At 38.2% G+C, this 72089-nt stretch overlaps 1 protein-coding gene across 2 annotated transcripts; it reads right to left on the bottom strand.

Moving 5' to 3' along the window:
• Positions 1 to 20099: 20099 nt before the first annotated feature.
• On the bottom strand, positions 20100 to 60934 carry RNF138 (ring finger protein 138). Of its 2 annotated transcripts, XM_040264802.1 has the most exons (7): positions 60721 to 60932; positions 36797 to 36962; positions 34945 to 35060; positions 28674 to 28730; positions 25905 to 26016; positions 24212 to 24319; positions 20100 to 22354 (listed from the first exon to the last, which is right to left on the bottom strand). In XM_040264802.1, exons 1-7 carry the CDS (start codon positions 60828 to 60830, stop codon positions 22286 to 22288), a joined length of 738 nt encoding a protein of 245 aa, XP_040120736.1. In that variant the 5' UTR covers positions 60831 to 60932; the 3' UTR covers positions 20100 to 22285. The 2 variants fall into 2 exon arrangements, with proteins under 2 accessions (XP_040120736.1, XP_040120737.1); XM_040264803.1 differs by lacking the exon at positions 24212 to 24319 and having other exon boundaries at positions 60721 to 60934.
• Between the last annotated feature and the right edge of the window lie 11155 nt (positions 60935 to 72089).

Raw genomic sequence — 72089 nt, 5'->3', positions numbered from 1 at the left:
CACAAGATACAAAGAAAGATTCAGTTGGAGATTTAATATTAGAAGATGGTAAGAATATATAACATTGTTGGGAATAAATATCTCTTAAAGCAGATCATCAAATTATTAATAATAAGCAATAGTAGTAGTAAGAATTCTTAATTGAATGTCTTTAACAGATTGGAAAGAATTTCTTTAAAGGAAAATTTGTCTTTGGAGGAAGACTCATGAATTAGTGGACAAAAAATTCAAATTTCAACAAGTTTAAAGGAACGTAGTGTGATCCCCAGGCCAGAGACTTTAAAAAGAAAATGGTGGTTCCTGGAAAGGATATTCTATTAATAATAATGTAAACATAAACTGATCCCATTGAGGAAGGGAAGGTAGAAATACTTAAAATCAAACTGCATGTTAGACACCAAAATTTTTTAATGGGATCAGTCTTGTAAATGGGATGTGTGTGCATGCGTGCATGCTCAACTCTGTCATGTCCAACTCTTTGGGATTCCACAGACTGCAGCCTGCCAGGCTCCTCCATCCATGGGATTCTCCAGGCAAGAATACTGGAGTGCGCTGCCATTTTCTCCTCTAGGGGCTCTTCCCAACCCAGCGATCAAGCCTGCATCTCCTGTGTCTCCTGCACTGGCAGGCGGGTTCTTTACCACTGAGCCACCTGGAAAGTCCAGGTTAGTAACTACTTTCCTTTAAATGCCTTTATATACAGAATAAATAGCAGTGATGGCCTAAACCTGTGAAGGATCACTTCAAAGTTAGTGCACAGGATATCTAGAACTCTTGAAAAATTCTGAAGATTTAAAAAAAAATTTTTGAGATATGTTTTTAAAAAGAGGGAAAAAACAGAGATAGGTTTTATTTGGGGGAGAATGTACAACTTATTCCAGTGGTTCTTAAACTTTGGGTACATGAGAATTGGGCTTCTGTGGTGGCTCAGACGGTAAAGAATCTGCCTGCAATGCAGGAGAACAGGGTTTGATACCTGAGGCTGACCCCATTCGCAGAGTTCTGGACCAAAGGTCTGGGGCACGGCCTATGAATTTTTTTCTAACAGATTCCCAAATAATGCCTATGCCTCCAGTCAGGCACCTCACTCTTGAAACACTCTCTGGTTTAGTCCATGTCTTGCTTTGGCTTCCACAGGAAGTAGATCCTGAGAAAAGGATTCAGTGTAAGTTGTGTAATTGGAGGGACTTGTATAGGGAAAACAGGCAATGAGTGTTCTAGGAGCTTTTAGCAAAACCTGGCCAGTATGGGACCCTCAGGACTGCCTTGAACAAATAAGGTAAGAAGTGAACTCTCAGATAAATAGATCACACATATCTAGATGGGGAAGGGCACATATCTAGATGAGGGTAGGTGTGCCCTCTGTTGAGAAGACAGTAAGTATGAAGACTCTCTGGTGATAAAATTGGAGGGGAGGCAGGGATCAAACTTTAAAAGAATGACATACATAGCCCGAGGACATGATATAAACTGTTTAGAATCAAATCAGTCCAAGATGGCAGAACAGTCATCTTCCACTAGAACTTGAGCCTCAGTAGACGCTCATCGTAATGATTCAGCAAGCTAAATGACACATCCACCAGTGCCATGACAGTCTGACACCAACCATCAAAGGCCAAAAAGTGAGAGGTGGCCTAATTCCTGAAAATCCCCAAAATAGTTGGAATAATTCTCCCACTTATTAGCCTATGAAATTAGCCCATAAAAACTAACCACGCCATATTTCAAGGATGCTCCCTCCTTCTGAGATACCCTACACTCTGTCTGTGGAGTGTTTGTCTCTAAATAAATTCACTTCTTATCTATCACTTTGCCTTTCACTGAATGCTTTCTGCAATGAGACATTCAGAAACTGAGCTTCATTAAGTCCTGAAACCGGATGTGGGATTTCAGAAAACCATGGGTTCGAGTCCCAATCTGAGTCACGTGGTTTCAGTGGGAATGTGAGTGGTAACTTGGAAGGAATGGAATCTATGACTACAACACCCTGGTTTCTAGTAGAGAGAGTAGTGTAGGTGCAGCTGGGAAGGTTAAGCAAGAAGGAAGCCATGTAGGATTGTAGACCAACTTAAAAACTTACACTTTGTTTCCTGCTTGTGTGAGAACAATGGAAGTTACTGGATGATTTTAACAACAAAGAGATGGGAATACCAGACCACCTGACCTGCCTCTTGAGAAACCTATATGCAGATCAGGAAGCAACAGTTACAACTAGACATGGAACAACAAACTGGTTCCAAATAGGAAAAGGAGTACATCAAGGCTGTATATTGTCACCCTGCTTATTTAACTTATATGCAGAGTACATCATGAGAAACACTGGGCTGGAGGAAGCACAAGCTGGAGTCAAGAGTGCTGGGAGAAATATCAATAACCTCAGATACGCAGATGACACCACCCTCATGGCAGAAAGTGAAGAGGAACATGAAAGTAGGAGAGTGAAAAAGGTGGCTTAAAGCTCAACATTCAGAAAACTAAGATCATGGCATCTGGTCCCATCACTTCATGGGAAATAGATGGGGAAACAGTGGAAATAGTGGCTGACTTTACTTTTTTGGGCTCCAAAATCACTGAAGATGGTGACTGCAGCCATGAAAATAGAAGATGCTTACTCCTTGGAAGCAAAGTTATGACCAACCTAGACAGCATATTAAAAAGTAGCGTCATTACTTTGTCAACAAAGGTCCATCTAGTCAAGGCTATGGTTTTTCCAGTGGTCATGTATAGATGTGAGTTGGACTATAAAGAAAGCTGAGGGCTGAAGAATTGATGCTTTTGAACTGTGGTGTTGGAGAAGACTCTTGAGAGTCCCTTGGACTGCAAGGAGATCCAACCAGTCCATTTTAAAGGAGATCAGTGCTGGGTGTTCACTGGAAGGACTGATGTTGAAGCTGAAACTCCAATACTTTGGCCACCTGATGCAAAGAGTTGACTCACTGGAAAAGACCCTGATGCTGGGAAAGATTGAGGGCAGGAGGAGAAGGGGACGACAGAGGATGAGATGGCTGGATGGCATCTCCGACTCAATGGACATGGGTTTGGGTGGACTCTGGGAGTTGGTGATGGACAGGGAGGCCTGGTGTGCTGTGGTTCATGGAGTCACAGAGTTGGACACGACTGAGCAACTGAACTGAATTGAACCAGAAAACGATGAGAAGTTCGAGGATATACACTAAGGGGAACAAAAGCAGACGCAGGAAGTCTGGTAGCACCCCTCAAGTAGGGGTGAAATCTTTGGATAGCGGGATGACAGTGAACAGGAAGAAATCTAAAGACATTTTAGAGATATTTTGCTGTTGTTGTTCAGTCACTAAGTCGTGTTCCACTCTTTGTGACCCCATGGACTACAGCACGCCAGGCTTTCCTGTCCTTCACTATCTCCCAGAGTTTACTCAAACTCTTGTCCATTGATTTAGTGATGCCATCCAACCATCTCATTCTCTGTCACTCCATTCTCTTTTTCCCCTTAATCTTTTGATCAAGGTGTTTTCCAGTGAGTCGGTTCTTTGCATCAGGTGGCCAAAGTACTGGAGCTTCAGTATCAGTCCTTCCAATGAGTATTCAGGGTTGATTTCCTTTAGGACTGATTGATTTGATCTCCTTGCTATCCAAGGGACTCTCAAGAGAATTCATCAGCACCACAGTTCAAAAGCATCAGTTCTTTGGTGCTCAGCCTCTTTATGGTCCAACTCTCACATCTGTACATGACCACTGGAAAAACCATAGCTTTGACTATACAGACCTTTGTTGGCAAAGTGATCTCTGCTTTTTAGGAAATAAAACAGGATTTGATAAGACGTGGCTATGTGAGGTAAGGAAAGAGAAGTGCCAAGAACAACTCCTATGCTTTTTTAGCCTAAAGAAGTACTGGAAGCTACTATGATTCTCAGTTTTAGAACACAGAGAACTAGGAATGAGGAGAAGGTAAGTGTGATCTATCAGAAATTTGAGATGCCTGGGAGACCATCAGAGATGCTGAGGAAATAGCTGGATACACAAGTCTGGTACTCAGAGGAGAGGTGCAGATGAAAACTTTAGATTGATTTACATGAAGATGGTACCTGAAACCTGTATGAATGTGATCACAATGTACAATGAAGGATGAAAATCCTTGATTAGGGACGAAGAACTCTGTGAGAAAGAGGAAGGGTTAGGACCGAGCCCTGAAAAATTCTATTCGAGTGCCTGGTCAAGATGATCAACCCACAAGGTGTGTAATCTAAGGAGAACCAGGAAAGTAGAGTGCCATATATATATATGCCTAGAAAAACAAGTATCTCAATACCATAAGATAAAACAAGTACTAACTAGCTATGAGACTTCCATCAAGGAAATAAGGGACTTCTCAGCACTAAGGTTCTAGTGACCTCCATCTTTTCTACTGAGGAAACCTTTAGGAAGAGTGGTAGAAACAAAATTAGAAGAGATTAAAGCTCAATATACATGAATAAGAGTAAACAGCTGCTTCAGATGAATTCACACCTTTAGGTCTAGATTAATAACATCCCAGAATGATAAAGAGTGAGACAACTCCATGACAACAGTGATAATGACAGCTGTTTGCTGAGCACCTTCCACATTAAAACTTCATATATCTGCAGGTTAACATGAAAAGAACACAAAGGATGCCTATTTTCCATGGATCTACTTCTGCTGGGGATTGCCTGAACCCAATACACACCTAGAATACTCTTATCTGACCTCTTCTCTTCCTGCTGGTCACTGCAGTTTCATTCTTCCTTCTTGACCTAGTGATTCTGAACTGGTCACACATTAACTGACCTATAGTTTTACTTCAGGATTCTGATTTTGGGGTCCAGACTCACAGATACCTCAAGACACACAGCCCAAGAGGATCCAGCCTTGTCATGTTCTCAAGGTGGACTGAGTATCAATTTTTGATAATTATGACAGTAATCACTTTACATTTTTTGATGTTATAAATAATCTTCAAGTAATGATAAGGATTAAAGAAGAGTACATATATGTATAACTGATTCACTTTGCTGTACAGCAGAAACCAACAATGAGAACCAACTATAATCCAATACAAATTAATTTTAAAAAATAAAGATTAATTTTAAAAAGGCGAGACAAGAGACAAGTAAAGCAGGAAGTTCCAGGTTTAGAATAAAAAGGACATAGGTCTACAGTGGCTTCATGTGTACATTTCCATCTTTGGATTAAATGACGTAATGGCTTAAACTAACTCAAAATTTGTTATACAATTAACATGCCCTTTTGAGTATTATAATTTTCACAAACTTCAGATACACTTGCCTCTTTATTACCCTATTTTCCAATATCACATAATAAGCAGCAGAGCCCGAAAACAGAATCTCCACTTCAATTTATTAATAGACATGTTTGCACTGAAGAACCTCATACTCACAATATCATAGACCTCTATCTGAATCAACTCCTAATTTTTGGTACAAGAAACACTTGTTTAGAACCAGAATGTCCTCTCCAGTATCCATGGCCTAAACAAACAATGGAGGAAGCAAAAACTTCTAACTTGACTGAAATAATCACACCTTTCGCCAGTGAAGACAATACAACATCTCACATATAGTCCCCCTTTAAAGTAATGCTCAAATTTCTCCAAGCCAGGCTTCAGCAGTACGTGAATCATGAACTTCTAGATGTTCAAGCTGGTTTTAGAAAAGGCAGAGGAACAAAAGATCAAATTGCCAACATCCACTGGATAATGGAAAAAGCAAGAGAGTTCCAGAAAAACATCTATTTCTGCTTTATTGACTATGCCAAAGCTTTTGACTGTGTGGATCACAATAAACTGGAAAATTTTGAAAGAGATGGGAATACCAGACCACCTGACCTGCCTCTTGAGAAATCTGTATGCAGGTCAGGAAGGAACAGTTAGAACTGGACATGGAACAACAGACTGGTTCCAAATAGGAAAAGGAGAACGTCAAGGCTGTATATTGTCACCCTGCTTATTTAACTTATATGCAGAGTATATCATGAGAAACGCTGGGCTGGAAGAAGCACAAGCTGGAATCAAGATTGCCGAGAGAAATATCAATAACCTCAGATATGCAGATGACACCACCCTTATGGCAGAAAGTGAAGAGAAACTAAAAAGCCTCTTGATGAAAGTGAAAGTGGAGTGAAAAAGGTGGCTTAAAGCTCAACATTCAGAAAACGAAGATCATGGCATCTGGTCCCATCACTTCATGGGAAATAAATGGGGAAACAGTAGAAACAGTGTTAGACTTTATTTTTTGGGGCTCCAAAATCACTGCAGATGGTGATTGCAGCCATCAAATTAAAAGACGCTTACTCCTTGGAAGAAAAGTTATGACCAACCTAGATAGCATATTGAAAAGCAGAGACACTACTTTGCTGACTAAGGTCCGTCTAGTCAAGGCTATGGTTTTTCCTGTGGTCATGTATGGATGTGAGAGTTGGACTGTGAAGAAGGCTGAGTGCCAAAGAATTGATGCTTTTGAACTGTGGTGTTGGAGAAGACTCTTGAGAGTCCCTTGGACTGCAAGGAGATCCAACCAGTCCATTCTGAAGGAGATCAACCCTGGGATTTCTTTGGAAGGAATGATGCTAAAGCTGAAACTCCAGTACTTTGGCCACCTCATGTGAACAGTTGACTCACTGGAAAAGACGGATGCTGGGAGGGACTGGGGGCAGGAGGAGAAGGGGACGACAGAGGATGAGATGGCTGGATGGCATCACTGACTCGATGGAAGTGAGTCTGAGAGAACTCCGGGAGTTGGTGATGGACAGGGAGGCCTGGCGTGCTGCAATTCATGGGGTCGCAAAGAGTCCAACACGACTGAGCGACTGAACTGAACTCAAAGTACAGAATGATGAAGCTATCTTATGGAAGATAACTTCAATGGGATACCATCATGCCCAAAGGTCTGAAAATATTCTTGAAAACCTCAGTTCCTTGGAAATTACATCTCTCAGCTCCATGATACTAGAATCACAGACTTAATCACTTCTTGCTAAGCCATCATCTCTGCTCAGCTTAATCTCCATAAACTGCTGGAGTTCTGCAGCTTGTCAAGTCACAAATTATGTTTTTCTTCCTGCCGGGGTCCAGCCCCGGTGGATCCAGGGTGATTCGAAGGCAGGGGGACGGCGTCGGCGTCTTTGGAAAAATACATATTTAATTACAGATATAGAGAGATTAGAAACGGATAGTGTAGTAGGAGAATTAGTGGAGAAAAGAGGCTGAATTCAGCCAGAGAAACGGGAGCAAGAAAGAAGCGACATGGTGGAATCAGTCTTTCTGGAAACGGATCCGATTTCTTTATTTTTGGGTTTGCTTATATACCTTTTGTTACACATAGGGATGAATACAGAGTCACGCGGGGGTCAGCAGTCCTGACCTTTATCAAAATCAGGTGTTTCACATAAATGTATAATGAAAAAAGGTCTTATCATCTTCTGGCCATGAGTGAGACCTGCTGACATTCTATGGTCCTTTCTTTCTGATAACCAAAAACCTTATTTCTTCCAAGGGTGGTTTTTCTTAAACCAGGCACCACCCTCCAGATAAAGTTGCATTCCTATAGGGTGAGGGTGTAGTAAGTTATAATCAAGAAAGGAATTTATTCAACCCAAGGTTAACAGGATTAATCTTAAAGGTTAATACTTATTTCTCCTATATGTTAGTTATATTCATTATACGGGCAGGGAATATGGAGATTTAGCAGCAAACATCAGCCCAACAAATGAAAATCCTTTCATCAATGCTCCCCTTAAAATCTATTTAGTCTTAAGACAGTGATAAAGTTACATTTTTACATAACAAAGACACAGTGATTTATAACAAAGCACAGTGATCTATTACAAAAGAGAAAATCCATTAACTCAAAAAGTCTAGTATTGCTAACATCAAAAACTACTATATTTCCTTTTCTATATTCCAAATACACTGAATATATTCCCAGGTGCCTAAGGATATGGAGGCCTGGCGGCAATCATTGACTCAATGATAAGAAAAGCCCTATGCTAATTAAGACTCTCAAAATACTCCAAAACTCTCTGTGCTGTTTATGGTTGAGAGGTAGGTAGTAAACAATCATGTGGTAGTGGCAGGAGTATGGATAATCCTGTCACAAAAGCTAGTCTGTCAGCAGAGAGGTTTGACCTGAGACATCCTTGTCCCACCCAGGGGAGGGAATTAGCAGCAATTATTGGCACAACAAATGAAAAACCTTTCACCAATATAATTCCTAACCAACCCACTATACTAATAATTTCTAATTCCCCAAAAGAATTTGCCTTTAGTAAGTCTAAAACATCTCATGCCTCTCAGATTGGGAGGATGTAAACAATAACATGTGGCCAGACAAACCTATACAGGCGGGCTAGATAACCTTCAGAGGAGTCCGTAAGCTGAAACACTCTTGTCACGCCCAGGAATTTTTATTGCCTTGGAGCTGCACGTTTACTCCTTCTCCGAGAGAAAGGGTTATGGGGGAGAGCCCCCCGTAAAGTCAGAGGTGTAGGCGAGAGCATAAAACAGACTCTGGTTTTGGGGTAGATGCTTGGGAACAGCGGGTTTCCTGAGGCTTGATCACGCCTTTGCGTATGCCAAGCCTCCTTCCTCATGACCTTTGCCATGGGCGGAGTTCCTCACGCTGGCCCCCAACATCTTCCCACTAAAAAACATTAACTGCTGTATTTAAAATGAATAACCAACAAGGACCTACTGTATAGCACATGGAACTCTGCTAAATATTATGTGGCAGCCTGGATGGGAGGGGAGTTTGGGGGAGAATGGCTACATGCATATGTATGGCAGAGTTCCTTTGCTATTCACCTAAAAATGTCCTAACACTGTTAATTGGCTATACCACAACATAAAATAAAAAGTTAAAATACTTTGTTTTTAAAAAAAAAGACGTTTTATTTTGAAAAAAGTTCAAATATACAGAAAATTTACAAGACTATTACAGTAAGTTCTCATATACCTTTCTTCTATTGTCTTTAGGTTTAATGTAGTGGTTTAGTCAATAAGTCCGGAGAAGGCTATGGCACCCCACTCCAGTACTCTTGCCTGGAAAATCCCATGGACGGAGGAGCCTGGTAGGCTGCAGTCCCTGGGGTCGCTAAGAGTCGGAGACGACTGAGCGACTTCACTTTCACTTTTCACTTTCATGCAATGAGAAGGAAATGGCAACCCACACCAGTGTTCCTGCCTAGAGAATCCCAAGGACGGCAGAGCCTGGTGGGCTGCCGTCTCTGGGGTCGCACAGAGTCGGACATGACTGAAGCGATGTAGCAGTAGCAGCAGCAGCAGCAGTCAATAAGTCACGTCTGACTCTTGTGACCCCAAGGACTGTAGCCTGCCGGGCTCCTCAGTTAGGTGTTAATATTTTGTCACATTTATCTATATCTATGTGTCTTTCCTTTTAGCCTAACCATTCAAGAGCAAATTGCAACTATCATGACCTAATAGTTCTGATGTATGTTTTAAGAAGAAAGATAGTCTCTTACATATCTACTTTACATACTGGTGAAGGGATAAACACAGAGACCAACAGAACAGAGAATCCCCAAAAAGATCCACACAAGTACACTCAAGTGACTGTTTTTTCCAAAAAACGATGAAAAAGCAAACTCCATGCAGGATGGCAGTCTTTTCAACAAATGGTGCTGAAGCAACTGGACATCCATAAGCAAATAACAAATAAATAAAAAGGAACCTCAGCTTAAACCTCATACTTTACACAATTAATGGATTATAGGTTTAAAGGTAAAACAGAAAATTATAAAACTTTCAGAATATAGGAAAAACATTTGTAGGACATAGGGCCAGTAAAGAGTTCTTATGTGTGTAGTATAATTCATAAAAGAAAAATCAATAAATTGTACTTCATCAAAATTTAAGGGTCTTCCCTGGTGGCTCAGTGGTAAAGAATCCGTTTACCAACCTGGAGACACGGGTTTCATCCCTGGGTCAAGAAGATCCTCTGGAGAAGGAAATGGCAACCCACTCCAGTCCTTTTGCCTGGGAAATTCCATGGAAAGTGGAGCCAAGCAGGCTACAGTCCATGGGGGTGCTAAAGAGTCAAACACGACTTAGCAACTAAACAACAACAAAATGTAGAACTTTAAACCTTTTTAAGAAGAAAGAAAGAGAAGCCAAGACTGGGATAAAATATCTGCAAACCTTATATGTGACAAAAGACTTGGACAAAGAATATATAAAGAATTTTTTAAACTCAACAGTAGAGAAACAAATAATCCAGTTGGAAAATGGGAAAAGATATGAATGGATGTTTCACTAAAGAGGACATACAAATGGCAAATAAACACATTGAAAGATGCAACATCATTAGCCATTAGGAAAACATGAATTAAAACCACAATGAGATATCATCGTATACCTATTTGAATGGCTAAAATAAAAAAAAAATATTCAAAATACCAAATGCTGGTGATGATGTATAGAAACTGAATCCCTCATACATGGTTGGTAAAAAGGTACAGCTGAACAACTTGGCAGTTTCTCATAAAACTATGTATACATATCCACAATACAACACCAAACTCAGGAAATGTTAAAATATTATATTACCTAATACATGGTCAATACACAGATTTCACCGGTTGTCCCAGTTACTATTCTTTATAAAGGCAATTTTCCCCATGGTGGATCCATGCATTCTTAACCATTTAGAAACAAATGGTTATTATCATGGACACAGGGTACATTTTAAGTTGTATTTTATTTTGTTTTTAGATATTTTCATAACTATACCACAAAAATGAATAATAGGTAAAGGTATTTATAAAAGCTGAAATACTGAGCCTAAGCTTTTCAATTTCTCAGGAGAAAAGAAATAAAAGTAGGTTAAAAAGGGCTGAATGGAGTGCTTACTACATATCAAGCATTGTCTCAATCTTCACCATAACTCTCTGAGGCAGGGCACTGCTATTTCACAGATAGGAAACTGAGATTGTATTATATAGATTAAATGACTTACCCAAGGTGACAGTTAATATATGATGGGACTTAATTTCAAACCCAAGGTTTTCTCAAGAGTATTGGCTTCTAGATCATTCATTCACTATTAGACTGGCTTCTTCGTTTATAGGGATCATGAGAAAGATTTTCTGAAGCACTCTTCAGGCTCTAAAGGTAAATCTTTTAGAGGAAGATGGCAGATCTCTGGGAAGTTAACTGGGTTGTAAAGCAAGGCAAAGTCATTCATTAAAGAGGAAATAAAACTAGAAGAAATAATTATTGAGCACAGAAAGTCAATCAAGTTTTCCTTTAAACTAAATTATTATTAATTTATTTAGTATTTGGGGGAAGGGGATGAACATCTTATCCTTTGGAGTGAAAACCACAAAAGGTAAATTAATGAGTAAATGATCAAAAATAGATTAGACCATAGATTTTTAAGAAATCACACTCAATGTAAGATGTACAGATATTTATTTTTAAAAAATAGGCACAAATGGGGCATAATTACTTAGTGATATTAAAAATAAGAAAAAAATAGAAGGAATCAGGTTAAGAAAATAGAATTGACTAAGAAATGCAAAATTCAAACCTGTACTGGTGCAAATGCACATCATAAGATTGAGGTTGGGGGGGTTCACTCAGATGTTCATCCCACCAAGTGATTTAACTTGGAAATCTTCAGGAAGTCTTTATTTTACCAAGAAGGAACGAGCTAAAAGCAAGCTATTTTTTAAAAGCATTTGAATATTGATTAACATAACAATGTTCAAATGTTGTAAAAATATTACATTTTCAAGGCAAAACATTATGCCAACACATACAAGCAAAAAATGGATTTACTGCAAACTTAAATCTGACTAATGTTGTATAAAATACTTGCTTTTTTGAAGAATCCTGAAAGCAACTTTTTGAAGTAAATTTTTAAAAACCACCAGCTAGCACACAAAAATGTAGTTTCCGACAACAAACAAGTAGGTAGACAGAGGATTGATACACTTATGGATGAACAACCAACAGAAAGCCTTCTACTTTAAATACACAAGTTTTTTAAAGACGTTGCATATGATGTTGCTTAAGGATGTTATCTTTGTAAGACGGTAGTTTTTTTTAAGGAATAAATTTATGTTAGATCTTACTTATACTCTAGGTAAGCAATAAGCAATCATAAGTAGAAAGTGTCAGTTCTCCAACAGTACTTTCTATGAATATTGTTAATAAAATCCAACTATGTAAATATTCAGACTAGTGTTTTCTTATATTCAAGATTATATACTATGACAAAAAATTTTTTTACACCATACTACATTCATTATGGGTTCATTAAATGTGTTAAGATTGATTTTTAAGGGCGCTTCCACATTTAAGAATGTACCACAGTTTTGAAGGGTAAAAGTCGTATTATCATCTCAATTAGATGCAGAGAAGCATTTGACAAAATTCAGTATCTATTAATGATAAAAACTCAACAAAGTGGGTATAGAGGGGACATACCTTAACAAAATCAAAGACATTTATCACAAACTCACAGCTAACATATTCAACAGTGAAAACCTGAAAGCTTTTCCTCTACAATTAGGAACAAGAAAAGGATGCCCACTCTTCCCACTTGTATTCAACACAGAATTGGAATTCTCTGGCAGTTCAGTGGTTAGGACTCTGTACTTTCACTGCTAAGGACACAGGTTCAATCCCTGGTCAGGGGCAAGCTGCACAGTGCAGCCAAAAAGAAACAATACAGTGTTAGAAGTTCTAGCACAGCAATTAAGCAAGAAAGAGAAAAGGTATTCAAGCTGTAAAGAAAGAAGTAAAACTGCCACAATTTGCACATGACATTACCTACAGAAAACCCTAAAAACTACCAAAAAACTGTTGGAAATACACAAAATCAGTAAACTTGAAGGATACAAAATTAATATATAGAAACATGTGATACTTATATATATTAGTGACAAAGTATCAGAAAGAGAGATTAAAATCCCATTTACAATTGAATAGAAATGAACAAAATACTTAGGAATAAGGTTAACCAAGAATGTAAAAGACTTCCACATTGAACACTGTATAACAAGACTTCCCAGGCAGTCCAATGGTTAAGACTCTGTACTTCCATTGCAGGGGGTGTGGGTTCAATCCCTAGTTGGGGAACTAAGATCCCTCATGTCATATCATGCTTGTGCAGTATGCCACCCCTCCCCAAAAAAGTGTAAGACATGATTAAAGAAATTAAAGAAGACAGAAATGGAAAGATATTCTGAGGTCATGGATTGGAAGAATATTGTTAGTATCCAGACGAACTAAGGCAGTTTACAGATCCAATCCAATTCTTATAAAAATTTCAGTGAATTTTTAATAGAATGAGAACAAATTCTAAAATTTGTATGGAACCACAAAAGACCCTGAATTGCCAAAGCAATCTTGAGAAAGTAGAACGGAGCTGGAAGGATCATGATCCTTGATTTCAAACTATACTATAAAACTCTAGTAATATGGGATGAGTATAAAAACAGACACACTAATCAATGGAAGTGAATAGAGTACAGAAATAAACCCATACATATATGGACAACTGATTTATGACAAAGAAGCCAAGAATATACAATGGGAGAGAGGTCAGTCTGTTCAATAAATGGTGCTGAAAAACTGGGCAGCCATATGGAAAAAGAATGAAACTAGACCATTACCTTACACCATACACAAAACTTAACACAAATGGAATTAAAGATTTGAAGACCTGAAACCATAAAATTCCTAAAAGAAATAGAGGCAGTAACCTCCTTGGCATGTTTTAGCAATTTCTTTTTTTTAGATCTAACTCCAAGGCAAAGGAAACAAGCAAAATAAATAAGCCTACATCAAACTAAAGGCTTCTTCACAGAACAGGAAACTATCAACAAAATGACAAGGTAATCTATGGAATGAGAGAAGATATTAACAATTGATATATCTGATAAGAGGTTAGTATCGAAAATATACAAATAACTTATACAACTCAACAACAACAAAGCAAGTATTTAAAAAATAGGTAGAGAATCTGAATAGATATTTCCAAAGAAAGATAAATGGATGGCCAAGAAGTACATTAAAAGATGCTCAACATCACTATCAGGAAAATGAAAATAAAAAGTCATAATGAGGTATCATCTCAAAATTGTTAAGACTGGCTATAATCAAAAAGACAAGAAACAACAAGTGTTAGAGAGAAGGTGGAGAAAAGGATATCCCCGTAGACTACTGGTGGTAATGTTAAATTGGTGCAGCCACCATGGAAGACAGTACGGAGGTTCCTGAAAAAAATAACAATGCCATATAATCCAGTTATTCCAATTCTGGGTATTTATCTGAATAATATGAAAACTAGAAAAGATATATGCACTCCTATATCCATGGCAGCTTTATTTATTTAAGCCAAGATATCCAAGTGTCCATCAAGAAGTAAACAGGTGAAGAAGATGCATTACATATATGCAATGTACTAAACATTTGAAGTAATCTTTACAATGCAGTATTGTTAGCAATGGAATGCTGAAGCAAATCTAGCAATGGAATACTGGCCATAAAAGACATGACATCTAAGACACAGGTGGACTTTGAGGGTATTTTGTGATGTGAAACACAAATACCCTGTGATTTCACTTATGTGTGGAATCTAAAAGCATCATGTGAAACAAAACATATACAAACTCATTGGCAGAGAACAGACTGGCACTCACCAGAAGGCAAGGGAAATGGCAGAGAGGGTGAAATGGGTGAATGGGATCAAGTGGATGGTGATCAATGACAATTAGACTTATGGTGATTACTTTTGTAGCATATACAAATATCAATTTACAAAACATTGTATATCTGGAACTTATATGGTGTCATATACCAATCTTACCTCAATAAATAAAAAAAGAACGTACCATATTTCTTGCAGACGCCAACAAGTAGATCCTAAAATCTATGTGGAAATGCAAAAGACCTGTAACAAACAAAACAGTTTTGACAAAGAACAAAGTTGGAGGACTTTCTCATAGATTCCAATACTCACCATAAAGTTACAATTATCAAGACAGTGTAGTACTGGCATGAGAGATATAGGTGAACAGCAAAGACCACAGAGTCCTAAAATAAATCCTGTTACTATGGTCAATAGATTGTTATCAAAGGTGCCAAGGGAATTCTTTGGTGAAAAGGACAAGAACCATACTTCACACCATACACAAATCAACCTTAAAGAGATCACAGACTTAAATGGAAGAGCAAAACCAATAAAACTTAAAAAGAAAACATTAAAAAATCCAACACCCTGCATTAGGCAGAGATTTCTTATATAAGACATCAAAGACCCATGAAAGGAAGAAAAAAATGATCAAATTGAACCCACCAAAATTCAAAATTTTGTACTTCACAGCATTAAGAAAATGAAAAGAATGTGCTAAAACAATTTTAACTTACAAAACATGTTTTCTATCAAAAGGGTGTACATGAACCCTAGGGAAGGGGAAATGGTTTCTGAACATGAGCACCTCCAAGGGTCTATAAGATCAAAAATATTTTCATAAAAATACTGACATTTTTAATTGCCTTAGTGTGTTATTTGCAGTGTTAGTGCCTTATATGAACCAAGGGAGTGGCACCAAACATACTAGTTTTTACATCATGCATTCAAGTGCAGGGACTTCCCTGGTGGCTCAGTGAAGAATCTGCCTGCAATGCAGCAGACCCAGGTCTGATCCCTAGGTATGTAAGATCCCCTGGAGAAGGGAATGGCTACCCACTCCAATATTCTTGCCTGGAAATTCTCAAGCACAGAGATGCCTAATTGGCTACAGTCCATGGGGTCACAAAGAGTCAGACATGACTGAGCTACTAACACCCAAGTGCAGACTCTTTCATTAAGTAAGATATTAAAAGAGATCTGTAAAGATGCCAAACGATACCACTACTCTCAATGAAACATTTCTTAAGTTATTTTCCACTAAAAATATTAACGTTAATGAGCTTACTATTCTATCTGGAAACAGAAAACTGTTGGTATAAAGCAATACTAAACAAACATTCATGAACTTTTCAAAAAGGTCAGGAAAACAATTTAAAACATTAAAGGTTAGGGATTTCCTTGGCAGTCCAGTGGCTAAGACATCACCTTTCAATGCAGGGGTTATGGGATCCCCGGTCAGGGAGCCTAAGATGCCTCGTGGCCAAAAAACCAAAACATAAAACAGGAGCAATATTGCAACAAATTCAATAAAGACTTTAAAAACCACATCAAAAAAACTTACAAAAAAAAGGGAGGGTGGGTTCTTAAAGAGACAACTGAATAACCTAGGCAATCATATAAAAGCTATTGAAGTCATCTGCTAATATTACAAATATTGTACTTTGTTCTTCTCAACAGGATGAGAATCAGCTGATTATTCTTTATAAAGATTTTTAAAGATTTTTTTTTATTTAAAATTTCTTTTTCTGGATTATTTGTACTTCTTGGAGACAAAGACAACCCTCAGAATAGGAGAAAATAATAGCAAATGACACAACTGACAAAGGATTAATTTCCAAAATATATAAGCAGCTGATACAACTCAATACCAGAAAAACAAACAAGCCAATCAAAAAGTGGGGAAAAGACCTAAAAAGACTTTTCTCCAAAGACATACAAATGGCTAATGAACACACGAAAAGATGCTCAACATAGCTCACTCAGTTCAGTCGCTCAGTTGTGTCCGACTCTTTGCGACCCCATGAATTGCAGCACGCCAGGCCTCCCTGTCCATTACCAACTCCTGGAGTCCACCCAAACCCATGTCCATTGGGTCGGTGATGATGCCATCCAGCCATCTCATCCTCTGTTGTCCCCTCTCCTCCTGCCCCCAATCCCTCCCAGCATCAGAGCCTTTTCCAATAAGTCAATTCTTCACATGAGGTGGACAAAGTACTGGAGTTTCAACTTTAGAATCATTCCTTCCAACGAACACCCAGGACTGATCGCCTTCAGAATGGACTGGTTGGATCTCCTTGCAGTCCAAGGGACTTTCAAGAGTCTTCTCCAACACCACAGTTCAAAAGCATCAATTCTTCAGCGCTCAGCCTTTTTCACAGTCCAACTCTCACATCCATACATGACCACAGGAAAAACCTTAGCCTTGACTAGATGGACCTTTGTTGACAAACTAATGTCTCTGCTTTTGAATACGCGGTCTAGGTTGGTCATAACTTTCCTTCCAAGGAGTAAGCGTCTTTTAATTTCATGGCTGCAGTCACCATCTGCAGTGATTTTGGAGCCCCCAAAAATAAAGTCTGACACTGTTTCCACTGTTTCCCCATCTATTTCCCATGAAGTGATGGGACCAGATGCCATAATCTTTGTTTTCTGAATATTGAGCTTTAAGCCAACTTTTTCACTCTCCTCTTTCACTTTCATCAAGAGGCTTTTAAGTTCCTCTTCACTTTCTGCCATAAAGGTGGTGTCATCTGTATATCTGAAGTTATTGATATTTCTCTCGGCAATCTTGATTCCAGCTTGTGCTTCTTCCAGCCCAGTGTTTCTCATGATGTACTCGGCATATAAGTTAAATAAGCAGGGCGACAATATGCAGCCTTGACGTTCTCCTTTTCCTATTTGGAACCAGTCTGTTGTTCCATGTCCAGTTCTGTTTTTTCCTGACCTGCATATAGGTTTCTCAAGAGGCACGTCAGGTGGTCTGGTATTCCCATCTCTTTCAGAATTTTCCACAGTTTATTGTGATCCACACAGTCAAAAGCTTTGGCATAGTCAATAAAGCAGAAATAGATGTTTTTCTGGAACTCTCTTGCTTTTTCAATGATCCAGCTCATTAGAGAAATGCAAATCAAAACTACAATGAGACACCACCTCACACAGGTCAGAATGGTCATCATCAAAAAGTCTACAAAGAGTAAGTGCTGGAGAGGGTGTAGAGAAAAGGGAACGTTCTTGCACTGTTAGTGAGAATGTAAATTGATACAGCCACTATGGAAAATGGTATGGAGATTCCTTAAAAAACTAGAAATAAAGCCATCATATGACCCATCAATCCCACTCCTAGGCATATACCATGAGGAAACTAAAATTGGAAAAGACACATATATCCCATTGTTCACTGCAGCACTATTTATAATAGCTAGAACATGGAAGCAACCTAGATGTCCACTGACAGATGAATAGATAAAGAAGTTGTGGTACATACACACAATGGAATATTAGCCATAAAAAGGGACGCCTTTGAGTCAGTTCTAATGAGGTGATGAACCTAGAAACTATTATACAGAGTGAAGTAAGTCAGAAAGAGAAATACTGTATTCTAATGCATATATACAGAATTTAGAGCAACGGTACTGAAGAATTTACTTACATGGCAGCAGTGGAGAAACAGAGAATAGACTTGTGGACATGGAGGGAGGGGAGGAGAGGGTGAGATGAATGGGGAGAGTACCATGGAAACTTACATCATCATGTGTAAAATAGATAGCCAACAGGAATTTTCTGTATGGCTAAGGAACCTCAAACAGGGGCTCTGTATCAACCTAAAGGGGTGGGATGGGGAGGGAGATGGGAGGGAAGTTCAAAAGGGAGGGGATATACATATACCTATGGCTGATTCATACTGAGGTTTGACAGAAAACAAAATTCTGTAAAGCAATTATCTTTCAATAAAAAATTTTTTAAAAACTGTAAAAAACAACAAAAAAATCAAAATTTTCCAAACAAAATTGTATAGAAATTGAAGAGACCTGCCAGATGTAAACATAACTGTTAAATTTGTACTGAATACACAGTAATAGTAAAGACAACAGGCTCTATTTCAAAAACTGCATATTAACTCTTAATCTCCACAGGCCATAAGAGGCTACACAATTTGTTCCAAACCACAGGAAGTGTATCAACTTGCAGAACCATCAAAACCAGGCTATAAGTCCAAGAAGCTAGGCTTGGTTAAGAGCTTTTAGTATCCCATGAAGAAACATTTACTCCCTTCTTCTGTATCAACTGCAGCAGCCCTTTTTAAGCTTCTATTGGTAGTGTTACACACTACTGCCAGAAAATAGTCCTGACATATTTATTAAAATGTTGTTCCTAACAAAATGCCCTTGAAAACAGTATGAGAAAGGTCAGGTTCTTACCTGGTTTCAGTGGAAAACCATTTAGTTATACTCTTCACCTGTTTTTCCAGTTATTACAAAAGGAAGACCAGCCAGTCTTCAGGTTTTATCTAGACGTGGAACCACTAGGAGTCAACACACATGTAAAAAGTAATCACTTGTAATTCACTTAACTTTCACACACAAATATTTTAAAGTAGCTTTAGAAGCAACTCTTTACCTTTTCTGTTCTGGAAAAAAGACAAGTTATTGTAGGCAGCTGTAGACTAAAAACTGATCTACAAATTTCAAAATAATATTGAACAAAAGTAGCCAGATAAAGATTATAAAAACAGGGAAAACAATTTGTGATGTTAGTGATGAGTTGGCAATCAAATAAAGAGGACTTATGGGATTCTCTGTATCCTCTTTTAATCTCTTGATAAAACTCATTTCTATTCCCCATCTTCTTCAGAACTGCACCAACTAGAAAATTACATTGTAAACTAATTGGTATCACAGAATGAGCTTTTAATTCGTATTTCTATTAGTTTTATACTATATGTATTCACATGTATTCTGGGCCACACCTTTTCTACAAATATCACCACTTCCAGAGAGGGTTTATTCTTTGAGTAGCAGCCCTAAGGGGTTCCTATCAAGTTATGATTCACTGAAGACTGTAATACTTACAAAGCATGTGACAGGTATATGACATTGTATTTGGCAATACATTCTTATAACCCTGATACCTTATTTAAGGGTAACTTTTCCATTTAAAAATGTCTGTTAACCAGTTAACTAGCTTTCTGAAAACCCTGCTGTGTGAACACTTGATAAAATAGCTTTATAAGTTGATTAACATTTGAAATAAAGATAAAACAGGTTTGTAAAGTTACTCCCAACATACACCATCAGCATGTGGTAGCTTTCTCCTATCCATGTTTTTAAATGCAAAATAATGGGTTATCTCCTACATGTCTTCCAGGGTGAGTTATGAGAGTTAAACGCTATCATGTTTGCCTCTAGACAAAATTTTAATTAGACACACAAGTAGGAGAAAACCATGTTTAATTGAAAAATAAAGCAATACATCTCAAATAAGACTACTTAACAACATAAACTTTTGAGGCCTGTTAAGTGGTACTGTGAAATTTAGGTGTAAAGTATCAACAGTTTCCTCTCTATTCCTAAACCACTAATCAAAGGATGGGAGGTTTTCAAAAAATATTTCCATACTGAGGAGTTCCCAGGTAACAGCAAGTAAACGTTGGTATTTTCCTTATGAAAAAACTTTTATGAAAGACACACAAGACAATAAAATGATATTTAACTAATCCACAAACTTCAAAACACAATTTCATCACACTGATCTCTACAGTTTTCCTTTAAAGAAGTTCTCAAATCTCAGAATGGTTTTACTTGACATACGGAAGTATTAAATTCTGAAACAAAGTACTAAAGTTATTGCTTTGAACTGGAAAAATCTATGGTCAAAAGTCTTTTTTTAAAAAGAGTTCATTAAACAGCTATTCCTATAATTACACTCATATAACTGCAGAGAAACGTTCAACCACATAGGAAACATCACTCTTTAGGATGACAGAGACAATGCGTATGTTAAGATGTATGGTTTTTTTGGTGATTGCTATTACTATGCATAAATAAAGTCATTACTGTTTGACTGAAAAAGGTTTTTACAAAACTCTGTTTCAAAATTAACATTTTTATTAAATCAAGTTAAAAAAACATTCACTGTAGAAAAGTCAACAAGGGTTTTAACAAAACCAAAATATACCTTTTTATACAACATTTGTATATATTAGCAGCAAACTACTTCTGAGATTTTATGTTCTTTTAGTTATTTATTTTAAAGAAAGCATAAACAATTATATTAGTATGGAATGTCAGCTAATCCACTCTTCAGCTTTATTCTGTGATTTGGGCCTTCTAGTACAAGTTATTTTATGACTTTCATTAATGAATACTAAGAATGAACTCAATTTTGAATAAAATGTAGTGAAACAGAGTGGCTGGTAGGATCCATCTCACTACTATAGTCCCGCATTATCTTTCAGATAACAAATGAGCACCATATAAACATATAATTGTGTAGGTGTGTAAACTCAATTTTTAAGGTGTCATAGTAGCCAAGTAGACAACTTAGCATTTGACTGTTACTTTAAAAATTTGGTAACATACAAAGTTTTAATCAACTCAGATAAACACATCAACCCCATATTAATAATCTCTTTTAAAAATCTTAATAGAAATTCTGCATATAACCAGACAAATTGCATGCTTATATGTGTACATACACATACAAAAGTGCATGTATATATACATACACATCTTTAGCTTTGAACAAATTTCTAAACTGAGATGAAGTCAAACCTCTCATTTAAATATATAGAGAGAATGTAATATCACCAACTGCAAGTTTCTAATACAAGTTTCATCATAGCTAACCAGCAATTCTGTTACTGAAAATTCTGAAGCCAAAGAGCTGTAATTCAGCTTACTGTACTTTAGGCTTACAAATTAGTCAGCCAAACAAACAAGATTTGACATTGCCAACTGTCCACCAAAGAAATCAATTTTTCTCTTGATATTTCCTTCTAACAGCAAGCAAAAAGGAAATATCTATACAATGAGCTTTTGCTTTTTAAAGAGTTAAAATTATTAAAGAAATCTCACTAGTCTTCAAAAATACTAAACATTATATAAATACAATTTCCTTATAGTTGAATTCTTCAGCTAGAATCTGTATTTAAAAAAGTTTCCTTTGGATTGTTTCATTTAGCACTTCAAGTCTCCATTTGCAACTCAAATAACTGGCTCAGTTCTGTTAGGTTTATATTAATCACATCATTCAGAATTTGGTACAATGTTACCTGTGTACAATAATGTCAATGGAAGGAACTGCACCAAATTTCAAAAGCAAGGAAAAATTCAAGAATATGTAATGCAAAAATGGTAAGTACAATAGGGATTCTCTTTTCACCATTAATGAAATATAATCCTTTTAATGTTTATAATGTCCAAAGCTTTATCTTTTAACTTATCAAAAGAATTAAGTTTTTACATGGCCCACCTTTATTTTTCAATTAAAAAACTAAAATAATAGACTGAATTATTTTTATTAATATACACATCAAGTTATTGAAATGGTGACTTCATGTAGTTTTCTCCTTAAAGATGGCACTTGCAGGTACAAAGATGCAGAGGTGTCTACAGCCTTCAGATGTTTACTTGAAAAGATTCTTCAACCGCAGTTTGATACTGGGTTTCCTCATCTAGCTGAAGATTCTAAAAATGTAACATTAACATGTCAATAGGAAAAACATATTCAATTACTCAATACTTTGCCCAATACATTACACATCTTGATACACATTACATATACTTGAAACTGTTTATGTTACAACAAACTTAAAAAATAAGAACTAAAAATTTAAAATTCAGTTATAACTATTTATAAATAGCTAATAAACAAGAGAGGATCAGCAGAGAATGAAATTTCAGAGTTACAATGCCTGATGCTAACCTGAATTAATAGCATCTTAATCACAATACAAAGATTACAACTAAAGTCCATTCAATCTGATTATACTATTACTTCTTAACTTAAAAAATTCTATTTCCTTTCAATTATGGTCCATGGATGCTTTAAAATAGGCCTCCTCTTTTACAATCTCAAATAATTAAAATTAAATGTTCTTCTGTGACAAGGTGAAACAATCTGACAATCAGATCAAAAGTGGTTCACAAAATATATTTTTGTTTTTCCAAGCATAATTCTCCAGATGCAGTAACCTTACATTGAGAATTCAGAATAATCTATAATTACACCATAAAAATGCTAAAATTATCAGACTACACCTGAATTCTACATATAGTTGACTATTTTTATACAGTATCGCTAAAAAGTGCAAATTACACAAAATAAAAATATATATCAAGAATGATGTAATTTCAACACTGGAGGGGCAGAGGAAATGTGAATTCTGTTTCTGCCAATCTCAGAATTGCCCATGCCTGTGCTCACCTAAACATGAAAACAAGTATGAACCATGTTTTGTCAGGCTGAATCTTAATAAGACTTTTAATTCACTGATGATGAATAAAATGCAAATTCATAATTAATAAAATAAAAGTCATCTAATTTTTTTAAACTATCAAGACATTTCAGAAGTAAAAATTAAATTCATGCTTTGCTCTATAGATCCATTTTTATATAACTTCCCTCATGTACTCTGTTAAAGCAGTGAACTAAGGCCAGAATCTGCTATTCAGTCTGGCCTTACCCTGGGTCAAGAAGATCCCCTAGAGAAGGGAGCCACTTCACTATTCTTGCCTGAACAATTCCATGGACAGAGGAGGCTGGTGGGCTAGTCAGTCCATGGGGTTGCAGAGTCGGACACAACTGAGTGACTAACACTCTCACTTTCATTACTTAATAAATAAGCTCTGCATTTTTAAAAAGAATTCTCTCACATGTAGATATTATGAGTTTAACAAGCTACTTACACTACACAAGAAATACATCCTCTAGCTGTCATACCTGGAGAAGGCAATGGCACCCCACTCCAGTACTCTTGCCTGAGAAATCACATGGACGGAGGAGCCTGGTGGGCTGCATGCAGTCCATGGGATCGCTAAGAGTCAGATACAACTGAGCAACTTCACTTTCACTTTTCACTTTCATGCACTGGAGAAGGAAATGGCAACCCACTCCAGTGTTCTTGCCTGGAGAATCCCAGGGATGGGGGAACCTGGTAGGCTGCTGTCTATGGGGTCGCACAGAGTCGGACACGACTAAAGCGACTTAGCAGCAGCAGCACCAGCAGCAGCTGTCATATCAACTTTACTTTTCTAGCAGGTATAATTTTTCTTAAATCTAGATAATATTCATATAAATCAGCATCTTGTTAACCCAGGGGTTTGCTCGTCCTCTATTAATAATCTCTCTAGTATAGGAGGTAGACAATAAATTCACCACTTACACAAACCAAAGTTCACCTATGTTATTATCAAATCAATAGAACTTGCTCTGTATCAATCCAACATGATACAGTATTTCACCTCAAAACACATCCAGACTGAAAGGTTAATGTGACTTCAATGTTTAAAAAGTATTTTCTTAATATTGAAAAATTCACTTACCACAAATTCTCCATAATCAAACTGATGTCTTTGATTTAGATGACTAACAAAATTTCTAGTAACCTGGCTAGGATCTCCCCAAGGAAGAGACACACAAATAGGACACGTCTATAAGAAACAGAATATTTCAAATAAAAAATAATGAAAATAACAACATTATTATTGAAAGTATTAAAACAACATGTTACCAAAAAATTTTACATGAAGCACTTCTAAGGGCCAAATTTCATACTAGATTATTTCTAGACCAAATTACCTTACATAAATTATACTTATCTGACACAACACAATAAAAAGAGAGATATTATATATTCTATTACTTAAATCTGATTATTCTACTTTTTAACAAAAACACCACATCCAGCCTTAACCACTGTAATGACAATTATCGTTAATCAGTATGTAATCTCTGTTCAAGGGGCTCTCAAAGCAAGAACACTGAAGTAGTTTGTCATTCCACCATGGACCACATTTTGTCAGAACTCACCACCATGACCCATCTGTCTTGGGTGGCCCTGCACCGCATGGCTCATAATTTCACTGAGTTACACAAGGCTGTGATCCATGTGATCATTTTGGTTAGCTTTCTGTGATTGTGGTTTAAGAAATGCAAAAAGGCAAAATGGTTATCTAAGGAGGCCTTACAAACAGCTGGGAAAAGAAGAGAAGGGAAAAGCAATGGAGAAAGGGAAAAATATACCCAACTGAATCCAGAGTTCCAAGGAACAACAAACAGACCTAAGAAAGCTTTCTTAGGTGAACAATGCAAAGAAACAGAGGAAAACAATAGAACGGGAAAGACTAGAGATTTCTTCAAGAAAATCAGATACCAAGGGAACATTTCATACAAAGACGGGCACAATCAAGGACAGAAAAGGCAAGGACCTAATAGAAGCAGAAGAGATTAAGAAGACGTGGCAAGAATAATCAGAACTGTACAAAAAAGATCTTAATGATCTGGATAACCATTATGGAATGGTCACTCACCTAAAGTGACCCTATGGACTGTACCCTGCCAGGCTCCTCTACCCATGGGACTCTCTAGGCAAGAATACTGGAGTAGGCTGCCATTTCCTTCTCCAGGGGAATCTTCCTGACCCAGGGATGAAACCCACGTCTCTAATATCTCCTGCATTGGTAGGTGGGTTCTTTACCACTAAAACCACCATTCTGCAAAGATACAATTTACAAAGGTACCCCTCAGTAATGAGTCCTCAGTTCACCTTTCCTTACTTTGCACTTTTCCAAGCTCTTCTCTTACTTTACCCTCACAATAAGCCTCTCTCTTCTTATAAGTTAGTTACTGGGATTTTTTTTTTAGTAAGATTTTTTTGTTTTGATGTGGACAATTTTTAGTCTTTACTGAATTTATTACAGTATGCTTCTGTTTTATGTTTTGGTTTCTTGGCCACAAGGTATGTGGGATCTCAGAGATACCAGACCAGGGATTGAACTCCTACCCCTCACACTGGAAGGCAAGTCTTAACCACTGGACTGCTACGGAAGTTCCTAGTTACTAGAATTTTAAGTATCTCATTTTGCTTCATAGTTATCAATCTTTTGATGACAAAATTTACCTTACTGATAATGTCCCATCCAAATTTAAATTAACCACTGTCCCTTGTACACGTGAAGGGAAATAAATAGAACAGCATACCTCAAACAGAAGACTGTCGTAAACACACATACTTACCACAGGAACTATCTGAAATAGGTGATTACTGTTACAATGATCCAGTAAACGCTGTCTGGTAAAATTTGATTCTTGACACAAGGGACACTTAAAGGTAGGATGCCCAGAAGAACTATAAAACAATTTTAAATGAAGCATACTGAATTTGAAATTGTAAGAATGATGCACTCCTATTTTTTGATCAATTATTATTTCTTTCTTTAAAAGTTACAATCATTAAACTAATCAGATTCTCTCATTTTCTGAAAACTATGTTTTTAATAAATAATCTACAAAAGATATTCCCAAACAATCTCAGTTTACAGTTCTCTTATTGTCTAGGAAACTTTTTCATGGTGCCTCTAAAATAAGCCTTAACAAAAAGAAAAACAAACCCAGTTGTCCCATTTATTAAGTAGATTTGAACAACTTAATTCAGTCATTAGTGTAACCAATATATATCACTGTATATCCCTGGAAAATTTTAAATATTCCATGGTGTCCCAGTATGGAAACACCATATCTAGGAAATTAAAATTTTTTAAAGACTTCCATGAATATGGTATGTAACTTTAATTTATCCTAGTTTCTAAGAATATACACACAAAATTCACAGAAAAATGAAAACATCAATTATCAGAATGATCAACATTTCAAAATATTTTGAGGATCATACATCACTGTCTTTTAATCCCTCAATTTCAGCAAGGGATAGTTCAACATTGACAACTTTGCATAAATTATGCATGGAAGAAACCTGACCACAGTGACACAGAAAAGCTAACTACTTCGAATTTAATGTGATCCATAAAGCAACTGATGCCTTTCTAAACTGCTAACTTCCAGCATTATGTCTGAAGACTTAACTGAATTTAAAATTTTTAATTTAAAAATCCATCATTGGAGAAATGTCTGTTTAGTTCTTTGGCCCATTTTTTGATTGGGTCATTTATTTTTCTGGAATTGAGCTGCAGGAGTTGCTTGTATATTTTTGAGATTAATTCTTTGTCAGTTTCTTCATTTGCTATTATTTTCTCCCATTCTGAAGGCTGTCTTTTCACCTTGCCTATAGTTTCCTTCATTGTGCAAAAGCTTAAATTAGGTCCCATTTGTTTATTTTTGCTTTTATTTACATTACTCTGGGAGATAGGTCATAGAGGATCCTGCTATGGTTTACGTCAGAGAGTGTTTTGCCTATGTTTTCCTCTAGGAATTTTATGGTCTTACATTTAAATCTTTAATCCATTTTGAGTTTATTTTTGTGTATGGTATTAGAAAGTTTTCTAGTTTCATTCTTTTACAAGTGGTTGACCAGTTTTCCCAGCACCACTTGTTAAAAAGACTGTCTTTTCTCCATTGTATATTCTTGCCTCCTTTGTCAAATATAAGGTGTCCATATGTGTGTGGATTTATCTCTGGGCTTTCTATTTTGTTCCACTGATCTATATTTCTGTCTTTGTGCCAATACCATACTGTCTTGATGGCTGTAGCTTTGTAGTATAGCCTGAAGTCAGGCAGGTTGGTTTCTCCAGTTTCATTCTTCTTTCTCAAGCTTGCTTTGGCTATTCGAGGTTTTTTGTATTTCCATACAAATTGTGAAATTATTTGTCCTAGTTCTCTGAAAAATACCATTGGCAGCTTGATAGGGACTGTACTGAGTCTATAGATTGCTTTGGGTAGTATACTCATTTTCACTATATTGATTCTTCAAATTCATGAACATGGTATATTTCTTCATCTATTTGTATCATCTTTGATTTCTTTCATCAGTGTTTAATAGTTTTCTATAACTTTCTATAGATCTTTTGTTTCTTTAGGTAGATTTATTCCTAAGTATTTTATTCTTTTCGTTGCAATGGTGAATGGAATTGTTTCCTTAATTTCTCTTTCTGTTTTCTCATTGTTAGTGTATCGGAATGCAAGGGATTTCTGTGTTAATTTTATACCCTGCAACTTTACTATATTCACTGATTAGCTCTAGTAATTTTCTGGTGGAGTCTTTAGGGTTTTCTACGTAGAGGATCATGTCATCTGCAAACAGTGAGAGTTTTACTTCTTTTTTTCCAATCTGGATTCCTTTTATTTCTTTTTCTTCTCTGATTGCTGTGGCTAAAACTTCCAAAACTATGTTGAATAGTAGTGGTTAGAGTGGGCATCCTTGTCATGTTCCTGACTTTAGGGGAATTGCTTTTGACGAACAGATAAGAAAGCTGTGGTACATATACACAATGGAATATTACTCAGCTATTAAAAAGAATGCATTTGAATCAGTTCTAATGAGGTGGATGAAACTGGAGCCTATTACATAGAGCAAAGTAAGTCAGAAAGAAAACACCAATACAGTATATTAACGCATATATATGGAATTTAGAACATGCTAACGATGATCCTATATGCGAGACAACAAAAGAGACACAGATATAAAGAGGAGATTTTTGGACTCTGTGGGAGAAGGCAAGGGTGGGATGATTTGAGAGAACAGCATTGAAACATGTATATTATCATATGTGAAACAGATCGCCAGTCTAGGTTTGATGCATGAGACACAGTGCTCAGGGTTGGTACACTGGAATGACCCTGAGGGATGGAATGGGGAGGGAGGTGGGAGGGGGGTTCAGGATGGGTATTCACATGTATACCCATGGCTGATTCATGTGAATGTATGGCAAAAACCACCACAATGTAATTAGCTTCCAATTAAATATATATTTTTAAAAATTTTTTAAAAAATCCATCAGTACAAAATGATAGGTATTATCTACTAAAGTAATAGAAATTTCCAAAGCTTACCCTGTATTCTCTTGGTAAGTTTCTATGTTATCAGATGCAGATGTTTCACTTCTGTTACTAAAGAATCATTGGTGGGGGGTGGGGGAGAGAAGAGAAGTTAATACCTCAAGTAATAAAGCATGATACAGATTCATTACCAGCTAATGAAGACAACTAGTCTGAATTTGTTTGAAAAGCCTGAACTTCAAATAGTTCTGAACTATGACACAATTATGGCATTATTTTTTAAATAAATTCTGGTAAGAAGACTGCTTATGATATCCTTATCATATCCTCTGAAACTTAACTTAGACATAGTTACAATAGTATAGAGAATACAGAATTCTGCAGAATTATCTTAAATCCACAGCTCGAATATTTCCCCAGGTCCTTTAGACTTTCACATTAACAGACTCTCTACCTCTACCTGGACTAGTAAGTTTTTGAATGCTGGGGCAGGATCCAGAATTTGTGAACTTTCTGGCTTGTAACTAAGGTTGCAGCATCCAAAATGGAGTAGGTTAAGAAAATATTTGAATGTTCACTATGTTTATATTTTCCAAAAAAGGAACTAGGCTTTCTGACATTTAACACAGAGAATAACTTGATGTCCTCACTCGGACTCCACGCCAGTGTCGTGTGTCACTTGCAGTATTAGAGAAAATCCTGAGAAAAGTGGGCGTGCTATAGGGGTTGTCACCTATGCATTACAGAATTTCATCAATGTAGTCAATTTTATAAAAGCAAGATCTTTCAATAGCAGAAACATTAAAATAAAAATGAGATAGGCAGTGGACCAAAAAACTGTACCACACAAGAGCTTTGCTTACATCTGAGTACCAGAGTTAAAGAGTTGTAAAGCTTAGAAAATTGATTATTCACTTTTCTTTTAACAGAATGACAAGCAATACTGTATCATCTACCTAACAGATGTCCTCCAATGACAGTCATTTCCCTTCTGCGAAAATACTGTTGTTATGTCTCCACACATATTCTCCACAAGGAAGCTTCCCTGATTTCATACTCAAATAGAAGATTATTAACCATTATTTTGTATCTTTTTAGCAGTTATTAATCTGTTTCTGCAGGTAAAGGTGGAAACTAAAAACTGCTTTTAAAATAAATTTAAACTATGGAGATTATTACATTCATTAAAAGGATGTTAAGACTTTAGCAAAAACAGGATGTCACCTGTTTTTTTTACATCTCATATCTATACCTGGTAACAGATTTTTAAACTGTTTCCAAGTCTTCCAAATAAATATAATCATTGGGTTTTGAACATACCCTTATAAAACATTATAAAAACTTCCAAATGGTTTGTAAGAACAACTATAACATCAAAGAAGATAAAAAATTTCAACAAAAGCCCTTCTGAGATTTATCAAACAGGACTGAAAAATACAGGAATCTCAACCTATGACATATTTCTTCCATTTGGATCTATTGTTTTCTGTGTTGTAGCTGTCTTTTTCAGCCATGATAGTCATCAAGACCAAGTATCAGTAATCTAAAGATTTGGATCTAAATCTTTAAATTATTGTCACTGTATTAAATCAAGATTTTAAGAAATTTTAGAAATCAGTCAGCAAATTGTTTTCAATAAAAACAGTATTAAAACTTTAAGAATGAAAATATTTTGTACCATTAAATAAAGCAAACTTATTTTTTAATTGGTGGAAAATTGCTTTAAAATTTTGTGTTGGTTCTGCTGTGCAAACTTCTCTTTAACTTTTTCATCTTAAGCATTTGCATGTTTTATAAAATAAAGTATCAATCAGTATTATAAAATACATGCTTAGTCTTAAACACACATATACTGGGAGTATATTCTCAATTTTTTTCACTGTTAGGATACACAATCACAAAACTTCCAATTTAAAGCACTTTAATATCAAAGTTGATGCCCTTTTAAAATGCTTTTCCCCTGTAACTCCTCTTACAGTTTCTCTACTTTCCATTATTACTTAGTTGTCATCATCATTCTAGCCCTTCCTGACTATCCTGTATCATGCCTACACTACTATTGGTTGCCTACTCACATATTCTAGAAATGTACGAATGAGCTCAACAGTATTGATGTATGGCAAAACCAATACAATATTGTAAAGTAATTAACCTCTAATTAAAATAAATAAATTTATATTTAAGAATAAATAAATAATAAAACTTTTAAAAAAAGAATATCTATTACTGGCAACCACATTATCAATTTTTAAAAAACAATCATTTTATCTGATACAGAAAAACCATTCAATAAAATTCAACCTCCATAAATGGAAACAAAAACAAAAAAAAACCCTCTGATCACCCACAATGCTTTTAAAAATACAAATGCCTAAACTTAAATAGCAGACTATCTGGGAATGGAGCTAGACACATATACTTTTATAACCACATAAAAGATTCTAATTTGAATAAGAACTACTCAATGGAGAAATCTTAAAATTCAGGATGACATAATCACAGAACAGATGAAGAGTATCTATGTTTAAAAAACTGTAGTAAACTATACTTAATAATCAAATTTTAAGACACATTCCCACTAAATCAAGAATTTTTAAAAGGTACCTGTTATATAATACTGATAGAGATCCTATTTAATGCAATAAATCAAGTATGAAATAAAGCAGTAAGAAACAAAACTGTACTGACAAACTAAATAAGTTTCTATGTAATAAACCCAAAAGAATACATAGGAAAATTATTTTTAACGATTAGAACTAGTCACCAAGGTTTCTAAATACAAAATTACATAAAAATCCTTAATATTGCTACTCACTAGTAATAGCCACTTAGATTACAAAATGAGAAAAAAAGATCTATTTGTACAGCAACAGAAACTAAAGGCTCTCCTAGCAACTAACATTTTCACTGTCACTACTACTAGGAAAAGATGTGTGTATTTGTGTGTGTGTGTGTGCGTGTGTGCGTGCACGCTCAGTTGTGTCTAACTCTTTGCCACCCCTCAAGCCCACCAGGCTCCTCTGTCCATGGGATTCTCCAGGAAAGAACACTGGAGTGGGTTGACATTTCCTTCTCCAACACAGGCATTGAACTCATGTCTCTTGAGTCTCCTGCACTGGCAGGCAGGCTCTTTACCACGAGCACCACCTGGGAAGCCAGGAAAGGATACACTAGATCATATTCATGTGTGCTCTAAATGGACTTCTTTTAGTGCATTTTTTTTTAATGGAGAGACAAACAGACGGGAAACAGTGGGAAAAATAAGTATCATATGATGCCAATTCTCTCCAAATTAATATGATTTCAGTAAATTCAAACAATGCTGCCAATTAAAATCTCTACAGAGATTTTTTGGAAGCTCAAAAGTCTGATCCTAAAATTCATGTGGAATAGCAAAGAGCTAAAAATAAGAGAAACAACTAAATAAGTACAACAAGGAGGAAAACTTACCCTAACTGATCTGATATTAAAACCTACTGTTAAAGCCACAATAATTAATGTAACATGGTTCTTGAGGAATAAATGAAGCAACACAACAGAATAGAGATGTATAGGACCAAAATGGCATCATAAATCAGTGGGAAAGAATGGACTCCTCAATAAATGGTACTAGGACAAATGGTTATCACCTGGGGAAAAGTTTTCCTACCTCACATTATACATCCGAAACAAATGCACAGGATATAAACATCATGAATAAGACTAGGAAGCCCATTCTATTAATACTAGATTTAAAAAAAGACAAGTAAACAGGAAAGACTTCAGAGTAAGTAACACTTGGTCTAAGTTTTCTAAGAGAAGAAAAAGTCCACTAGCTGGCAAAGTGTATGGGTTAGAATGGTGGCGAAAGTGTGGAGGTGAAGCAATGACAATGATTATGATGATGATGATAATTAAAAACTAACATTTAGGGAATTCCCTGGAGGTCTAGTGGTTAGGGGGCTTCCCTTGTGGCTCAGTTGGTAAAGAATCTGTCTGCAATGTGGGAAACCTGGGATGAATTCCTGGGTTGGGAAGATCCCCTGGAGAAGGGAAAGGATACCCACTCCAGTATTCTAGCCTGGAGAATGCCATGGACTAAGTCCATGGGGTCGCAAAGAGTCGGACACAACTGAGCAACTTTCAAAACTAGTGGTTAGGACTCTGGGACTTTCACTGCTGAGACTGCAGATTCAATCCCTGGTCAAGGAACTAAGATTCCACAAGCTGCATGGTGTGACCAAAACAGAAAACAAGAAAGAAAAAAAAAGCTTAACATTCATTGTTTTACTTGTATTAACCTATTTATTGACTCCCAATCCAATAAGGTGTTTAATAGTATCATCATTACCCCTTTCTCTTTCAAACAAATGAGAAAACTGAGGTATACTTTCTTGCCAAACTCATACAATTAGTAAAGGAAAGAGCCTGGTACCCAGGCAGTCTGGTTCCAAGCCTTCATATTTAACAACTAAGTTATTCTGTTTCTCAAGAGTGGAAAGGATATGGTGGGAATAATTCATCATAGCTAAGGCATATGATGCAGTAATGAGTGACCAAGAAAGACAAAGGCTAAAAAAGAAAGGTGAGTGCAGATAAGAAAGGGCTTTAGAATAAGGGATTTTGTCTTATTAAGCTAGTTGCTGAATTAGATCATTGAACTCCTTGAGAATTTTGATATTCTCTCTCCAGAAAAATGTACATAGTACATACATACAAAATGGCAGTTTAGGTAGTTCACAGAGCTGTTACTGGCCCATGGAATTCAGGATGAGAAACACTGCAATGGGGGCATGGGAAGTCATTAACAAGGTACAGAGGGAAGCTACAAAGAGAAAAAGGTCAGAGCTACACTTCTGAAATACACTTTGACAACAGCAGGCAGGACAGACTAATGGAGGACCACCAACTAAAAGAATACTCAACAGTTCAAGTGAGAGATGATGGAGACTTGATGGGAAAGTGACAATAGGGTAGAAGGAGAATACAGATAAGGAATACTGCAATTACCTATGACCAGCTGGATCTGGGGAATAAGAGGGAAGAAGGCAAGTCTCATGAGAAGAAAACTGAGTTATTTAACAAGTCAAGACTGCCCAAATCATATACTAGGAACTTTGCTAAGAGACAGAGACATGATTATTGAACAAGACAAAGATAATCCCTGCACTTAAGAATAATCTACTGAGTTAATAAAAAATTGTTGAGTAATTCCAATACAGCATAAGTATAACTTAAAAAAAAAAAATCAGAAGGAATGAACCTAAGGGGAGAAAAAGAAAAAAAAAATCACAAATAGGAGTGACCAATTTCATCCAATGACACTGAGCCAAGTAAAATGAGAAGACTAGTAACCTAAAAAACAAGTAATCAAAAAATTATTAAAAACCTTTCCAGAACAGTTTTAAGGAGTTGAGAAGAAGCTTTATTATAGTATGAGTGCTTACGAGTGGTTAAATTACTGAAAATTAGCAACATGTAAAATGAAATGCTACTAAAATAAAATCTTAATATGTTAAGCAAAGTCTTTATCTCCTGGGAGCCTTTTCATAATTGCCAATACTGCCTTTCTTTACACAATTGTGTGTGCTTGCTGTTGATTTTTTTTAAAATTAAACACCTCCTTATTTAGAGATACATGCATGGGTGATAATACTATAAAGAAAACAAAAGAATGAATAACCCAAAAAAGAGGATAGTGGTTATCTCTGGGAGTATGGGGTTCAAATGGAGCATGGGCATACAAGGAGACTCTAAGGGGCTGGAAAATGCTATAAAATTTTTTATTTCAGTTAGTGAATAACCAGGGATTTGCTTTGCGACTAACTTTTAAACCACACATGTCATTCTGGCCATTCTTATGCATAAAATACATTTCATAAAAATGGTTAATATAAATAAACCTGATACAATAAGATACATATCAAACCAAAACCTAGCTTTAAAAGATTTGAGACTAACATAGAACTAATAATAGTACCAAGTCTCACTTTTACATGACATTTTTTATCAAAATAAAGATTTCAAACAACTAGCAAAAAGATTCTAGCTTACAAAGACATTACTAAAAAGGGATTTCCTCTAGTTTTCAAGTAATTTCAGCTGCAAAAGAAAATACCTTCAATTCACAAATGTATTTTTCACTCAGACATGGAAATTTTCCTAAAATAATTTTTACTTAAGCTTAAGTTGAGCACAAAGTCAATTTCCCAGATTCAATTTAACATGTGTCAAACTTATGAAGACAGGCAATTTAAAAACATAAACATACATAAATAAAACAAACAATACCCTATATAGCCTCCCCTAGATTTCCATTTTAACTATAAAAATCAATATTGCTTACCTGTTTCCTACTGAATCTTGAGAGATCTGAAAGTTTGGAATGATAGAAGAAACACCATATTCATCTTGATACTTCTTACAAGATTTGTAATGATGTCTCATGCGATAGAATTTAATCTGTAAATTATTGATTAAAAAAGCAATGTGACTTTCAAAAGAACAAACATTGTATGATTCCCCATTTATATAAGGCAGAAGAGAATTCAGAGACATAATGTAGAACATAGGTTACTAGATGGGGTGGGGAAGATGGCGGGGCAGGGGAACAGCAAGTTACAAGTTAACAGGTACAGATTTTCTGTTTGGGATGATGAAAAAATTCTGGAAATAGATAATGGTGACTGTTACACAATGCAGTTAATGTACTTAATACCACTGTACTGTACACTTAAAAATGGTGTGCTTTCTACCTTACCATTCATAATACTGCACTAATTGTTCACTTGATGCCTCATTAAATTGTGTATATGTGTATACATATATATAATACATATATCATATACATATGTTTTCTTAGCAAATGGAAATATATGTAGATATTTATTATATAAAAAATATGGTTTACCATGATCTTTCACTTATTAAAAAAAAAACTAAGAAAAGGCTATTTTACATTATACATTTTCACCATATTAAAAAATAAATTTAAAAATCTTTAATGTATTGTGACTTTTAGTTTAAAAGGGAACTCATTAAGATTTGAGACACTGCCAACAAGAGAAGAAAAATAAGACAAAAACAGGTAAGTAAATAATCCATTTAAACAAGAGACTTTTTAAAGTAAATTAATTCTAAACATAAGAAGTAAGTTTCTGTCCATTACATGCAGAGAAAATGGAGATGAGTCCAACAGTCCATAAACTCACCCTATAAATTAATAAATACTTTTATATTTGAAAAAAATACTATTAATAGACACAAAATAATATTAAAAATATTAAGAAGTTGCCTCATGGCACTAGGCATATTTTTCTTTCTTTAACTACTGTAACCTGGCAGAGTTAGAAAATGCTTTAAAAAACTAAGTTCCCAAATTAACACTAGGAACATTTTTCAGTTTCTAAGGAGCAGAGCCAGAAATCTCAAGTATATTTTCCAACTTCACTTCATTGCCTTGTCAATTAACACCTCCCTCAAAGAGATGGAAAATCAGGTATGTCTTGTGTGAATGCATAAAACAGCAATTGGTTTTGCTCAATGACTTTATTTGCTATTTGAGAAAGTGCCTGTGATAAATATATAAATAAACCAATATACTCGAAGCCTAACTACCTCTCACCATTTCACTCCCTCTCCATATGACAAAAATCCAGATTGGAGAATTAATGTCGCTTATTTGCCAATACCTGATTTTTCCCATCTGTTCCTTAAAAAGTAAGGAGTTTTCTGCCAAATACTTTGTGATTTTTTTAGATAAACACATATATATCCAAGTAGAGTGGGCAGTTAAGAGTTCCCCTTGACTACATAATCCATTTGGCCCATTTCTACAGGCAAAATGACAATACTAATGCTACCAGAAAAACTACTTAAGAACTGAAAGTGTACCAGAAATGGGGTTTAAGGGAGTGAAATGCCAGTTTGTTCATTCAGTTTAGTAGGTAAATCAAGAGTGATTATTTTGAAAAAATGCCATGCTAAACATTATGGCAAATTCAAGGACATATCTTCTGGTCTCTGTTCTCAGTAAGTTTATTATCTAGTAAGATCTACAGCCATAGCTTTTCTGGCCTTTTTTACCCTATTCCCAACCTAAATAATTTCTCTTCAAAACAGTACACACCAAGATAATTCAATCAGAAATTTCAGAACAGAAGTTTGACTTTCAGAGAACTATATCACATTTACTCTACCTGTTTTGCACAGCATCTGCAGCTACCAGAAAATTTCCTCATGATATTTTCAAGGTCTAAGGCCCGTTCAGGACATGCTCTCTCTCTTCTTGTCACATTTCCACGACAGAGGGGACAATGTATTCCACTTTCTCTCATTGCAGTCAGGAAACACTTTCTACAGAAACTAAACCAAACATATGTGACACATTACTACAGGAAAAAGTACTCTTTTCATTTTGATGATTAAACACAGCAGTTATGAATATGTAATAATGCTAGGGTATTTGTATGTCAATAAATCTAGAATTTTTAAACTATATATTAATTTCTCAGTATAAAACTAGTGTCTGGACTAGATGGGAATATAAAAGAAGCTACACATAAGTCTTTTAACTTTTAACATAATACAGGAAAAATAGATATTGTATAACATTATTAGAGAAAGCATGGTACAAAAGAGTGACTGAATCTTACCTTGTGTTGCTTAGCAGCTGTGTGATTTTTAGGCAACACACTCCCTAACAAAATGAGAATGGACCACACATGAGCTTTTTGTCTCAAACTGATATACTTCAAGATGTTGTTCTACATGATATGAATATGTCTCCTACAGAAACCTATTTCAGAAATTGAAGTATTCAAAGCAATTAAGGTTTCTCTGCTACAGAAACCAAATGATGCCCAAACTTCTGTGGTCAAGATATATGAAAATTCCCACAATATGCAATGGAACATAATTTGAGAAATACTTGGGAATCCATCTAGTCCTAAATATATATAACCAACATTCTAATTGCAACCAAATTCACCAAAATCTTCTCCCCTGACCTAAACAAATACCGCAAGTTGAATCTCTTGCTTTTAGACAAAACAGATAAAAATCACAGCTTTCTCTACCTGGGATCCAGAATCATTTAATCCAAACCCCTATAAATACAAATACAAATCTTTCACATCTATACTATCAAAAGTGGAGAGGTAAAAGTATGATAACATATCACTCTGAGTTTCTCAACTATGTAGCACTGAACAAGTGACTCTTTTTTAAAATTAGTTTCCTCACACATACAATAATGTTTTTGTGTATACTTGACAGGCTTGTTCAGAGGATTAAGACAGGTCATGTAGTCTTACTACATGTATAAAAACACTTACTACAGTACTTTCGACAGTCAGGAAAGTGCTCAATAAATATAAGGTAACATCACAAAGGTAGCACAGAAGAGATCACAATACACTAAAACATTAAAAATACTCATCATAACCAAGAGTCAAAGAAATACAAAACAAACTAGATGGGAGATTTTTTATTCAGTTGTCAAAACACTGATTTTTAAAAATAATAATAATACACAGACATAAAGGAGAGAAAATTTATAAGTGCTCTGTATTTCTAAACTGCAACTTGCCAATAAATAACAAAATCCTTACAGAAGGTGTTCCTAAACTCTGAATGCCATTTTCAGCTTTAATAACTACAGTTACAAAAACCATCATCTTTAAATTTAATTGTTTAGATTAAAAACTGAAATTTTGTTTACATTTTTTGGTAAATTTTTAGTACAACATATCTCAATTCTTTATTTCAATGTTTGCATTCTTTAATCAGAAGGACTGTTAAAAAGAAAGAAGGAGAGGAAGAGTCAAACAAAAAAAACCCCTTAAGACTAACTGGAACAATAGTCTAGATCATGATACGGTCTACATTAAAGGAGAGGTAGGAAGGAGGAATAGAGGATCACTATTTTAGAAACATAGTTATCAATGTCTATGATCCTGTATGAAGGGAATGTCCTAAGTTAAAAAATAAAATATGACTTTTTGACAATTACTTGTGGGAGAATGAGAAAGAAAAGCATTTCTGATTTTGAAGACTGAGTAAAAAGTAACTGTATTAACCAAGTTAAGAAACACTGGAAGAGAAGAGTGAGTAAAAGGTGACAGTATTAACCAAGTTGAGAAATACTGGAAAAGTTGGTTTGACAGAAAAGTACAAATGTAAAGCACCTACAAAAACCTCAATGCACAATATCCAGTAAACAAGTAGAAAGATGGATATGAAAATTAGGGAGAATATATGGAGAGCAGACAAGGTGAGACAAACACTAAAGAAACAATCTAGAGAAATATAAACATTTAAAGGAAGGTTTGAAGAACCAGAAGAACTAACAGTAAATACTGTTATAGAAGCCCAGTCTAGTAAACTAACAAAAAGAAATAGTAATTAAATAGATAAAGGTAAAGCCATCACCAAACTATTAAGCTTAACATTTCTCTTTAAATAAAAATTGAAACTGCCAGGCTTCCCTAGTGGCTCAGTGCTAAAGAATCCACCTGCCAATGTGGGAGACACAGGTTCCACCCCAGATCCAAGAAGATCCCACCTGCCACAGAGCAACTAAGCCCATGTGCTATAACTACTAAGCCTGTGTTCTGGAGCCCAGGAGCCACAACTACTGAGCCCATGTGCCACAACTAAAGAGTCAATGTGCAGCAACTACCGAAGAACAGGCATGGCTTCTCTTCATGCTTCACAAGAGAAGCCACAGCAATGAGAAGCCTGCACACGGCAACTGGAGAGTAGCTCCCATTCACCGCGATTAGGAAAAAAAAACGCCCACACAGCAACAAAGCCCCAGTAGAGCCATCAATAGATATACATAAAAAATTATTTTTTTGAGAAACTGTAACTAAGTTCGTATTAACAAAATTCATTACAAAAAAGATAACCATGCATAAAATTGATGGAGCATGAATGAACAAAATGAAGCAAGTTAGAATAACTATCAGCAGGTAAATTAGTCAATATGCTGGCTAACTTAATTAACTACAAATAAAATATAAACACAGAATAAAAGATTTTTTGAAACTTGATGTACAAACAAAAGTTGTATTGGGGGGAGCAAATGGAATAAAGCATAATTTCAAAGTACACTTATTCAATATCTAAAAGAGTATCAATCTGATGACACTACATACCTGCCAGAATGACCAAAATGAAAACAGTGGAAAATAACAAGTGTTGAGAAGGATGTGAAACCAACCTAAATTTGCATTTGATGCTATAAAAGTATAAACTGATATGAATATTTTAAAGATTAATACAACCATTTGGCAGAATCTAATATAGACCAGTGGGCTTCCCCCATGGCTCAACAGTAAAGAATCTGCCTGCCATGCAGGAGCCTCAAGAGATTAGAGTTTAATCCCTACATCAGGAAGAACCCCTGGAGAAGGGGATGGCAACCTACTCCAGTATTCTTGCCTGGAGAATCTCATGGACACAGAAGCCCGGCGGGCAGTCCATGGGATCACAAAGAGTCAGACATGACTGAAGCAACTTAGCACACACAATTACAGACCAGCAATTTCACTCCAAAGTATATACCCAACTGATTTGCATATATGATCAGAAGAAATGTCCTGGGAAGTTCACTGCCACACTATATGTAACAGCCAACAACACAAATGTCCATCAACAGAATAATGCATAAGCAATTACAGCATATCCACAAAATGGAAACTCTAATATACTGCAATGAGAATGAATTCAGATGAACAATGTTGAGCTTTGGAAGCCAGATACGAAAGACTACGAAGTGCATGATTCTACTCTTACAAAGATCAAAGAGCAGGTAAGACTACTGTTAAAAGTCAGAACCACGGTGTCCTGAAGAAATGGATATACAGCTCGGAGAAGTGAGGAGTTTCTAAAGTGCTGGTGATGGAGTCTGGAGTTCTGTTGTTTGACACGGGTGTTAAATACACAGATGTGCTTGGTATGAAAAACATTCGCTGAGCTGGAATTAAATTTTCTCAATTAGGAGTAAAAATGGGGTAAATATGTTTAAACTACAAACAAAAAGCCCATCTGGGCTCTTTACTGTATATTCGACTGAGCATATCTATCTTTCCAACCAGGGATCAAACCCAGGTCTCCTGCATTGCAAGCAGATAATTTACCACGGAGCCACCAGGAAACCAAATGGATACAAAAACAATATGCTGTCTACTAGAGACCCACCTCAAACCTAGGGACACATACAGACAAAGTGAGGGGCTGGAAAAAGATATTTCATGCAAATGGAGATCAAAAGAAAGTAGGAGTAGCAATACTCGTATCAGATAAAATAGACTTTTAAGACTATGACAAGAGACAAAGAAGGACACTACACAATGATCAGGGAATCAACCCAAGAATAAATATAATAATTGTAAACATATATGCACCCAACATAGGAGCACCTCAATATGTAAGGCAAATGCTAACAAGTATGAAAGAGGAAATTAACAGTAGCATAGTAATAGTGGGGGACTTTAATACCCCACTTACACCTATGGATAAAACAACCAAACAGAAAATTAGCAAGGAAACACAAGCTCTAAATGATACAATAGACCAATTACATCTAGTTGATATCTACAGGGCATTTCACCCCAAAACAATGGATTTCACCTTTCTCTCAAGTGCACACGGAACATTCTCCAGGAGAGATCACATCCTGGGCCACAAATCTACCCATGGTAAATTTTAAAAATTGAAATGATTTCAAGCATCTTTCCTGATCACAATGTGGTAAGATTAAATATCAACTACAGAAAGGAAAAAAAAAAAACTACAAAAAACACAAACATATGGAGGCTAAACAACACGCTCCTGAATAACCAACTGATCACAGAAGAAATCAAAAAGGAAATCAAAATATGCATAGAAACAAATGAAAATGAAAACACAACAACACCTATGGGATTCAGTAAAAGCAGTGCTAAGAGGGAGGTTCATAGCAATACAAGCTTACCTCAGGAAAGAAGAAACATCAAATAAGCAACCGAACTTCACACCTAAAGCAACTAGAAAAAGAAGAAAAGAAGAACCCCGAAGTTAATAGAAGGAAAGAAATCATAAAAATAAGAGCAGAAGTAAATGAAAAAGAAACTAAGGAGACTATAGCAAAGATCAACAAAATTAAAAGCTGGCTCTTTGAGAAGATAAATAAAATTTTAGACAAACTGTTAGCCAGACTCATCAAGAAAAAAAAGGAGAAGAATCAAATCAATAAAGTTAGAAATGAAAATGGAGAACACAAATACAAAAGATCATAAGAGACTACTATGAGAAACTATATGCCAAAAAATGCGCAACTTGGAAGAAATGGACAAATTCTTAGAAAACTATAACCTTCCAAAACTGAGCCAGGAAGAAATAGAAAATCTAAACAGACCAATCACAAGCACGGACATCAAAACTGTAATAAAAAATCTTCCAACAAGCAAAAGCTCAGGACCAGATAGGATCACAGGTGAATTCCATCAAAAATTTAGAGACGTGCTAACACCTAATCTAATCAAACTCTTCCAGAAAACTGCAGAGAAGGCAAACTCCCAAACTCATTCTATGAGGCCACCATCACCTTGATACCAAAACCAGACAAAGATGCCATGAAAAAAGAAAACTACAGGCCATTATCACTGATGAACAAAGATGCAAACATCCTCAACAAAATTCTAGCAAACAGAATCCAGCAACATATTAAAAAGATCATAGATCATGACCAAGTGGGCCTTATTCCAGGGATACAAGAATTCTTCAATATTCACAAATCAATCAATGTGATACATCATATTAACAAATTGAAAATCAAAAACCATACGATTAACTCAATAATGCAGGGAAAGCCTTTGACAAAATTCAATACCCATTTATAATAAAAACGATCCAGAAGACAGGCATAGAAAGAACATGGTGGTGGTTTAGTCACTAAGTCGTGTCCAACTCTTGTGATCCCGTGGACTGTAGCCTGCCAGGCTCCTCTGTCCATGGGATTCTCCTTTGCAAGAATACTGGAGTGGGTTGCCATTTTCTCCTCCACATGATCTTCCCAAACCGGGAATCAAACCCAGGTCTCCTGTATTGCAGGCAGATTCTTTACCAACTGAGCTATTAGGGAAGCCCCCACCTCAACATAATAAAAGCCATATACAACAAACCCAGAGCAAACATTATCCTCAATGGCAAAAAATTGAAAGCATTTTCTCTAAAATTAGGAACAAGACAAGGGTGGCCACGCTCACCACTACTATTCAACATAGTTTTGGAAGTCCTAGCCACAGCAATCTGAGAGGAAAAAGAAATAAAAGGAATCCAGACTGGAAAAGAAGCAGCAAAACTCTCAGTGTTTGCAGAGGACATGATCCTCTACAAAGAAAACCTTAAAGACACCACCAAAAAATTACTAGAGCTAATCAATGAATATACTAAAATTACAGGATATAAAATTAATACACAGAAATTCCTCACATTTCTATACACTAACAATGAAAAAACAGAGATATTAAGAAAACAATCCCATTTACCACTGCAATGAAAACAATAAAATATTTAGGAATAAATCTACCTAAAGAAACAAAAGATCTAATATAGAAAACTATAAAACACTGATGAAAGAATCAAAGATGACACAAATAGATGGAGAAATAAGCCATATTCGTGAATTGGAAAAATCAATATACTGAAAAGGAGTTTATTACCCAAAGCAATCTATACATTCAATGCAATCCCTATCAAGCTACCAATGGTATTTTTCACAGATCTAGAACAAATAATTTCATAATTTGTATGGAAACACAAAAAACCTCAAATAGCCAAAGCAATCTTGAGAAAGAAGACTGGAACAAGAAGAATCAACTTTCCTGACTTCAGACTATACTGCAAACCTACAGCCATCAAGACAGTATGGTACTAGCACAAAGACAGAAATATAGATCAATGGAACAAAACAGAAAGCCCAGAGATAAATTCACACACCTATGGACACTTTATTACCTTTGACAAAGGAGGCAAAAATATGCATTGGAGAAAAGACAATCTTTTTAACAAGTGGTGCTGGGAAACTGGTCAACTACTTGTAAAACAATGAAACTAGAATACTTTCTAATACCATACACAAAAATAAATGCAAAATGGATTAAAAATCTAAATGTAAGACCAGAAACTATAGTACTCTTAGAGGAAAATATAGGCAGAACATTCTTTGATATAAATAGCTGCAAGATCCACTATGACCAACCTCCCAGAGCAATGGAAATGAAAGCAAAAATAAACAAATGGGACTTCAGTTCAGTTCAGTTTGGTCGCTCAGTCATGTTGGACTCTTTGCGACTCCATGAATGGCAGCACCCAGGCCTCCCTGTCCATCACCAACTCCCGGAGTTCAGTCAAACTCATGCCCATTGGGTCGGTGATGCCATCCAGCCATCTCATCCTCTGTCGTCCCCCTCCTCCTGCCCCCAATCCCTCCCACCATCAGAGTCTTTTCCTATCAGTCAACTCTTAGCATGAGGTGGCCAAAGTATTGGAGTTTCAGCTTTAGCATCAGTCTTTCCAATGAACACCCAGGACTGATCTCCTTTAGGATGGACTGGTTAGACCTCCTTGCAGTCCAAGGGACTCTCAAGAGTCTTCTCCAACACTACAGCTCAAAAGCATCAATTCTTTGGCACTCAGCTTTCTTCACAGTCCAACTCTCACATCCATACATGACCACTGGAAAAACCACAACCTTGACGAGACAGACCTTTGTTGGAAAAGTAATGTCTCTGCTTTTGAATATGCTATCTAGGTTGGTCCTAACTTTCCTTCCAAGGAGTAAACGTCTTTTAATTTCATGGCTGCAATCACCATCTGCAGTGATTTTCAAGCCCCCCAAAATAAAATCTGACACTGTTTCCACTGTTTCCCCATCTATTTCCCATGAAGTAATGGGACCATATGCCATGACCTTCGTTTTCTGAATGTTGAGCTTTAAGCCAACTTTTCTACTCTCCTCTTTCACTTTCATCAGGAGGCTTTTTAGCTCCTCTTCACTTTCTGCCATAAGCGTGGTATCATCTGCATATCTGAGGTTATTGACATTTCTCCCAGCAATCTTGATTCCAGCTTGTGCTTCTTCCAGCCCAGCGTTTCTCATGATGTACTCTGCATATAAGTTAAATAAGCAGGGTGACAATATACAGCCTTGACGTTCTCCTTTTCCTATTTGGAACCAGTCTGTTGCTCCATGTTCAGTTCTAACTGTTGCTTCCTGACCTGCATACAGATTTCTCAAGAAGCAGGTCAGGTAGTCTGGTATTCCCAACTCTTTCAGAATTTCCCACAGTTTATTGTGATCCACAAAGTCAAAGGCTCTGGCATAGTCAATAAAGCAGAAATGGATGTTTTCTGGAAGTCTCTTGCTTTTTCCATGATCCAGCAGATGTTGGCAATTTGATCTCCAGTTCCTCTGCCTTTTCTAAAACCAGCTTGAACATCTCAAAGTTCACGGTTCACATATTGCTGAAGCCTGGCTTGGAGGATTTTGAGCATTACTTTAGTAGCGTGTGAGATGAGTGCAATTGTGTGGTAGTTTGAGCATTCTTTGGCATTGCCTTCCTTTGGGATTGGAATGCAGACTGACCTTTTCCAGTCCTGTAGGCACTGCTGAATTTTCCAAATTTGCTGGCATATTGATGCAGCACTTTCACAGCATCATCTTTCAGGATTTGAAATAGCTCAACTGGAATTCCATCACCTCCACTAGCTTTGTTCATAGTGATGCTTTCTAAGGCCCACTTGACTTCACATTCCAGGATGTCTGGCTCTAGGTGAGTGATCACACCATCATGATTATCTGGATCGTGAAGATTTTTTTTCTACAGTTCTTGTGTGTATTCTTGCCACTTCTTCTTAATATCTTCTGCTTCTGTTAGGTCCATACCATTTCTGTCCTTTATCGAGCCCATGTTTACATGAAATGTTCCCTTGGTATCTCTAATTTTCTTGAAGAGATTTCTAGTCTTTCTCATTCTGTTGTTTTCCTCTATTTCTTTGCATTGATTGCTGAGGAAGGCTTTCTTATCTCTCCTTGCAATTATTTGGAACTCTGCATTCAGATGCTTATATTTTTCCTTTTCTCCTTCACTTTTCACTTCTCTGCTTTTCACAGCTATCTGTAAAGCCTCCCCAGACAGCCATTTTGCTTTTTTGCATTTCTTTTTCTTGGGGATGGTCTTGATCCCTGTTCCCCTGTAAAACGTCATGAACCTCTGTCCGTAGTTCATCAGGCACTCTATCAGATCTAGTCCCTTAAATCTATTTCTTACTTCCACTGTATAATCATAAGGGATTTGATTTAGGTCATACCTAAATGATTTAGTGGTTTTCCCTCCTTCTTCAATTTAAGTCTGAATCTGGCAATAAGGAGTTCATGATCTGAGCCACTGTCAGCTCCTGGTCTTGTTTTTGTTGACTGTATAGAGCTTCTCCATCTTTGCCTGCAAATAATAGAATCAATCTGATTTCGGTGTTGCCCATCTGGTGATGTCCATGTGTACAGTCTTCTCTTGTGTTGTTGGAAGACAGTGTTTGCTATGACCAGTATGTACTCTTGGCAAAACTCTATTATCCTTTGCCCTGCTTATTCCATACTCCAAAGCCAAATTTGCCTGTTCCTCCAGGTGTTTCTTGACTTCCTACTTTTGCATTCCAGTCCCCTATAATGAAAAGAACATCTTTTTTGGGTGTTAGTTCTAAAAGGTCTTGTAGGTCTTCATAGAACCGTTCAACTTCAGCTTCTTCAGCGTTACTGGTTGGGGTATAGGCTTGGATTACCGTGATATTGAATGGTTTGCCTTGGAAACGAACAGAGACCACTCTGTCGTTTTTGAGATTGCATCCAAATACTGCATTTCAGACTCTTGTTGACCATGATGGCTACTCCATTTCTTCTGAGGGATTCCTGCCCACAGTAGTAGATATAATGGTCATCTGAGTTAAATTCACCCATTCCAGTTCATTTTAGTTCACTGATTCCTAGAATGTCGACGTTCACTCTTGCCATCTCCTGGTTGACCACTTCCAATTTGCTCTGATTCATGGACCTGACATTCCACGTTCCTATGCAATACTGTTCTTACAGCATCAGACCTTGCTTCTGTCACCAGTCACATCCACAACTGGGTATTGTTTTTGCTTTGGCTCCATCCCTTCATTTTTTCTGGAGTTATTTCTCCATTTATCTCCAGTAGCATATTGGGCACCTAGTGACCCAGGGAGTTCCTCTTTCAGTATACTATCATTTTGCCTTTTCATACTGTTCATGGGGTTCTCAAGTCAAGAATACTGAAATGGTTTGCCATTCCCGACCTAACTGATCTTAAAAGCTTTTGCACAGCAAAGGAAACTATAAGCAAGGTGAAAATCCAGCCTTCAAAATGGGAGAAAATAATAGCAAATGAAACACCCAACAAAGAATTAATCTCCAACGTATACAAGCAGCTTAGACAGTTCAACACCAGAAAAACGAACCCCATCAAAAAAGTGGGCTAAAGAGCTAAATAGACATTTCTCCAAAGAAGACATACAGATGGCTAATAAACACATGAAAAGATGCTTAACATGAATCATTATTAGAGAAATGCAAATGAAAACCACAATGAGGTATCATCTCACAACAGTCAGAATGGCCACCATCAAAAGTCTACGAACAATAAATGCTGGAGAGAAGGCAATCCTCTTACACTGTTGGTGGGAACGCAAACTGGTACAGCCACTATGGAGAACAGTGTGGAGATTCCTTAAAAAACTGGAAATAGAACTTCCATACAACCCAGCAATCCCACTGCTGGGCGTACACACCAAGGAAACCAGAACTGAAAGACAAATGTACCCCAATGTTCATTGAGCACTTATAAACAGTTCATTGAGCTGTTTACAACAGCTAAGACATGGAAGCAACCTAGATATCCATCAGCAGATGAATGGCTAAGGAAGTTGGGGTACATATACACAGTGGAATATTACTCAGCTATAAAAAGGAATGCATTTGAATCAGTTCTAATGAGGAGGATGAAACTGGTGTCTATCGTACAGAGTGAAGTAAGTCAGAAAAAGAAACACCAATACAGTTTATTAATGCATGTATATGGAATTTAGAAAGACGGTAACAACGATTCTGTATGAAAGGCAGCAAAAGAGACAGATGTAAAGAACAGACTTTTGGACTTTGGGATAAGGCAAGGGTGGAATGATTTGAGAGAATATCACTGAAACATGCATATTACCATATGTAAAAGAGATGACCAGGGCAAGTTCAATGCATGAAGCAGGGTACTCAAAGCCGGTACTCTGAGGCAGCTTAGAGGAATGGGGTGAAGAGGGAAGTGGGAGGGGGATTCCGGATAGGGGGTCACATGTGCACCAGTGGCTGATTCATGTCAATATGTGGCAAAAACCACCACAATACTGTAAGGTAATTATCCTTAGTCACGTCTGACTCTTTGTGACCCCATGGACTGCAGCACGCCAGGCCTCCCTGTCCATCACCATCACCATCACCCAGAGCTTGCTCAAACTCATGTCCATAGAGTCGGTAATGCCATCCAACCATCTCATTCTCCATCGTCCCAGTCTCCTCCTGCCTTCAATTTTTCCCAGTACCAGAGACTTTTCCAATGAGTCAGTTCTTCACATCAGGTGGCCAAAGTATTGGAGTTTCAGCTTCAATATCCGTCCTTCCAATGAATATTCAGGACTGACTTCTTTTAGGATGGACTGCTTTGATCTCCTTGCAGTCCAAGGGACTCTCAAGAGTTTTCTCCAACACCACAGTCCAAAAGCATCAATTCTTTGGTGCTCAGCTTTCTTTATAGTTCAACTGTCACATCCACACATGACTACTGGAAAAACCATAGATTTGACTATACAGACCTCTGTCAGCTAAGTAATGTCTCTGCTTTTTAATATGCTGTGTAGGTTGGTCATAGCTTTTCTTCCAAGGAGTACGCAATCTTATCATTTCATGGCTGCAGTCACCATCTGCAGTGATTTTGGAGACCAAAAAAATAAAGTCTATCGCTGTTTCCATTGTTTCCCCATCTATTTGCCATGGACTGATGGGACTGGATGTCATGATATTAGTTTTTTGAATGTTGAGCTTTAAGCCAACTGTTTTACTCTCCTCTTTCATTTTCATCATGAGGCTCTGTGGTTTTTCTTCACTTTCTGCCACAAGGGTGGTGTCATCTGCATATCTGAGGTTATTGATATTTCTCCCAGCAATTTTGATTCCAGCTTGTGCTTCATCCAGCTCAGCATTTTGCATGATATACTCTGCATATAAGTTAAATAAGCAGGGTAACAATACACAGCCTTGACATACCCCTTCCCCAATTTGGAACCAGTCTGTTGTTCCACGTCTGGTTCTAACTCTTGCTTCTTGACCTGCATATAGATTTCTCAGGAGGCAGGTAGGGTGGTCTGGTATTCCCATCTCTTGAAAAATTTTCCACACTTTGTTGTGATCCACACAATCAAAAGCTTTGGCATAGTCAATAAAGCAGATGTTTTTCTGGAACTTGCTTATTTTATGATCCAATGGATACTGGCAATTTGACCTCTGGTTCCTCTGCCTCTTCTAAAACCAGCTTGAACATCTGACAGTTCATGGTTCACGTACTGTTGAAGCCTGGCTTGCAGAATTTTGAGCATTACTCTGCTAGTGTGTGAGATGAGTACAACTGTGTGTTAGTTTGAACATTCCTTGGCATTGCCTTTCTTTGGGATTGGAATGAAAACTGACCTTTTCCAGTCCTGTGGCCACTGCTCAGTTTTTCAAATTTGCTGGCATATTGAGTGCAGCACTTTCACAGCATCATCTTTCAGGATTTGAAATAGTTCAACTGGAATTCCATCAACTCCACTAGCTCTGTTCATAGTGATGCTTCCTAAGGCCCAGTGAAAACTGGTTCCATTTAAAAGGATGAAAAATTCTTCCCAACAATTGTCAGCTCTCATCTAAAGTTATGTTGGTGGCTGCAAAAAAGTTCATGACTATTTCTTTTATCCAACTGAAATGACCTTCTTTCTTATCATGCTATCTGAGTTATACTGTCTGATATTAATATTTCTATACCAGCATTCTTTGGGCTGACACACAAATATACTCAGAAAAGTTAGCACTTTTACTCTCTGAAAGACTCAGTTCTGGTAAAATTACACATGCATTCCTAGAAATTAGTGCACTATGCAAAGTCATCCAGTAAAAATCAAAGAGCTTACGGGAAAAATGGGACTGGGGCAAAACTCAAATGTGAACATCCAAAAGAATACTCTATGTAAAGTTTTAATTTAGCCTGAAAAAAGTACACACTACTCATTACAATAACTATGAAAGAGTATTTTAGCTTTATTTATGTTTTATATTCCCTAAGGGAAATGCTGTAAGCAAGTATGAACACAATTTTTATGTAACTATGCTACCATCTGTGTAAAAAAAGGGAGGGGAAAGAATATATGTTCAGAATATATGTTTCTGAAAGAATATATGTTTATGTATATGTAAAACTTCTGAAAAGATACCAGAAGTGGGCAGAGGTGGATGCAACAAGTGACAATAGGAATAAGATTTGGGGAAGTTCTCTGCTGGCCTAGTGGTTAGGATTTCACGCCTTCATTTCTGTGGCCTGGGTTCAATTCCTGGTCAAGGAACTGAGATCCTGCAAACCACGTCGCTTGGCCAAAAAAAAAACCCCTAAGTCAAATCTTAGTAACTAAGCACAGCTATCCTTTAAATAGATACTAAAACTACCTCTTAAAGACTGGTAAAAATATATCTTAGAAAGCAAAACTGATTTACAAAGGTGCAAAAACAGTTTAATGGAGGAAAGATAGACTTTTTAATAAATGATGCTAGAGCAACTGGAAATCCATAGACCAAAAAAATAAACTCCAAATTGCCCCTTTATATAAAGTTAACTCAAAACAGATCACAGACTGTAGTAAAGTGGGTAATGGCCATCCAAAGATATAGTCATTTCCTAATTCCCAGGACAAGATAGTATCACCTTATTTTATAAGAGATCTGATTACTGTTAAGGATTGGGGATGAAGAAATTAGCTGGGATTATCCAAATGGGTCCCAAATGCTACAAGTCTTTGTAAAAGAGGCAGAGGGAAATCTGACACAAACACACAGAAGAAAGCCATACTGAGATGGAGGCCAAGACTGGAGTGATGTGGCCCCCAGTTTTTCAAGGCTCTGCCAACACCCTGACTTTGGCCCACTGAAACTGATTTCAAACTTCTATCCTACAGAACTGTGAAAAAATTCATTTCTGTTGTTTTTAAGTCATCAAGTTTGTAATAATTTGTCATAGCAGTCCTAGGATACCAATTCACAGAGCAAAATGTAAAACATAAACCTTTTAGAAAAAGATAGAAAATATTTAGAATACAGAGCTAGAGAGTTCTTAAACTTAATGTTGAAAACACATTTCACAAGAGGAAAAATTGATAAAGTGGACATTATAGAAATCCTAAATGTTTGCTGTGCAAAGACTGTTAAAAAGACGAAAAGAGAATCCAAAGACTGGGAAGAAAAAATTGTAAATCATGTATCTAACAAAGGAGTAGTATCTAGAATACATAAAAAAAGTCTCAAAGCTCAAAAGGAAAAAGATAATCCAATTAAAAAACACAGGCAAAAGAAACTGAACAGATATAATGCTAATTTTACCTGAGAAGATATAGATACTAAACAAGCACATGAAAAGATGTTTAACATCATCAGCCATTCAGATATCACTGCACACATTGAAATGGGTTATTTTTAAAAATTGACAACATGAAATGCTGGTGAGGATACAAAGAAACTGGATCACTCATACATTGCTGGTGGAAATGTAAAATGGTACAAATACCATAGGAAATAATCTGGCATTTTCTTAAAAGATAAAACATGCAAGCACCATATGATCCACTAATTGTGTTCTTGGGCATTTATCCTAGAGGAATGAAAGTTTATGTTCACACAAAAATCTGTACATGATTATTTATAGCAGCTCTATTTAAAATAGTCAAAAACTGACTATTCCAGATTGCCTTCAATGGATCAATGTTTAATCAAAATGCAGTACATCCGTACCATGTAGGCATGCATATTCACCAATAAGAGGAAATGATGATAACACGTAAAAACCTGAATCTCTAGAGAATTGTGCTGAGGGAAAAAAAAAATCCCAAAAAGTTATATATTGTTTGATTCCATTTATATAACATTACATAACATTCTCTCTTTGGTAACGGCTCTATTGAAATATGAGGATGAGATGGCTGGATATGGCATCACCAATGCAATGGACATGAACTTGGGCAAACTTCGGGAGATGGTGAAGGACAGGGAGGCCTGGTGTGCTGCAGTCCATGGGGTCACAAAGAGACACAACTGGGCGACTGAACAACAACTATTGAGATAAAACTCATATACCATATACCCCATTCACCCATTTAAAGCGTACATTTCAGTGAGTTTTTATTTTTTTATTGTGTTTTACAGAGTTGCGCCATATTTAAGATTCTTGAAATGACAAAATTATGGAAATAGAGAACATGAGAACATTAGTGCTTGCCAAGGGTGAAGGAGGAACAGAGTAGAATCAAGAGGAAAGTGGGTGTGACTATACAAGAAATATAGGAAAAATCTTTGTGGTGATGGAAATGTTCTTTATCAATGAGATATCCTGGTTTTATTTACAAGACATTATGATTAAGGGAAACTGGGTCAGGGTACACAATTTGTGTATTATTTCTTACAACTACATGTGAATCTACAATAATCTCAAAATAAATAACTTATCCATATATTATAATGAATATTCACCTAATAATATGTTTTCAGTACTTACTATGTAACAGACACTAGGGATACATCAGGGAACAAAAGCGATGAAAATCCCTACCTTGATGGGACTTACAATCCCAAAACAGTTAACAAATCATATGATACTGTGCTAAAAATTAGCAAAACTTACTAATGAAAGTGAAAAATCCCCAAAGAATCAAATTAGAAGAATTCAAATATACTAAAGAGATTTTAGAAACAATAGAAAAGGAATGCCCTCTAAGAAATACTAAGGTCAACTAAATAGGCAAATTAATAACGATTCAAAACCATATCTTAGTAGATTCCAAGTAAGTCTGAAAATGGACAATTTTCTTTAGAAGACTCAACAAACAGAAAAAATGGACAGCATTATAACTTAGATAAAGGGAATCAAGTATCTCAAATCTGAAAGTATAATAAGATACAGTAATCTACCAAAACAAACAAAAGGCAGGAAAATAATGTAAAATAAGTAATAAATTACAATGAATTATTACTGAATCAGTCATAGAAATGACCACAAATGTACATAAAGCACACTCTGAACAATAAAATTATAAATTAGGATATAAATATTTAGTATGGAAAAATGCATATAGCTTGCTAGCAACTAAAGAAATAAATTTTAAAAGTGACTTCTAGACACCGTTAAAACTGTATTAAACTAAAATACTGGTTTACAAAAAAAGCTGGCAAAATACAGATATACTTTAATAATATTAATGGCATTGTGTAAGCCCAGTTTTGTAGAAAGCAACATGACATCTATACAAACAGGAGAAACTATTTTTTGAGCATTTAACATGTGCTAGGCAGGGTTCCAGAAACTTTATCTTAACATATATAATCTTAAATTCTAATAATAAATAAATATTTAAAAGTTCCTTTATTTTACAGATAAGGAAGCCAAGACTTTTTAAAAAATAAGTAAACAGGGCTTCCCTGGTGGTTCAATGGCTAAGACTGAGCTCCCAAGGCAGAGGCCCGGTTCAAGCCCTGGTCAGGGAACTAGATCCCACTTGCCGCAACTAGGAGTTTGCATGCCACAACAAAAAGATCCCACATGTCGCAATGGAGACCCAGCGTGGCCAAAGAAATAAGTATCTTGATAAATAAACCTGTAGGAGACTAAGGCAAGGTGTTTCTTCACTGAAAAACAAGGCCCAGAATGTTCCCTCACCCCAAAATACTCTATATACAAACACAGTCCTCCACAAATTAACACCTACATATCACTTAAACCTCAGCAACAATTTCACTTCCTCAAGAAAGGTCTTTGACTACTGAACCATCCACTCACCAACCCACCTAGATCTGTTCCCCTTCTTATACTTGCTCTTTCAACCTACAGGTTTGTAACTACACATTTATCTGAGTGTTTATTTGAACTAAAATGTGTCTCATCAATGCCTGAGGGCAGGGATCATATCCAACTGTACACCACTGTATGACCAGCACTGTAACACAGAGCTGGGCACTTAGTTGTTGCTCAGTCACTAAGTCAATTCTGACTGTTTGTGACCCCATGGACTGCAGCATGCCAGGTTCCTTTGTCCTCCACTATCTCCCAGAGTTTGCTCAAATTCATGTCCATTGAATCAGTGATACTACATAACCATCTCATCCTCTGCCACCCACTTCTCCTTTTGCCTTCAATCTAGTAGGCACTGAATGCTAACCTACATTCAAAAATTTACTTAACCCAAAATACAATCTACAGTCCTCAAATCAAAACCATGAGCACCTTTCAGGTACAAAATACTTCAATATAGCTATAATCATTCTTGTGTGACACAGCTGACAAATTCCCTTGTATTTACCCTCTGACCCAGCAATTCCACTTGTGAGAATTATCTTACAGGAAAAATTCTCACATGTGAAATGGTATTCATACAAGTTTAATCACTGTGACACTATCTGTAACAGCAAAAAGATTGGAAACAACCTACATGTCCATCAGGTAAAAAATTAGATATATAACTAATGATACATCAAACAACAGAATACTAGAACACTCAGTATGTTCCAAAGGGGTCAGGAATTTCTGTCTGGTTTGTTGAACCCCTAGAGCCCTAGAATATACAATAGTACTGTCAGCACATAATGGACAACTCAGTGTTGGCTGAATGAATTAATGAAAACTCTACAACCAGAAAAAAAAGAGAAAAAAAGAAGGCACTTTATGTACTGATATAGAATAACCTCCGATACACTAAAACATGAAAATAGCAATGTAGAAAAGAGTGCACACAGTATGCACTCTGGAAGAATATATAAGGTAACAATGACTGTGGGCGACAATCATATTATTTTCTTTTGTACCTTTAAAATTGTGAATTAGAATATTCTCCATTCACAGTAATACCTTTGGTATTAAACATATGGACCAAAACACTAGAAATAAGATTCCTTCTTGCTTACAAAAATAATCTAGCTTTTCATGTTAGATGCTATAGGTACTAAATTTAAAATATTTTTATATTTTGATGGGTTTTGAAAACTATAAAATATACATACAAGATTATTACTATCATTCACAAACATTACCTCGTTTGGTCCGTCCAATAACACTGAGAAACAGGCTGCTTCTACCCCTGTTTTATGGAGAAGAAAACAGGCTAAAAGGAGATAAATCGCTTGACCAAGTGATACAGCTAGTAAGCTGTGGGCTCCAAACACAAACCCATTCATATAATTATTCAGTATGTAAAAGTAGACCTGGGTTGCTGCCTTTTAAGAGCTTACAGTTTGGAGAAAACGGCATCCATCAAATCAACTGACTCCAAAAATATTATGATTATAAACTGTGATAAGTGGTACACAAAGAAAGTTATTCAGGTCTTTTATCTCCATTCTGTTTCTGCCTCTGTACCATCATGCACATTTCTTCAAATACAAAACTGCTTATTCCTCATCTGCCTTTCACTAGACTATCTGAATTTGCTAGACAAAGTTTATTTTAAAACAAACTAGAAGGGAGATGGAAAAAAGGTACAAGTCAAGATTACTAGAACTATTTTGATATATCAAAGGAGCCTGCATCTTTAGGACAGTGAAACAATTTAAAAGGTTATCTTTAAATTTCTCCTAACTTTAAGCAAATGCCAGATGAATTTTCCTTACCCATTCTCCAAACAACAGGTTGATCAGACATTGGGAGAGAAAAGTAACTTTCCCATCCATCAAGCTCCTGCTTCACTATTAATTTAAAATTGTATATCTTTTATCTTCCTAGTATATAATCAAAATCATTTCCCAAAATAACTTAAAACTTTTTCAAAAATCATATATTTCAAGGTAGTCTTCAAGACTAAATCAAATCAATCTTGTTATATAATTAAATAGCATAGTTTTTAATGATACCACTTTATAAATATTTTTCAAAAACATTTAAAGTCTTAACTTTAAGAAAAAGATGGCCTAGAGCAGCATTTATTAAATCAGCCAGAAACCATATGAGCCTGGTTTTCAGAACTATAATTAGTACGTAGAAAAGAAGAAATTTTAAAAATATGTATTTAGAGCATGAATGCCAAACAGGATACCTATAAAGTTGCTCAAATTATAAGAAACATTAAGTGAAAATTCAGGGACTGGATAATCCAAAGCAGGTCAACAAAGAATCATAAACACACACACAAAAATCATACAAATCTGTGCTTAACGAGAAGTGGAAGCTGATCTATATCAGCTCATTTTAAAAGATGCTTCCTGGGACTTCCCTGGTCATCCAGTGGTTAAGACTCTATGCTCCCAATTTAAGGGAGCACAGGTTAGATTCTTGGCCAGGGAACTAAGGTCCTGCATGCAGCCTGGTGCCACAAAAATAAATAAATAAAAGATGCTTCCTTACATACATGCCCCAAAGCAAATGGATTAGACTTCCATTTTTAACAGTCTGGCAAGGCATTAACTTGTCATATGTAATTTTCACTGTGACAGAGCTTAGATCTAACAGCATACAGAGTTATTTCCTTAACCATTCAAAATAGACAAAGGTTTGGTTCACTACTGTACAGCGCAGGGAGCTCAGCTTGGTGCTCTGTGGTGACCTAGATGGGTGGGATAGGTGTGTGTGGAGACTGGTGGGGGCGGAGGGGGGCAGGTTCCAAGAGGACATATGTATACATACAGTTGCTTTCCCTTTGTTGTATAGCAAAAACCAGCACAATATTGTAAGGCCACTATACCCCAATAAAAAACAAAAAACACCTGAATTCCTACACTAAAAAAAAAAAAAAAATCACTCAGTAAAAGCCAAAGTTCTTACAATGTTCTGTAAGGCCCTGCTCATAATACCTAACACTTTCTAACAAACTGTATGACTTATTTGCCATGTTGCCTATTGCCTACCTCCCCAACTAGAATGTTAGTTCAGCAAAGAGAAAAATTTTGTTTTGTTTCTGCCTGGTACATAGTAAGTATTCAATAAAGATTTTTTGAATGAATGGGAAAAAAATGGAGGCTTGGTTCAAAGAGCTTTTGAAGATTACAAAGGATAAAAGCAAGAGAGATAAATACTTTACCATTATGCCAGTCTGTACCTTCTGAAACATACCTGCTCAACGTTAATATTGTTAATTCATCTTTACGTATTTTTCAAAAATCTGACCACTCTAAGGCATGTGACACTCCTGACTACCTTTTCCTTAAAATTCTTCTTGGTTGCTTGTCACACTCTACCCTCATTTTCTTCCTATTCTGTCTAATCCTTCTCAGGCTGCACTTTTCTCAACTCCACATTTAAACATATGTTCTCCGGAACTTTGTTCCATCTCAATCTCTGTTATCTTTCAATTTATATACCTCCTCCAGTGGCTTCATCCATACTCATAGCTTTAGTTCCATGTATTCTAGATCTTTGTACATACACTTAACTACTGGACAATCATCACATCTTACACAGTCTCCTTAAAATGTCAGGAACCTTTTCTCTCCAGTCCCTCTACTGTTACCTTGGTTCAAGTTCTAGTCATTTCTCTCTCTGACAGAGCAATGAATGATCTCTTCACTAATTCCACCAGTACCAAGGCTAGACCAGGCTAGTAACTATAAGTATTCTAAAATTTAAATGTGACCATACTGCTCCCCTGACAAAATTATTCAGTAGATCTTTATGGCTTTCAGCAAGAAGTTCAAATTGGCTTACACAGTAAATTCCTGCCAACATCTCTAAGCTCCATCTCACTACTCTCATCTTTGGCTCCAGCCAAACTTTATAACCTGGAAACAGTCATCCCTGATAACCCCTCCCCGTGCTGTACACCTAGTCAGGGTATTCCCCAACAAACCTTGAATACCAATTCTGACCTAAACTATTACTTCATCCAGGAACTCTCTCCTCTAATCACAAGTTAATTTAGCTACCTGCTTTTAAAGCTCACATGAATTTTCCTCAATTTCTTCCATACCAATCATATTCAGATACAGATCTTCTCCATTAAACTGTGAACATTCTCCAAAGAAAGAGCACTTCGTATTCTCTGTACCTGACACCGAGAAGGCATCCAACAACAGCTGTTTGAAGCAATGTTACTCTTGCGTTAGTCACTCAGTCATGTCTGACTCTTTTGAGACCCCACGGACTATAGCTTGCCAGGCTCCTCTGTTCATGGAATTCACCAGGCAAGAATACTGGAGTGGGTAGCCATTCCCTTCCCCAGGGGATCTTCCCAACCCAGGGATGGAACCCCGGTCTCCTGCATTTCAGGCGGATTCTTTACCTTCTGAGCCACCGGGGAATGAATGAGGATTAAATGGGGATCTATTTTTTTGGTAAAGTTATTCCAGTGATAATGAATCTGCTCCTTTTACCAGAACGGGCAAATCCTTCACTGCTGTTGAAATGGCACAGGGACCCAAAGCTCTCATCACCTCATCTCTCACTGCTACTGCTACTGCTGTCACCTCAGTCGTGTCCAACTCTGTGCAACCCCAGAGATGGCAGCCCACCAGGGTCCCCCGTCCCTGGGATTCTCCAGGCAAGAACACTGGAGTGGGTTGCCATTTCCTTCCCCAGTGCATGAAAGTGAAAAGTAAAAGTGAAGTCGCTCAGTCGTGTCCAACTCCTAGCAACCCCATGGACTGCAGCCTACCAGGCTCCTCCGTCCATGGGATTTTCCAGGCAAGAGTACTGGAGTGGGGTGCTGTTGCCTCTCTGCATCTCTCACTACTCACGAACAAAAAATTTCTTCTGTAGCTAAATATAAATTTGTTTGAGGCCCAGGTTTGTTCTCTGTGAAAGGGGAAGAGCAAATGACATTCTAAACTAGGTTTTTACAATATAATTTTATTTCCCCACTAAACTCCTAATAATACCCGGTTCTACCATCATCACCCTTTCCAAAGAAAATGTTTTCTCCTTCCACCTTAACTTATTGTTTAGTCAAAACCTTAGAGCAACTGTGTATGTGTTTGACGGAGGACAGTGTGGGTAAAGGAGGGGATGGAGGGTGAGGAGAACGTGTCCATTTCTCTTACCAAAATCTAGTCCCTATTTATTTCCACATCCCAGCCCAAAGAAGATGATTTGAGAAAAACCCTCAACAAATCATCTCCACACTCATTTCCACAGCCTTGAGGTGAAGCCAAACTACAGTCTGATTTAACAAAATGTCTCACAAGGGAAGTGAACCAGAGCAAATTGCATGGAATTTTGAGGGGAACTAGAGATTACCATGAGCTCCAGGAGGTCAATGACCCAATGAGTACTAGAAATGATTCTGTCCAAAAAAGACCTATACTTCCTTACTTTGCCCTCCTTCCCTCCCTTTCTTCTATCCACTGCCAGCCCAAGCGCATGCAAGGAACCAAGTTAAAATAAACACTTGTAGATTAAAAGCCAAAAGGCATACACTGTGCCCTAAACATCTCAAGATATTCTTTTAACTACCTGCATTTGTTGCACCAAATAATAAAGGAATAAAGACTGTCATTCATCTCCTATAAGCGGAAAAACTGTAACTAGTGTAACTTCTATCAAGAAAAGTCACATATTCTTGGGCTCATACAAGCACTACAGAAGAGGAGTAAGGAAGACAACAGATTTGGAATCGGAGTGAGAAGAGTGAGTATCAAGAAACAGCTGTAAGGAAATTTAAGACTAACCCCAAATTCAACAACCCATTCTTCACAAAATTATAGAACCCAGCGGAAAGAGAAATCGATTTAGAAAATGGTTCGATTCCTTTCAGCAATTTGCAAGCACACAGAACTTTCAAGACTGGGTGTATTTTTTTCAAAACGAGATTTCCAAGCCTCACCTGCCAGAAATTCTTTTCTAAGTTTGGAATGGAGCCTAAGAATTGGTGTGTTTATTTAAAATGTTCCCCCAGAGACCCCGATCGGCAGTCAGGTTTGTCAGAAGTGTTATATACCTTTACAAGAAGGGCTCCTTCTAATTTTTACTGACATCCTAGTAGCCTCTATTAATTACCGAAGTGTTTCCTTTAAATATGTCAAATCGAACAGCACCAAGCCACCTCAATCAACCCCTGGCCCTCCCTACGGTTACAGCCTTCATTTCACTTCATTCCTCACAAGGGCCGTCTTTCTCATTTCCATCGTTGTAGCAATCAAGTAATGAGCAGAATGGTAAAACAAAGGGAAACTATCACTTCAATACCCGGAAATCCTGTCAGTTCTAACATATGAGGGAAGCCAATCCATTCTAGAGCATTCCAACCTGCACTGAATTTAGAACCGATTAAAACACTCTCAAGGGTGGTCTGTGAAGCGGGACTGAAAGGTTAAGTTAGACAAGAGCTCTAAATCTGGAAACGATGGGCGGCCAAGGTCCTGAAAGGAAAAGGGAGACCTGAGAGCCGGGGTTGGGGGTGGGGTCGCGGAGCGCGGCGAGCGGGCACCTCAGGCCGGTTTTGACACTCGACACCCCAGCCTTCATTCGGGTTGCTAGGAAACAAAAAAGGCTCCACGTTCTCTGCAGCTCCTCCCGGACCCTCAGCAGAGAGCAGGGGCCTCGAGGAGAGAGGACGCCATGGGGACTGGCCTGGGCACTGCCCCGGGGGCGCGACGACGAGGGGGGGCCGGGCGCAGCGAGCGGGCCGCGAGTTCGGAAGCAGGGCGGCCCGGCCTCCGACTGACCGGAATGGGCCCTCAGCGCCGAGCTGAGGAGAGGGGAGGCCGCGGCGGGCTCGGCTCCCACCAGGCCGCGTCCCAGGGCCCAGGGCGGGGAGCGGGGCCTAAACCACCACCCGGCTCCGCGCGGGGGAGGGGGCGTCTACTCACACGTGCTGACAGGCCGCAGTCCGCACGGGCGTCTTGAGCACCTCCTGACAGACGGGGCAGTAGAAATCATCTTCGGTGTAGGACGTGGCCGCTGAGAGCTCCTCGGCCATGGTGGGGACGAAGGATGAAGGCGATGGCGGCGGTAGCGGCCGAGGTGGCGGTGGCGGCCAGGGGCCCTACTCCCTGCGCGAACCCGAAGGGGGCGGGGAATCGCGTCAGGAAGCCGCTCGCGCCAGGAAGCAGGAGGGGCCCCGGGGGGCGGGGCCCGGGAGGGGCGGGGCCGAGCGCGGAGACGCTACGGCCGCACGCGCCGGGCGAGGGTCGTGCCCTGGGCCGCTGCTCCCACAGGGGCAGGACGGGAAGGCGGTGCCTAGCGGGAGGCGGCGGCCGAGAGCCCGACGATTGGCTTCACGGTCGCTTCCGCTCGAACCGGCAGCCTCCCCTCTCACCTGGGAAGGGCGTTCTTAGCCCTTCCCCCCCCAGGGCCACACCCTCACCTGGTTCCGCAGGGCTCCGCGACCCCGCCCTCAGCCCTCTGGGGCGCTTCTAGCCTCGCTTTCCCCCGGCTTTTAGGCTCCTTTCTCCCACTCGCTCCCCGAAACCCCCCTCCCACCCGCGCGGCAGTCGTCTCCGGGCGGCAACCTACCCAGTACCTCGGCTCCCCGCCCGACACCGCCCGACCCCGCCCTGTACCCGCCTCACGCCCCGCCCCCCGCACTCAGCTAGCGTAGACTCTCACTTAGGAGCCCCAGAGCCCCGAGGCTAGTGAACCCGCTTCCTCGGCTAGTGTTCGTAGAGAATCCCGGCGCCGTAGTCGGGCTTTTTGTCCAGCCTTTGCCGCCTTCGCAGCCGAGGCCGGGAGGGAAGAGGCGGGCGGAATACGTGGTGCACATCGACCCGAAACGGGGCCGACTCCGAGGCTCATGGTGCACCGGGATACCGCCGCCCTCTCCAGCTGCTCTCCCGGGTCATCGCTCTGCCCGAGCGGGCGGCGAGCCTGGGATGGAGGAGAGGCGGTAACGCGGCCTCCATAGCAACCGGCGCTTGTAGCCCGCAGCAGCTTGTGACATCACTAGCTGGGTGCTCACCTGTACCCCTCAGCCTCTCTCCAGCAAGGATCCCATCTCTCAGAACTCCTATCAAATATATTGGTGTTTTCAGGAATTTTTCCATTAAAAAAAAAATAGCCTTGCCTAATAGTGTTAAAGATTTGGTCCTTGTCAGAATGTTTTGATCTTGCCAAGGTATGTTCTGTAATAATCCGTTATGGGATTTTAATCCTTTGGAGAAAAAAATTATAGATAAGCCTCCTTAAGAGGCTTTAGACCTCATCTTTAGACCTTAACACAGTGAGTTACAGTCACAAATACAGTTTTTCACCAACACCATTGTTTTGTTGTTTGATAGCTTCGAAGAAAAATGAGGGGGAAGCATGGATCTAGGCATTTTACCGTAATCAACTAAATGTTTTTTTAAATGAGTCCTTAATTCCAAGATATATCCACACGATAAGTGAATAAGATGAGGTCACAATTACATGAACAGAGCTAAAGAAATATAGAACATCATAAAGCATCCTCGATTCACTTGAGGAAAGAAAAAGTTTCATTACCATGCTTTGTTAAAGCTTTCCACTATGGATAAATGAATCAACTAGGAGCCATTGAAAGGACTTAGTTAATTCAGTTCTGTCATTTATTGTCTACATTGTTCTTGGCACTGTGATAAACGTCATGCAGGTGTCATCAACTTTTTAAAAATAGTTATTTGTCCTGGGCCTTAGTTGTGGCACTTGAGGTTTTGGATCTTCATCTGGGCATGTTGTTGTTCAGTTGCCCAGTTGTGTCCAACTCTTCGCAGCCCCATGGACTGCACCGAGCAAGCCAGGCCTCCCTGTGCCTCCCCATCTCCCAAGTTCATGTCCATTGCATCGATGACACCATCCAGACATCTCATCCTCTGACACCCTTGTCTCCTGCCTTCAGTCTTTCCCAGGATCAGGGTCTTTTCCAATGAGTCCGGTGTTTGCGTCAGATGACCAAAGTATTGGAGCTTCAGTTTCAGCATGAGTCCTTCCAGTGAATATTTAGGGTTGACTGGTTTGATCCCCTTGCTGTACAAGGAACTCTCAAGAGTCTTCTCCAGCATCACAGTTTAAAATCAACAATTCTCAGCACTCTGCCTTCTTTACGGGCCAGCTCTCACAACCGTAAATGACTGCTGGAAGACCATAGCCATAACTATATAGACCTTTGTCAGCATGGTTATCAGAGGTTCTTTAGTTCTTCTTCACTTCCTGCCATTAGAGTGGTATCATCTGGGCGTGGGGGATCTAGTTCCCTGGAGCTTCCCAGGTGATGCTAGTGGTAAAGAACTTGCCTCCCAGTGCAGGAGACATAAAAGACATGCGTTGGATCCCTGGGTCAGGAAGATCCCCTAGAGGAAGGCATGGCAATCCACTGATCAGGGATCAAACCTTGCCTCCTTGCAATGAGTCCAGGTGGTCCAGTCTTAGCCACTGGACCACTGGGGAAGTTAGAGGTATCATGAACTTTGCTCTCAATTCGTTTATACTCTTGGTTGTCTATCAAAATGATAGGACAAAAAAATGATATTTTCCAAAGTATCAATATTAAATTTTTCATTAACAGTGACTATGATGCAGAAGATGAATGATTGGATTTGTACAGACTTGAAATGGGTCTTAATGTACATTTTAAAACAACAATTCCTAGAATAATACTGAGTTATTTGTCCAGTAAACAGTGAATTCCCTCCACCACCAATCTACAGTGTTTGGCATTATTTTCTTCCTTTCATAAACAGCAAAAACAGTAGAAGTGGAAGAAGACAGGCTAATTTTAGCTTCAGATTTATTTCTTCAGAGGAGGAAAAGCACCTGATGGGAGAGATACCTAATAGCAATAGTCCCTAAGTGCTTTTTAAATTCTCTCATAAAATGGTTCTTGGTTCCAAATTTCACATTTTTGATACTATATTCCCAATCATACTTTAATTACTTTGATCACTTTAGGGAGTAAAATGCATTTTCTACTTAGTAGAATGTTTCCCTTTACTCATTAAGAAGTGTTAATTAGAATTAATTTTGTGACTTTTATTTCATTCTTTCTCAGTAATGGCACCCTTCCTCAATGCACTAATCCAAACACGTTTGTATTACTTTTCATATACTCTATGACTCAGGTAAGTCATTTGGCTTACATATATGTATATAGTTGGCCATATGTGGCAATCCATCAAAAGTGTGGGTATAAGGAAAACGTAGTCGTCTTTTGAGAGTTGAGCTTAGGAAAATAAACCATAAATGCCAACAGACATAACCTGTCTTGGCAGCTTTTTATATGAAAAGCTATTTGATATTTTTATGGCATTTTCACAGATTTACTCAAGATCCATTCAGCTGTGTAAATAAAATGTCCTCAGATTTGGGGAACAGTAGGGGGAAAACTCTAAATGTTAGACCAATTTATAAACTTAGTCTGTTGAAATAATTTAAACATTTCCTCTAAGTTTAGGTTAAAACACTCAGTCTCTTAATAGTCCATCGCTCTCAGTCGGCTATCCTCAAAATGACAAGTGGGAGGATAAAAAGAAAGACAAAGGGTAGTTGACACGAACTTGAGACACTAGTCTGGAATCTTGGTCCTAAGATCTACAAAGTCTCCTTAAATTCTCACTGGACTTTTCTACAGAGAGGATAATTTTGACTGTTCTCTGAGATGCAGGTCTTGGGCATTCTGTTGCTGGTAACGTGCTGGTGAGGGCTACTCTGGCCTGTCCTAGCTGGGTCATGGCCCTGCCCCGTGCCCTTTTTGAATCCATCTCACCAATACTGTAGAACCTTCTAGATCTCTGCCACTGTCATCTTCTGGTTTCTTGATCCTCAATGCAGCAGGTCCCTCATGTTCTCAAGACAACTATACTCCAATGTATCTCCGGGGTCCCTCCCCTCTGTCTCTGGGAGGAAGACTCATTGTATGTCATTGGATTTGCCTGAAGTGCTGACCCATAGGTTGGTTCTGCCCAGCCTATGAGGCAATGTGCTTTCAGCTCCCCAACCCTCAGCTCTCCTCTCAACTTATCTAACACATCTTTCTTCTCTCTTTTCCAACTATAATTCTGTCAATGAAAATCAATCAAAGAACAAAATGGAAACTTTTATTCAAGCTAAATTTGAGAATTATAACCTGGGAACAGCTTCTCGGAAAGCCTTGAGATATACAATTGACTATTAACTCAGCCATAAACAAGGAACGAAAATTGGGTCATTTGGACCTAGAGTCTGTCATACAGAGTGAAGTAAGTCAGAAAAAGAAAAGCAAATTTCGTATATTAATTCATGTATGTGGAATCTAGAAAAATGGTAATGTTGAATATCGTTCCAGGGCAGGAATCGAGATGCAGACGCAGAGAACCAACATGTGGACATGGCAGGGGAGGTAGGGGGAGGGTGGGATGAATTGGGAGATTAGATTTGACTTAAATGCACTACCATGGACTTCCCAGGTGGCTCAGTGGTAAAGAATCCACCTGCCAATGCAGTAGACACAGGTTGGATCCCTAGGTCCAAAGATTCCCGTGGAAGAGGAAATGGAAACCCACTCCACTATTCTTGCCAGGAAAATTCCATGGACAGAGGAGCCTGCTGGGCTATAGTCTATAGGATCGCAAAGAGTCAGACGTGACTGAGCAACTGAGCACACACACGAATACACTGTGCTGTGCTGTGCTGAGTCACTCAGTCACGTCTGACTCTTTGCAACCCCATGGACTGCAGCCCGCCAGGTTCCTGTCCATGGGGATTCTCCAGGCATGCCCTCCTTCAGGGGAATCTTCTCAACCCAGGGATCAAACCCAGGTCTCCTGCAAAGCAGGCAGATTCTTTACCGTCTGAGCCATCAGGGAAAGCCAGCAAGTACACTACCAGGTGTAGAATAGCTAGCTAGTGGGAACTTGCCATATCACACAGGGAGCTCAGCTCGGTGCTCTGTGATCCCCTACGGGGTGGGATGGAGGGGCTGGAGGTGGGAGAGGGAGGAGATATACATATGCATATAGCTAATTCACTTTGTTGTACAGCAGAAACTAGTGTGACATTGTAAAGCAATTATACCTCAATAAAAATAAACAAATTAGTAAAGAAAATAAAGAAAGCTCTGAGAACTGTTCCACCTGCTAGGAATTAAGGCACAGTTATATGAGTTTTCTGAGACAGAGGACAGTACATCAAATGAAGTGATATTGACATTTTACATAACTCAGACCTAAGCATCCTGGTGGTGGGTCATGTGAGCCCTTACAAGATCAAGGAGGAATGTTATCTTTTAAGGAGTTGTCTTGATAATGCTAGGAGAATGTTGCTTTTTATGGTTGAACAAGTGTTTCCTGCTAATGGGGGAGCTTTTGTTGATGCATGATGTGAATACACAATGCACAGTGGGAGGAGAGAGGAGGCCAAAGGGCAAAGAAAATTTTTTATGTTTAAATTTTTGTCTTGCCAAAAAATATGAATTATATTTCACAATCCCCTGGACTGGAAAGAAAGGACCTTTCCCTTTGCCATTTATGGCTGATGGGCTGTCTAGGGTGCTCCCATATGTAAAGCTCTTCAGTCAAGTCTGCTAGGCCAGGTAATTAACATACTAAAGGGGGAAACAAATACATTTAGAAAATTAAATTCTCTCTTGATAAAACCTAGCTTTGTGTTATTACAAAATCTTCAAAGCTCATTTTGTGGTAAAAGTAATTGCCTTGGAAGAGGTGAGTGGGGAAGCTGGGAGACAGAATAGGAGGGAGGCTCACTTTTCGCCATCTACCCTTCAGTATCTATTTAAATTGGTATCATGTGGAGTCATGATGTTCAGCTGACTGGCACCAGGGCAGCTCTGCGAGTCCTTTCCAGCCTGGCCCATTCTGACTGGTCACTAGTCTGTCCTGAAGGGCCATTTGATTCCAGCTGTTAAATGTTATCAATATTACTCCTGACAATGTACATAAATAACCTATTCACTGAAGGCGTATACTTTTTTTGAGCATTTTTTTTTAAGTAAAGTTCTTTTCATTCCTGTTGAATTAATACTAATCAGCGGTGGCCACACGACTAGAAAAGGTTAGTTTTCATTCCAATCCCAAAGAGAGGCAATGCCAAAGAATGTTCAGACTACCGCACAATTGCACTCATCTCACACGCTAGCAAAGTAAAGATCAAAATTCTCCAAGCCAAGCTTCAACAGTATGTGAACTGTCAACTTCCAGATGTTCAAGCTGGATTTAGAAAACACAGGGGAACCAGAGATCAAATTGCCAACACCTACTGGATCATCGCAAAAGCAAGAGAGTTCCAGAAAAACATCTACTTCTGCCTTATTCACTACACCAAAGCCTTTGACTGTGTGGATCACAACAAACTGTAAAAAATTCTTCAAGAGATGGGAATACCAGACCACCTTACCTGCCTTGAGAAATCTGTATGCAGGCAGGTCAAGAAGCAACAGTTAGAACTAGACATGGAACAACAGACTGGTTCCAAATTGGGAAAGGAGTACATCAAGGCTGTATATTGTCACCCTACTTATTTAGCTTATATGCAGAGTACATTATGCGAAATGCAAGACTGGGTGAAGCACAAGCTGGAAGCAAGATTTCGGAAGAAATATCAATAACCTCAGATATGCAGATGACACCACCCTTATGGCAGAAGGCAAAGAAGAACTGAAAGGCCTCTTGATGAAAGTGAAAGAGGAGAGTGAAAAAGTTGGCTTAAAACTCAACATTCAGAAAATGAAGATCATGGTAATCGGTCCTATCATTTCATGGCAAATAGATGGGGAAACAATGGAAACAGTGAGAGACTTTTTTTTTTTTTTTGGCTCCAAAATCCCTGCAGATGGTGACTGCAGCCATGAAATTAAAAGATGCTTGCTCCTTGGAAGAAAAGCTATCAGCAACCTAGACAGTGTATTAAAAAGCAGAGACATTACTTTGCTGACAAAGATCAGTTTATTCAAAGCTATGGTTTTTCCAGTAGTCATGTATGGATGTGAGTTGGACTATAAAGAAAGCTGAGGCCAAAGAATTGATGCTTTTGAACTGTGGTGTTGGAAAAGACTCTTGAGAGTCCCTTGGACTGAAAGGAGATCTAACCAGTTAAACCTAAAGGAAATCAGTCCTGAATATTCATTGGAAGAACTGATGCTGAAGCTGAAATTCCAATACTTTGGCCACCTGATGCAAAGAACAGACTCATTGGGTAAGACCGTGATACTGCGAAAGATTGAAGGCAGGAGGAGAAGGGGCCGTCAGAGGATGAGAAGGTTGGATGGCACCACTGACTCGACGGACATGAGTCTGAGCAAGCTTCAGGAGTTAGTGATGGACAGGGAAGCCTGGCATGCTGCAGTCCATGGGGTCACAAAGAGTCGGACACAACTGAGTGACTGAACTGAATTAATACTTATTACCTCTTTTTCCCACTTCACCACAACATTTGCACACGCATGTGCACTCATTCATGCATGCATGCATGCGTGTGTGCACACACACACACACACACACACACACACAAAAGGATGCCTCAGGCTGGGGTATCAGATTCAGGGGTACTGGCAGCAGCAGTCCTGGAAGATGCCCCCTAGCATAAGTCCTCCAAATTTACCTGTTTAGTCTACCACAGTTTGAGACAGTTAAGTTTCAACTCCTTCATAAATGCCGTTATAAATATGCATTTCCATGCTATTTACCTGAATTTAACTTCATATCAGCAGTGTTTCTATACACTATTATGTGTGTGTGTGTACTTAGTCGCCCAGTTGTGTCTGACTCTTTGCAATCCCATGGATTATAGCCCGCCAGGCCCCTCTATCCATAGGGATTGTCCAGGCAAGAATACTGGAGTGGATAGCCATTCCCTTCTCCAAGGATCTTCCCAACCCAGGGACTGAACCCAGGTTTCTCACATTGCAGGCAGATTCTTTACCATCTGAGTCACCAGGGAAGCCCATACACCTCAACCCCCTTTCATGAATACACCTGTACCCTTAGCTTAAAACATCCCCAGTTTAGCTGTTTAGAGGGACACTACTATGGGAAAGATCTCCTGTGTTCTCCCTACTCGCTGCAAATAATTAACTCTTTCTTCTTCCCATCTTTGGCTTGGTTGTGTCTATTGGCTCAGTACCCACCAAGAGGTGAACTCAGTTTTCAGATAACATGAATGAATCTTGATTTCATATTCTTGAAGTGTGACAGTCACAAGCTGGGACTACACACACAATCAACTGTAATATGAAGGCTACAGAGCTGTCATTTCTAATAATAGTCCTATTAGTAGCCCCATTGGGCCTATATATATTGTGAAATAAAACCTCCATGTTGCAACTGATTAATATAGAGGTATGTACAGGCCCAACTTGTGACTGTCACACTTTCAAGAATATGGAATTGAGATCCCTATATTCTAGTCACTCTCCATTAAGTGCATTCACGTTATCTGAAAACTGAGTTCATCTCTTGGTGGGTATTGAGCCAAAAGACACGATCAAGCCAAAAATGGGGAGGAGAAAGAGTTTATTAGTGTCAGCAAGTAGGGAGAACACAGGGGATCCTTCCCATCCTAGTGGCCCTCTAAACAGCCAAACTGGGGAAGTTTTAAGCTAAAGGTACATGCATATTCATGAATGTTGAGGCCTGATAGAGACCATGACTAAAATAGGCTGGAGCAAGCATCCCGGAAACAGCTGAGACACTGCCCAGGCGCGATCAAAATTAATTACCCCAGATGGGAGGACTCAGCCTGTCAGCATGCTCCCCGTAGCCCGGTCTGTGCCAATCCGGACGAGGATAGATATCTCCTAAGAAAGCCCGTGCACGCGAAAATCTAGCCAATTAGTAGATGCAAAGAAACCCTTGTAATCAATCCAACCTTGCCAATTCCCTGTCTTTGTCCTAAATCTATAAATACTGCTGTAATACAGGGCTCGGGGCTCTGGCTTTATTCCACTGTGTTGGATGTAACCAGGGCCCTGGCTCAAGCTAGCAATAAATTCCCTTTTTGCATTTGCATTGCTGTGGATGTCTTGTTCTCTCAGTTCTGGGGATCAGGACCTTGGGCATAACAATGAAGGGGCTTGAGCAGAGGAGAGTTCAGCCTAGAATTCAGGCAAAGGTTGACAGAGTCCAAGATTTAGTTGATTGAAGTCAAGAAGGTCAGCCTTACCTTTCCATCCTGCACTTGGTTGGGGGCCTTGATTACTGTCGCAATGAAAGATACGTCTTTATGTATATTCCATGAGGAGGACTAGGACTCCACTTTATCACTGCACTTTTCTCTGTTTCGGCATTTCTTTGTTCCCTTAAGATCATTATTACTGAGACCTGTCCAAGGGCAATCATTGTGGCCAGACGCAGGTCACAAAATGTCTTAGGCCAAAATGGCTTCTCTTAAGTCAAGAAAGCCATTCTCTGGGGACTCCCTTGTTTATCTGCTTACATTAACTTGGAAGGTATGTTAACAGGAACTAACAACCAGCCACCTCCTTCCTTCCCCAAGCAGAGGAAGCCAATCCACAGGGAGCAAACAGGCAGCAAAACAGACATTCTGAACGCAGCTCAATTTGTCCCACTGGATAAGCTATGCTGTCCTCAGAGGCAGAGCCATAGATTAAACCAGAAATGGCAATAAATGTCAACAAATCAACTCACATTCCAAACTTTCTTTGATGTTGTTTCACTAATGTTTGAGAAAAAGATACCTGTCCCCGTCTTTCCTTCTAAACCACCTTCTCCCTTCCTCTTCTCTTTTTCTTTCATTTACTTCACACATTTATTGACATGTTCTGGGCATTGTTCTGTCCTGGGCTCACAGCCAGGACAAAGGCAACTATTACAAAAAGATGAGTTCCAGTATAAAATTGAAGTCAAAAGCTTGACACCAGTTTTTAAAAGCAAACAAAGGCTAATTTTTAAGGTATAGAAGAAACCTCCAGAACATAAATACTCTCTGCTCATAGAGTTAATGATTCCAGTCATTTCCCCTTCAATGCACATACATTTGTACTTCCTCAAAAGGAGATCCTGGGAGTAGGAAGTGGCAACCCACTCCAGTATTCTTGCCTGGAAAATCCCATGGACAGAGGAGCCTGGCGGGCTACAATACAGTCCTTGGGGTTGCAAAGAGTAGGTCATGACTGAGCATCTGAGCACTCACACTAAAGGATACAATGCAGAGCCCCTTCCAGCTATGCTTCTAGAGGCAATGTCGTAAGTCTACTCTTTTTCCAGTGCAATATCTCTTACTTCTTCCTTTAGTTGAGTTTTAATCTAGTCCAGTTTTTTGTTTGTTTGGCTGGCTACGTCCTGTGGCTTGTGGGATCTTAGTTCCCTGACCAAGGATTGAACCCATGTCCTTGGCAGTGAGAGCACAGAGCCCCAACCACCGGACTGCCAAGGAATTCCCCTGGGTCAGTTTTCATATCTCATCATCCTGCTGTCTTTTTTAAAAACAAGTTTTATTTATTTATTTTCAAATTTTTGGCCACACTCTGCAGCATGTGGGATCTTAGGTCACACACCAGGGATCCAGCCTGCACCCCTTGCACTGGAAAGCAGAGACTTAACCTGGACCACCAAGGAAGTCCTCAACCTGCAGTCTTAGACTAAGTCATAAATGTAATCCCTATCCACCACCTCTTAGGTACCACAATGCAGAACAAATACAACTACAATAAGAACTTCCATTTAGAATGTGGAGAGAGGAGAAGAAACCATAGACTATGTAGTGCCTGCTGTTGTACAGAGTTAATGAAGCAAAGCAGAGAACCACTGAGTCCCGTGAGCATCGTTTGGTTGACTTGACGGTGGTGAGAATCCTATTGTCAATGAATCGGACTCTCTGATACTGCTGGCTGGGATCATTACTGTTGTCAGGGGAACACCTAAAAGGACCTTAGAGAAGACTCTCCTGTATAAGGAGAAGGGAAGGGTCTATTTTATTTGCAATTACATTTTGTTAAATGTATTGGATGTAAAAATGAGACTCTTCTCGATGAGGGGAAGGGATAGCTAGGGAGCTTGGGATTGACATGTGCACATTGCTGTATTTAAAATGGGTAACCAACAAGGACCTACTGTATAGCACAGGGAACTCTGCCCAATGTTATCTGGCATCCTGGAGGGGAGGGAAGTTTGGGGGAGAATGGATACATGTCTATGTATGGCTGAGTCCCTTTGCTGTCCACCTGAAACTGTCACATTGTCAATTGACTATACGCCAATACAAAATAAAAAGTTAAGGGAATTCCCTGGTAGTCCAATGGCCTAGACTCTAAGCTCCCAATGCAGGGAGCCTGGGT

This window comes from Oryx dammah, unplaced genomic scaffold, assembly GCF_014754425.2.
Source record: "Oryx dammah isolate SB20612 unplaced genomic scaffold, SCBI_Odam_1.1 HiC_scaffold_22, whole genome shotgun sequence".
Classification (NCBI taxonomy): Eukaryota; Metazoa; Chordata; class Mammalia; order Artiodactyla; family Bovidae; genus Oryx; species Oryx dammah.
This window is presented reverse-complemented; position numbering and strand designations above follow the sequence as displayed.

Bases quoted from the DNA above. Each gene is read 5' to 3' on its own strand.
- RNF138 (XM_040264802.1), bottom strand. From the start codon at position 60,830: ATGGCCGAGGAGCTCTCAGCGGCCACGTCCTACACCGAAGATGATTTC. The intron at 26,017-28,673 runs GTAAGCTTTGGA...ATTGTTTTATAG, and splicing joins ACTTACCAAGAGAATACAGG to TTCTTCTGGGCATCCTACCT. The intron at 22,355-24,211 runs GTAAGTGAATTT...TTACATTTTTAG, and splicing joins TTGATTATGGAGAATTTGTG to AATCTTCAGCTAGATGAGGA.